General features: G+C 36.0%; 5 protein-coding genes across 5 annotated transcripts; 3 read left to right on the plus strand and 2 right to left on the minus strand.

Annotated features, from left to right (window-relative positions):
• Positions 1–4,284: 4,284 nt before the first annotated feature.
• On the plus strand, positions 4,285–6,114 carry LOC145000391 (small ribosomal subunit protein uS2-like). The gene is made up of 5 exons (XM_078959648.1): positions 4,285–4,514; positions 4,857–5,119; positions 5,205–5,402; positions 5,498–5,720; positions 5,867–6,114. Exons 1-5 carry the CDS (start codon positions 4,376–4,378, stop codon positions 5,953–5,955), a joined length of 912 nt encoding a protein of 303 aa, XP_078815774.1. The 5' UTR covers positions 4,285–4,375; the 3' UTR covers positions 5,956–6,114.
• A 2,231-nt stretch (positions 6,115–8,345) lies between these two features.
• PDIL5-2 (PDI-like 5-2) lies at positions 8,346–10,936 on the minus strand. The gene is made up of 5 exons (XM_078959751.1): positions 10,630–10,936; positions 9,800–9,903; positions 9,296–9,666; positions 8,913–9,220; positions 8,346–8,815 (listed from the first exon to the last, which is right to left on the minus strand). Exons 1-5 carry the CDS (start codon positions 10,828–10,830, stop codon positions 8,507–8,509), a joined length of 1,293 nt encoding a protein of 430 aa, XP_078815877.1. The 5' UTR covers positions 10,831–10,936; the 3' UTR covers positions 8,346–8,506.
• A 4,395-nt stretch (positions 10,937–15,331) lies between these two features.
• On the plus strand, positions 15,332–16,425 carry LOC145048099 (uncharacterized). Its single transcript, XM_078996517.1, has 3 exons — positions 15,332–15,468; positions 15,619–15,726; positions 16,274–16,425. The coding sequence occupies exons 1-3, from the start codon at positions 15,337–15,339 to the stop codon at positions 16,358–16,360; spliced, it is 327 nt and encodes a 108-aa protein (XP_078852643.1). The 5' UTR covers positions 15,332–15,336; the 3' UTR covers positions 16,361–16,425.
• Positions 16,426–23,832: 7,407 nt separating this feature from the next.
• On the plus strand, positions 23,833–27,437 carry LOC145000562 (ran-binding protein M homolog). The gene is made up of 11 exons (XM_078959842.1): positions 23,833–24,025; positions 24,126–24,557; positions 25,132–25,278; positions 25,389–25,475; positions 25,752–25,797; positions 25,927–26,003; positions 26,172–26,334; positions 26,465–26,533; positions 26,613–26,672; positions 26,748–26,834; positions 26,943–27,437. Exons 2-11 carry the CDS (start codon positions 24,142–24,144, stop codon positions 27,231–27,233), a joined length of 1,443 nt encoding a protein of 480 aa, XP_078815968.1. The 5' UTR covers positions 23,833–24,025; positions 24,126–24,141; the 3' UTR covers positions 27,234–27,437.
• A 4,739-nt stretch (positions 27,438–32,176) lies between these two features.
• On the minus strand, positions 32,177–33,653 carry LOC145000645 (TonB-dependent heme receptor A). Its single transcript, XM_078959936.1, has 2 exons — positions 33,425–33,653; positions 32,177–32,577 (listed from the first exon to the last, which is right to left on the minus strand). Exons 1-2 carry the CDS (start codon positions 33,498–33,500, stop codon positions 32,354–32,356), a joined length of 300 nt encoding a protein of 99 aa, XP_078816062.1. The 5' UTR covers positions 33,501–33,653; the 3' UTR covers positions 32,177–32,353.
• Positions 33,654–72,089: the final 38,436 nt, after the last annotated feature.

A 72,089-nucleotide genomic window follows, 5' to 3' on the forward strand; every position in this document is an offset into this window, starting at 1 on the left:
CCTCATTTGGGGACGGTTGTTTGTTCCATGTGGTTTGCAACGTATTGCATGGCCCGAATTTTCCTTAGCTCAACAACGTTGGCTAGTATGGGTTTACATATGTTAGTAAAACTTTAGTCCCTTTTAAAAGGAAATAAAAATGTTCATTCTTCTTGGGCCGAGTGAAAACCTTTGGTCCTTTGCCCATTCGTTTTTTCACGTGGCTTCTTATTCACATGGCCTTACATAATTTTTAATTATTAAATATATATTCTCAGCAGTGTGCAATATATATTGCAACTTTGATATGGATGTCATATAGTGTTCAGGGTTATAACTCATCAAGAATTGTAGTCACACTACCAATTCAATAACAGGAGATCCAAAACTTTCCAACCTATTAATATTATCCATCGTTTCAAAAATGAAAGGGCCAAACTATTGAGTATTGACTGTCCTCTAGTGTACACGCTTCAATTGATTTGTCAAAATAAACCAATTCAGTATCAACATGTTGAAACATGTTTTTCAACTTGTGGTTCATTTCATATACATCAAGCTCCTATGGGATCGTATTAACCTTTGAGGTCATGCTTGTAAGCATGAGGCATGTTACCTCGTATTACTCATGGAACTTCTTTGTCTAGATTTTTCAAATAGTATCAATGCGTTCTTAAGAGGTGCATCAGGTGTGAGGTTTTCAATGATGGGCAACTTTTTTTTTTTTGTTTTTCATGTTTCAGGATAGTACTCGAAAACTTAATTGTATGTTTTGATTTGTATCATAAACAAAACTATTGAAAACATGTATAAAACAACACAAGGTTATAATACTAACAAAAATAATTAATTCATTGCCCGGACATAAAAAATTAATTTATGAGCTATCATGAATTAATTTGGTCAAACCTATGTACAAAATAAAATCTACAAAAGCAAATTAAAAACTTTTTTTTTGTTGCCAAAAAATTCCCGTTAGAAAATCGCCACCATTGTCGACTGCCTAGTGGCCGCCTTCGGGTAAACGAATCAACGATGTTGGTCAACTCAAGTCAACAGTCCCACCACAAGGGTGGGGAGACATTACCATGCGATGAGCCGATATCAATTACAGCATACTCACAAAATTGGCCAACCAAAATACATATATTAACCAAAAAACAACCATCAAAATCCAAACAACCAGAACCAATAAAAAAGTCAAGACAACGCATGGACCAATATCATCATATTAAGAACGAACTTAATGATATTATTACTAAATCACACATGTGATTGATAAAAATAATAATAAAATTGCATAAATCATTAAAACATTCTACAATCTAAAATTTTGAATCAAATTATTTTCACCATTACTAAGAATACAAAGAACATGATAAAAACGATTAAAATTATTTAATTAATGTGATCATATAGTGTAAAAGTGCCTCCGGAATCATTGTTGAGGATTGACTGATTCCAAAAACAGTTTAATGAACAAGCAAATCTAAAGCAAATATAGCTTAAAAATTTCATTATCTCCAAAACCGAATTCAATTAGAACTAAGATATATGATCAACAATCAACCATAAGGTAAGAAAATATATTACCTAGGGACCATTTGATGCCATAGAACATTAATCAAAAATTGATTACCTCTATTAGCCAAACTCATTAATTAATTAATTAATTATATTAAATAAATGAATTAATTAAATTTAATAAATAAACTCTCATATTTATTTATCTCGCTTTTGACCAAGAAATAATAAATAACTATTTATTTATTTTAGTTAATAAATAAAAAATTGAAATCATACAAAATATTATTTATTTCATTACATTTAAATGATCTTTTGTGTTTGAACACCCATGGGCTTTTATATAATTAACAGTATAGTATATTTATTGGACACAATGGATTCATCATTAGAACAACCACCTTTAATCTATGACATATTTTTAAGTCAAACCACTCAATAAAGTTGCAATCATAGCCCATTATTGGATAAAATTTAATCTTCTTGCTGGATTTCTTGAACTCGATGATGTACAAATCATATTGGTTTTTCCACTTTATTTATTTATCGAAGACACAAGTAATAAAGGTTAAAGATGAGGGGAAAAAATCTTTCAATGATAAATAAGTAACTGAAACATATGATATGATTGATTGAAGTCTTTGATGCAACAATAAAAAAACATTAAACACTAAATAGCTATGATAAGTAAGAGTCAAATTTACGAGGAGCTTATGGTTAACAAGTAGTTTTTGTGAAAACTAAAAGCAACATAATTCGGAAAACAATGATTGTAAAGAGATTTTATTCACATGTGGTTTCGGTTCTAATCATAGTTAAATATTGTTTGGGAAAATTACCAAATCTTAGACTTGTTAATGTTATACATAAACATAACAATTATCAATTACCCCTAATTTTTGGTATTGCTTAAGTTTTTCCACACCTGTCATCCTACACACCGGTATAATGATTTGACCTGGTAGGGAAGATTACTCAAGAATTTACTTACACTTAAAATGATAATTTGATAAACAACAATAAGTAACCAAAAGATATTAAATGTGTCATAACACACCACAAATTGCAAACAGGTCTAACATCGTTCATAAACCAAAACAATGCAAAAAAATGAGCATATATCTAATTAGGCCTGACAATTGTGTCGTGTTCGGGTTGGCGCATCGCGGGTTGACGGATTGACGGGTCAAAATATACCAACCCAAACATGACCCATTTAAATATACAAGTCACAGGTTGGCGGGTCACGGGTTGACGGATTTAGAACATAAACCCATATATGACCCGCCAACCCATTTATTTATACGGGTTCACGGGTTGGCGGGTTTGTGGGTTAGATTCCATAAATAAATTTGACAATTAAACATGATTAAATTCTTGATGGTTGATGCAAACATATCCGAATTTTAGACACTTAAGTCTTAAACATCCAAATGAAAATTCAAAATATTCATAGAAACATGTTCAAACTAAACATTAATACAAACATAGATAATTCAAGTGGTGTATGAATCAATGGTATATATATATATATATATATATATATTATATAATACTTATTAAATATTAATACTTGATACATAAATATATTTAAAAATAAAATATAATTTTTTTTATTAAAAATATAAACGGGTTAGCGGGTCAACCCATTTATTTTTTTTAGAAACCCATATATGACTCGTTTAATAAACGGATTGGCGGGTAGACGAGTTGAATAACTCAACCCAAACCCATTTATTTCGGGTCGTGTCGAGAATTGTCAGCCCTAGATGTAATCTCGATCATGATCACATGATGAGTTGTTGCTCATGGTTAGAAAGATGAGCACTTGTGGTTGATGATGAACATGGATTCAATGCTTGTTCTTCAAATAGTTTTAAGATATTTCAGAATTGTTCCGTGATCTTGATGCATATGAGATTTATTTGGAATAAAAAATCATTAGAGATGTTTTGAACCCTTAGAAAGCTCCCAAAACCTTTGAAAATTGCCACAAAAGAATAAGTATAAGTTTAAGCCTCATTTTATATTGTGTCTTAAATAAGGTAGATTAGGGAAAGTTGTGACGACCACATCTTAGGATGCGTCTCAAATGCCAATTTAGAACGACAGGTCATCTCAGAAAACATTTTAGCTTTCTTCTGCATGCCCAGGATTGCATTAAAAATCTCCAAAGACGATAATGTATCTTTGGGGGAGTCTCAGATGTTGAGTAAGATGTCTCTAAGCCTTTTCCTCTATTTTACGTCAAATAAGCATCACACATCGAGACGCATCTAAGACACAATGGACGTCTTAGGTGGCATCTCAGACGAAAGGTAGGACTCCCACGATGTATGGTTCATTTTCCGGCTCTAATGTTCTCCCTTGCTTTTGACTAATTTGACCCTGACGTCCTAGAGGTTGTTTGATATGTTTCCTAAGATGCCAGAGCTCCTTTTAGCTTCTTATTATCCACATGATACACAACTTTTGTATGCTTCTTTTGTTTTCTAATCCATGCCCATAATTCATAGAATTTAAACGGATTATAATCTTTTAATTTAAACGAATATGACACGATTAATGATCAAATAAATGAAAGAAAAGACCAATGTATCATCATGTGTGTGCCTTAACCACTCGATAGTCGATACAAATGGTAGGAATGAGAGTAAGGGACTAAGGTTGTAACAAAACACAAACTTAAGGATCATATAATTAGAAGAAAAAAAGAGTTGGACACAAGGGCCATTTATGTAATTACAATATAACTTAAAATTTTATGATATTAGGTCACTCGCATGGTTTTTGCTTTATTTCCATCTGGGTCGTCTTCTATGCTATAAACCCTGCCCCCAAGAAACCCTAACTGCAGAACCCACAAGCGAACATGGCGGCGGCAAAGGGCCAGAATGATCTGACGATGAAGGAGCTTGACATACAAATGATGTTGTCTGCTGAAGTTCATCTCGGTACCAAGAACTGTGATTTCCAGATGGAACGATACGTTTTTAAGCGCCGCAACGACGGTATACGTCCTTTTGTTCTTATTTTCAATTTCATTCGCTTTTATTAATATGCACCAGTAAACATTATTGTTTTTGGTTTTGAACTTTGCTCCTCATGGTTGCAACATTCGTTTTAATCCGATCCATACTCAATTGCTATCAACATTTTGTTTTTTTCGATCAAAACCTACATCGATGATGTTTTTATGTAATTTAGGTTATCATCTCACATTTCTATTAGGTTCATTATTCATTGAAGGTTTCAGCCTTCATTAACAATCTATAATCGTAATAGCAATCTCAATTTTACGAAGAACTGAACAGATCTCAATTGTCGTTTACCATATTGTATGATTCTTTCAGGAATATACATCATTAATCTTGGGAAAACATGGGAAAAGCTTCAAATGGCAGCGAGGGTTATCGTTGGAATAGAGAATCCCCAGGATATCATTGTTCAATCTGCTAGACCATATGGTCAAAGGGCAGTGTTGAAGTTTGCTCAATACACCGGGGCACATGCCATTGCTGGACGCCATACTCCTGGTACCTTCACCAATCAGCTCCAGACCTCCTTCAGTGAACCCCGTCTCCTAATCCTTACTGATCCACGCACTGATCACCAGGTTTCTACAATGTTTACACCCTGTTTTTATCATATTGAAAAGTTCCTTTCAACTTCTGATTTGATAAATTCATGTGATTTTACAGCCCATCAAGGAGGCAGCACTTGGAAATATACCAACAATAGCCTTTTGTGATACTGATTCTCCAATGAGATATGTGGATATTGGTATCCCTGCTAACAACAAAGGAAAGCATAGCATTGGTTGTCTCTTCTGGCTTTTAGCAAGAATGGTTCTTCAAATGCGTGGGGTTATCAACCAGGGGCATAAATGGGATGTCATGGTATGTAACTATGTGTAATAACAATTAACAGTTTTTTTCATTTGTTAATTTAAGACCAACTAAATGTAAATGAATGGTGAAATTTGTTATTGCAGGTGGATCTGTTTTTCTACAGGGAACCAGAGGAGGCAAAGGAAAAGGAAGATGATGAAGTAGCTTTAACCACTGACTACCCAGACTATGGTGGTGGTGCTGGTGGTGCACTTGGCGGTTTTGGTGATCAATGGTCTGCTCAAATCCCTGATGCTCAATGGGCTCCCGACATGCCACCACCCATTGCCGCTGCCCCTGTAGCTGGAAACGGGTGGACTGCTGATGGTAAGAGAGCAGCAACTTTTCTTTTTCTTTGCCAAAAATTTAAATATTTTTTTTTTGGCTTTGTTGAGTCTTGTTGTCATGTGTAAAAGACATAAATGCCCTTGTGATTGATATTCTAATTTTGATTTTTGTGTTGTTGGTTTCAGCTCCGGTTGCTGGTGGTGAGGGATGGGAATCTGTGGCGGCTCCTGTAGTAGCTCCGGTTGAAAGTGTTGCTGCATCTGGCTGGGAATGAAATTTTTCTCGTTTTGAAATTCATATTTTAGGTTATGGTATTTGTTGAGGAACTTTTGATGAAATAGGTTAATCATCTTCTGGATTTTGGTTTATCCATCTCTTTTTTATTATTTAAACTGAAAAACCAAGTTATTTTATTTAATTTTTCAGTTGCTCACGTTTTGGTTGGTATTTTGAGGTCTTTTTTAATGGTTGTTATAAGCCGTATATGACTATATGTGTTATTTAATATTAGTAAATACAAAATATATTTAAAAAAAAAAATACGAAGAAGTAAAAAGGTAACAATCTTTCAATTACATCCTGTTCCGAGTTTATCAAAATGAAAGAAAAGAAAAGAAAGTCACAAAAGAAAGGAAAAGAAAACAATTTTTTTTTTGTGTTCTCGAGTTGGAGAGAAGTTAAAGAAAAATTAATCATTTTTTTTCTTTTCTTCCGGAAGAAAAGATAGGAGGGAAAGTGATTATTTTATTTTTCTCCACTTCCTTCCAGTTTTTCTTTTAATGAAACTCGGGAACACAAATTTCTTTCATTTTCTTTTCATTTCCACTCGTTTCCTTTCCTTTCTCTCGTTAAGTTGAACTCGGGAACTGGGTGTTAGTATGAATCATCTAATGCACATCTAAAACATATTACTCATCTTCCGAATAAGTTTTATTATCCAATTTTAATCCTCCAAACATCAATCTAATCAATCTTTTATTTATGTTTTGACATATTTTTTTTGTTTTTATTTTCTTTATTTTTTTTGTTTTTTGTTTTTTGTTTATTATTATTATTATTATTATTATTATTATTATTATTATTATTTCGATATCCATATAAATTTCGGACAACATTATAAATTCGGCCGATATTATAAAATTCGAACGACAATATAAAATGAAACAAAAGTAAAGTTTGTTTTCAATCCACATAACGCACCACGCAAATATAATACCAAACCAATTAATATATCAATGATAAATAAAAACAAACTTTGCTTTTATTCCGTTTTATATTGTCGTTTGAATTTTATTATGTCGTTCAAATTTATAATGTCGTTTGAATTTTAAAATTTCCTCCGAATTTTAAAATGTTGTCCGACTTTTATACGGTTATCGAATAATAATAATAATAATAATAATAAATTAAAAAAAAACAACAAAAGACAAAAAGTCACATCGAATGAGGGGTACTTATAGCATTAGTCTTTAGAAGTGTGCTGAAAAACTGAGACCAATCAAATAACAAAAGATAATACCGTAAAACCAAACTGAATCATATTCATAAGACAATCTACTTTTCATAATATTCTAACTTGAGATAATCTTTAGGCTCTTTCTTGTTTCCAATGAGCTCAAGCTAGTTGCTTTCTTAGATATAAATTTTTATTTGTTATTTTTACTGGTTTCTGCAAACAGCAAGCTAAAGACAAAAAATCCAAAAAAAACATAATCAAACAAAAAAAGATTGGATGTTACTATATATTGGCCTAGGTTTTAATAGGTTTAATCACTTAATGTCATGGAAATAGATAACAAACTGTTTTTTTACCAGATTTAGGTCCCGTTTAATTGTTGCTGTTAGGAAAAATGCTATTTGGAAAACTTTTCTGACTAGGAAAAAAAACATGATGTTTGATTATATATATATAATTGAATGTGCTGAATGATGAAAAATGATCATATTATCCTGTTGTTCTATATTGTGATAGATGAAGTTGCTGAATAATTATAAAAACATATAAATTGTCACACAAAATCAAATTACACATAATAATAAAAATTCAACATGTATCTTCTTTTTTATGCAAATCAAGATTACTGATAAAATTTAAAAAAAAAAAAAAAAAGTTCTACAACTAAAATAAAATATAAAGATATCAACTTTTTCTGTTACAAATTAAGAGAGAAAAGGCATTGATGGAGTAGAAAGGAAAAAAGAAGAGGATGAAAGGTATGTCTTTGTTTTTGTTTTTTTTTTTTTTTGTTAGGTAGTTGTTCAAAGTTTCATTCGGTCCATAAAAACATGATTTTGGAGCTTTTTGAAAAAAAAAACATATTTTACTGAGAAATATCCATTTTTTTGTACAGATCAAATGGTCTTTCCAGCTCATTCAACCAGAAAGATTTGTTCGAATCTGAAAAAATGTCTATGACCTCGGTCATTTACCATGCTTAGTAAGAAACATATAAAAATACTATGAGAGCAAAACCCAATAAAAGGCCTTCAAACAGCTCCTAAAGACAATTAAAATAATAACATTTTTTAAACTCAAAGTTCCACTTGGTTACCTTACATCTTTTTAAAACAACAGCTTTTGCGGAAAAACAAATAATTTGTTACCAACTTATGAGTTTAACCCATGTTAATAGGATGGTATGTATATAAAACCTCACTTCCAGCTATTTTCAAATAATGACATGAATTGCTTCTATTTTAGATAACTTAAAACTGTAGCATCATAAAATCTACCAACCAACAAATAGTTGAAAATCAAAAGTCAAAACAAATACAGAAAAGTTCTCATAAACACTTCCAAAAACAAATCCTATTGCTCCTATCATCTAATCTTCCTTGTCATAAGACGCACGTTCATCTCTGCTATCAGCAACAGCAGCTGCAGCAGCAAGTTCAGATCGGTCCCGACCACCAACCACCAGCGGTTCTTCTTTTCCAATGGTTGCAATAAGAAATATCACAGCAACCAAAAACACAAGGATGTACACAGTCCTCATTCCAAGAAGTGAAATTATATACCCAAAAAACGAAGGCCCAAATGTCTTCTCAATGGTTTTCCCCTCTTTATATCTTTCAAGAAACAGTGTGATTTGTGATCCTTGATCCTCACTCTCAATCTTTTCTGAACCAATTACCTGATTCATAATTTCATATTCGTAACAATCAACACAACATCAAAATATGGAATAGTCAGACAGGAATCATAATTTATAAAAAATGTCGGAAACTTACTGAGAAATATATTTCATTTCCATCCCAAACCACCATTTTGGGCAATGAAGTTTTCCTATCAACTTCAAATGCCTCAGCAAACTCTTGCCATTGGTTAAAACTCACATATGCAAATACAAATTCACGATTTGCAGATGCAGCACCTCTCAGTAACTTTATAAATTGCTTTGATTCATAATGCTTCTCATCCTCAAAAATTGTCAAAACTATTTTCCTCTTATCATCTTTCAACAGCTTTAAACTCTCTGGACTGATTGGTAGGGTTAATGGCAAAAGACTCTGTTGAATAAACTCTTCCACAAACTTATCTGTTGTGCATGTTATGTTTGATTATAAATTTTATCATGATTAAAATACACAATGCAATTTGAAACTTAACTAACCTTCAAATGGACCATAAAAGACGTTTTGTTCATTGAAGCTTGGATGAAGAGCTACCAAAGCAGGTGCTTTATCAAATTCATATAAGTCCATGGCTTTCTCTGAGAAATCTTTTGCTACAGAAAACCATGCCTTTTTCTTGAATTTAATCGCCACTTTTGATAATGCTGACTCATCAACATCAAACCCTATGAATATAGGGAAAAATGTTCCAGCTGCTTCAACAAACTCAGCAACACCAGAATCGGATTCAAGAAGAGTAACATCAGGAGCAACAAATTTCTTCAAGTATCGAACTAATTTGTCTGCTTTTCTTGGGCCATAGTAGTCAGTGGGAACTCCATTCATAAAAATCTTTAAGGTGGGGTACCCACTGTATTATAATTACATTACAACAAATGAAATGAGTGTTTTAGATACATCTTCTAGTAATTTTGGAGCTCATAAAGAAACAGATTGAATATTTGTTGTTTATTGGAAAAAAAAAATGAAGACATGGAACATACTCTATTTCATATTTTGTAGCAAGACGTGAATACTTTTCAGCATCTATTTTTGCAATCGCAATGGGCTTCTTCAATCCAGAAAGCATAGGAGCAGCTTTATCTAACTGAAATGAAACAGTAACAGTTTCTCAGCTTTCATCACATGGTATACAATAAGTCTCTTTCTCTATTAAGTTGTTCTTTCTGAATTAAGTAAAAAAGAAACACCCATATAGATTATAGACTGATTAAGGAACAATCAAACATAGATAACTGGTTGGTTGTCTGCACATGATTAAAGTAAACTTTCAAGATTCCGTATTTTGTTCATTGTAGCCTAGAGTCTTGAAATGATTTCGGTTTAGAAGGCTTTAAGTTCCATTAAAGATGGTTCTTGACTTCTTGTCTCATCTTTGTCTGTTTTATAAAGTTGAAGTTATTAACTGTCTATGTTCAAATTGATTTCAAGCATCTAAAAAACGCTTAAGAGTAAATAACACTAGGGATGTTTTATGTGCACACTATTTAGTTTCCTCTGAGTTTACTGAAACTTTTTGTGCATAATATTTTCTCAAGTTTTTGGCTTCATGTATCAGTGTTCATCATGATCATCATCAACCTTCAATTGATTCATTATTTTTAACAATAAGCATAGTATCGATAAGACCTTTCATCCCAGGGACCTCTTGCTAAGTGAGGAGTAAGATCACCTGGGGATTAGCACATAAACACGATAACCTATTATCAGTAATTTACTACCGAATTACAAATCCCTTTTCAGTAAATAAGAGAAGATGCTGAAATCTGAACACACATAATATATAGAAACGCAATATGCAAATAAGACCTACCTCAGGACTAAGACGTTTGCAGTGGCCACACCATGGGGCATAAAAATCAACGAAGATGAAGTCGAAGGATGAAATTGCGGCATCGAAGTTGGACTCATCAAGAACCAACACCTTACCATCTAGCTTAAACTCGTGGGAAGAGATCGAAGGGAGAAGAAACGAGACAATGGAAAGTGATAGTATGAAGAAGACGGATGACATCTTTGAAGAATTCCCAGAAACAAAACAATGGAATCTAAAACTACTCCAGTCTCCAAAACCAAACCATGGATCGGGACTTTGTCATCAGAATAACCTTTTTACTCAAAAATCGTCCCTCGACTATTGGCTAAACTGCAGATCTAGTTTATCACATATTTTTGCACATTTGATCTAATTACTGATGTTATATCATTTTGGTCCCTAACGGCTGCCACTAGCGTCATTCGTATTCCTATAAAAATTAAAAGATAAAACTACAAATTTGGTCCTTGTGGTTTGTAAATTTTTTTGGATAGAATCCAAAAGGTTTCAGGTTTGCATAAAAGGTCCAAAATCAAGGTTTTTTTTGGGGTTTTAGTCCTAAACTTAGGAAATTTTTGTATTTTTGGTCCATAGGGCACTTGAATTGACTGTTTTGCCATTTAAATTTCTTTTTTGTATTTTTTATATTTTCCTATATATATCTCTCTCTCTCTCTAAACATAAACACGTCTACAACTCCAAATACACACACACACAAGGAACTCGAACACATACCAACATCAAACCCATCACAGAATCCATAATAAAAATGAAGCGTAAACATTGATTACTATAAAAAATAGCTCCAGTCTTTCAAAATTAGTATCGATGCTCCATCAAAACTTCATCTCAAATCAAAAACAGAATTATTTAACATACTAATTCAATCAAAAAATCGTTTAACATATTTAACCCACAACAATCCAACACAAATATCATCCGAACACAGAATCAACTGAAATCTGGAAAAACCCAAGAACACTTCGATCGTATTATCATATAGGGTTTGGGAAATCAGGTTTGTTCTATGTACTCTAGCTTGGGGAGATGGAATTGATCTTGAAATTGGGAAGGTAAGATGAGCAGGAGAAAGATGAGTTGATGCATATTAATTGGGAACTGAGGATGAAAGCGAGTCGATGTGCTTCTTTCATCATGTGCGTGAGTGTGTGAGGGGTGGAGGGTTCCATTGACGATGGGTATAAATATGGGGTTGTAGTGGTTGTGGTGAAATTAGGATGTTGAACCAAACTCCGGCGAGGCCGTCGTTTCCTTCGGTGAGGTCGTTGTTTACTCCAACGAGTCTCCGGCAGCTCCCGAGCTTACATGGGATTTTTCTGATGAGTCTGATGGAGATTAAAATCAAATCTTGGAGGTTTTCAAGGTTGCCAATGGAAAACAAGATTGGGATGAGAAGTTCTTCGGGTGGAAGGGGTGGTGTGTGTGTGTGTGAGAAAGAGAGAGAGAGAGAGAGAGAAAGAGAGAGAGAGAGAAAGAGAGAGAGAGAGTAAAGGTAAGTGGGTGGGGGATAATTACTTTCTTTTCTTTTTATTTTTAAATTTAAATAGTATTTTAATAATTAAAAAAATACAAAAAGGAAAATAAAAGGGCATAACCGTCTTTTTATGTTTTTTTGGACCAAAAAACCAAAAACAACCTTGATTTTGAACCCTTTGTGCAAGCTGGAAATCTTTTGGACCCTATCCAAAGATTTTTGCAAACCACAAGGACCAAATTTGCAGTTTTGTCAAATTAAAAAGGAGTGTTATAAATTTTTTGATAAGGCTTTGATTAATCTTGTTGTCCCTGGGTGCTACCCGACTTTTATATAAGAGGAAATTACAAATTTAATCAAATACATTAATTATTTTGTGGAAAATAGTAAAAAAAACTCAAATTACAGAAATAGCCCTTAAAATCACGATTTCGTGGGATCTAGTATAAAAACATTTTTTTTTCTCTTCATTTTCACTCTCTTTCTTGGAGAAACTCTCTCTGCGATCTCCTTAGAGCTATCATGGATGATATCATGGACGATTTCCTTAGAGATGTTTTAAACAAAATTTTCAAAAAAATAACAGCAAAAATGATAATTTATTGAAAAAATTTATATATAATAAGGTTGTTTTGTAGTCAAACCTATCAATTTCACCTCGTTCAAAAAAAAGCCTATCAATTTCATAGTCAAAATAAAAAAAAATAAAAAAAAACGAAAAAAAAATTCACAAAATCGCAGTTCAAAAGAAGACGAAATCATAGTCCATTTGCGATTTTAGGTTGAAAAATGGGTATATATACGATGAAAAAAACCAACTGCGAACGTACAAATGGATAAAGCACATCTATGCTTTAGCCACTTGTACGTTCGCAGATGACATGACGAAATTTCAGATGGATATACTCATCTACGATTTTAGTGGTTAAAAATGTAATTTTGGTTTTTTTGGCTATTTTCCACAAAGTAACTAGTGTATTTGGCTAAATTTGCAATTTTCTCTTTAGATAATATCTAACAATTAATCCCCATCTGGACAATGAGAGAAATTGTAGAAGCTGGTAATTTTTTTTTTAACTTTTTGAAGAATATTATATATTTCAATGGAAACTATTTGAAAATAATTAGTATTATATTAATTATATTAACCTATATTGTTATGATATTAGTGATATTTATTAATTTTTTTTATGATATTAGTCATATATATATATATATATATATATATATATATATATATATATATATATATATATATATATATTAATTTAACGACGTCTATTCGTATTTAGGGTCTCCGGCTAATCGCTGACTAATCTTTACTCGCTAGTCGACCGATTTAGTACCGCCTAACGACTTTTATAAACTTGAAAAAGGGTTATATAATTTGTTGATTTGATGTTTGGCACGTAGGCTTAATCACAAAACTTGAAAGAGCGTAACAATAATTGTTTGGCAGTTTAAAATTATGAACTAATTTTTAATTTAATATTAGGAAAAAACCAAATATTATACTTTTGTATGAATATGAGTGTGGCTGTAAACGAATTGAACGTTCGACGAATCGTTCATGAACTGTTCGGAGGGAAGTGCGTTTATGTTCGTTTATTTAATAAATGAACGAACATGAACAAAAATTATCGTTCGTTTAATTAAATGAACGAACATGAACAATGGTCTCGTTCGTTCATTTATGTTCGTGAACGTTCGTTTATGATGTTCGTTTACGTTTGTTTATGTTCGTTCATTTAAGTTTATTTATATTCATCTATATTCAATTATTTTTTATTATATTGCTATATTATATGTTCATTTATGTTCATATAAAAAGAAAAGAAAAAAGAAAAAGAAAAACTCGTTTTATAAGTCGGCGTGTAATTAAAAATTTTATCCTTTTAGAACGACTAAACATATTTCCAATTACAAGAAAAGTTTATGAGAAACAATACAATATTTATTTATATAAAATAATGAAATTAATCTAAATTCATTTATATTTCTTTTTCTAGCCTGAACAAACATTAAAATCATTACTAATAATTATACAATTAATGTTTTATTTATATAAATGAAATATGACCGGTTGACGTTTTAATTTTTGGATGAGTTTGAAGAAAACACATATGTGTGGATCTTACAGGAGTATCTTCTCTCGTGGGCTTGAGGGCTAAAGGTTTCACAGTAGGGCAGACTACTTTAAAAGCTGCTACAAACAAAATCACCAAACATGAGAAATCATGCATGGAAAATCAACATGTGTTCATACTATTTGCGTTTGATATGTTTGGTTTCCTCGCGTCGGATACGGTGAAACTTCTTAATAGAGTACAATAGATCATGTATAACAATATTATATCCCCTAAATCTATGGATGTAGTTTTCAAAAAATTAGTTTTACCATACAAAAAGGCTTAGCGACGCAGCTTGTTGCCCATTTGTCATCTCACTCGTTGTACGATGATAATTAAATACCATTGCATTTATATAATAATTTTTTTTGGAAACGACAAATGAGTTAACGGAGCCTACACATACTTTTAAACTTGCACCCCAGGTTAGAGCTCCGCAAAACGGGCAAACCTAGTCCCTGACGAGATTTCCGGAGAAAATTCTCCCACAAGGAGCAATTAAAGAGGATTTATGGAGTCCCAACTATGAATAGGGAAAATATATAATCATTTGATATAGAAAAAAAGCCACCAAATATGAATATTGAATGTTTAAATAATCTGTGTATAAAACTTTTCCAATTATTTTTTTAATTTAATTTTAATAATAGTTTATTTTATTAAGTGATTGAATGAATTAAATAGTTTGATTGATTTAAATGGAGATGGAAATCATAAACGAGTCCCATGCGAAATTTTAAATAAAAAAGGGGTACAAAAGTAAAAGAAGAGTACTCGTAATAGTATCCTTTATGTTTCTACACGAGAAAACACAAATAGGAATTATTGTTCCAATCATTAGACATATTAACTGTTAAAGAGTTATCCCTTTGCGAAAATAAACGTTTTTTTTAGGTTTGTTCTTATATGCATGTCACATGACTTTTATATGACGGTCGATTATATATTTGTTATTATTATTTTTCATTCCATAACATGTAACATGTTTAAATTGCTCTCACAAAAGGGTCAGGTTATATATAAGTATTATATATATGTAATACGTAAAGAAGTAAGGAGTATATGAATGTGATGCAACAAATGTCATATACTAAAGCTGATAAGCTTAAGACAAAAGTCGAAGTCAAAAAATTGACATGGCAGGAAAAAAAGAAAGTTGCAGACGAAGAAGAAGCAGCCATTACAGAACTCATCAAAGAGCATACAAGATGGGTACGACTGTATTAATGGATTTTATATATATATATATATATATATATATATATATATATATATATATATATATATATATATATATATATATATATGTTGTATTATATATACTACAATCAATATTTGTATTGTAATATGTGTTTTTGGCAGACCACTATGATTGAACATATGGACAACCAACAGATGAAATTGTATCTGAAAGAAAGATCAGAGAGTTTGAAGACTCTCAAGATTGAAAAGCTTGAACCCATCAAAAGGGTAAGAAATTTTATTCCCAGGATAATTGGTAAAAGTTTAACATGTTTGGTGAGCGACCTTGGTTCGAAAATTTCCTAGGAAATCCTTCGAAGTTTTGAGATACTTACTAGGAACCAATTTAAGGGAAACACTTCTAACGTAAATGTGAAGCTCTTTGGCACACTTGAAAAAAATAATATGATTTCTTTATAATAATAAAACAGTAATAAAAAAAACTACCAAAGAATTCATCAATATTTCCTTCTTATTACCGATGAACTTCTAAGGAAATGCCAGAAAGACGTCTTCATTGGAAGTTCCTTGGTAATGAGTAGAAAATAACGAGAAACTTCTGGTCTAAGGAAATTTTTGTTGAAAACTCCACATTTTTCTAGAAGTGAACATAATTTTATGTGTTATTATAAGGTGGTTGTTGCACTAGTTGTTGGTATGAGTTAAGGATTTACATTATAATATCATTTATAGTTACATGGCTTAAATCATGAATAAATAGTTGAAAGAAAATAATATAAGTTAGAGTTCTTATGAGGTTTTGATGATTTTGCAGGTGAAAAAGGTTCAGAAATGCATGAATGCTAAGAGCAGCGGAATCATGTCAACAGTATGGAAATTCCATAAAAAAGAGAACAAGTGATATGAACAAAAACAATTGGTTAATCACTTATGTTATATCGGTTAACAACTTTAATTTTTAATGTATTAGCCATGTACCTTGGTGGATCTTTTAAGTGGTATTAAATGGTAGAATATCTTATTTAGTAAAGAAAATCACATTCTTCATGATTTCATTTGTAATTTATTTAAAGAGACATGAACTCCTTGGTAATTAGTCATTATGGGTTTTAACTTTTCAATAAGGATTTTGTAATGGGGATAGTATGGATCTTAAAATGGAATTTAAAAAAAAAAACAAAAAAACTTTTATTGTGATTGCTCTTAAAAAAGAAAAAAAGAAAAAAAAAATTGACAACATGATAATATTACAAGCAGTTTTTGATTTTCAGAATTATGATGTAACGCTTAGTCCAGATATTATTCATTTCTCTATATTTTGAGGTTTTGGGCTAGAACTCATGACATTCCATTGATGACCATGGGGGTAACCCATGACATTCCATTGATGACCATGGAGGGAGTCCATAACAATATGTATGTATATGTATGAGCATGACAATATGTGATTATATAATTTGTGTGATTGGGAAGCTCACTAAGCTTGTGCTTACAATTTATTTGAATGTTTCAGGTACTTCTATTGATAAGGGCAATGACCCGACTTGATGACGAGACATGTATTCTTCGATGTTTTCACATTTAGCTCTTTGTACTCCGAGTTTCAAAATAACATGGATATGTATTAGGATTTTTGTATTTTCTATGGTTGATGTTATGAAATTAAAAGTTTAAAATTTTTATGAAAATTTGGGATGTTACATATGATTTTGAAATATTACAAATTGAGAAATTTTTTTATAGATTAGATATACGATTTTTTTTTTTTTTGATTTTTTATCCTTTACTTTTTTTGGCAATTTTTGCAGATATCATCTGTCATTTTCATAATTGAAAATTTTTCTCGATAATTGGGGATATTAGTACGGATTGGTGCTTAAATGATGATACTTATTACAGATAGTATGGATGGGTGCTTAAATGATGATATTAGTACGGATATTATTATGGGTTTTCTAAGTTGAAATTTAAGAGACGGAACAAAACAGAAATTACAAAATTATTATTTCAATAAAGATGTTTTGGGCCATATCCCTACTTTGTAAATTATAAATCTACTTCGTAAATTATAAATCTAGAAAGTTTACTCTAGATTGTGTTTTAATATGGATCAGGTCAAAACATACAGTAGATATTTGATAGGTTATCGATTTAGAACATTTTAAATTTTATAGAGTTCAATGGATTGTCATATCATATTTTTGCAATCAATATAATTTTATTATTTATTTATTTTTCTATAATGTAGTGAACTCTACAAAGTTCAATAGAATATTACTAAAAAAGTATTTTATAATATATATTTAATTTTTTTTTCATTGAAAAGTTCAATGACTGTGAACTCCAAATCTATTGAATGTCAATGTGACATCTCATAATTATAAAGTTTCATTAACTAAATGATTCAATTCTCCCATTAAACTCATCATTATAGATGCTTTTATAACTAATTATATATTGACACGTTGAAGTGAAATGTTAAAAATGATAAATATGCTTCACAAAGGAGAAGGAATCGGTAAGTAATGACGTGGCCACAAATACATAAGCCTATGTGAATTTAAACACGATCACTTCAAATTCAAGTTATTTGCTTTTGTAAAGTGTTTAATACTTTAAGTTTTAGTAATGTATGATTCTATATGTTTTTCTTTTTTGACCAATTATGAAGGATATGTTGTTTGTATGACAAGATAATAATTATGTTGGTAGGAATTGCATAAAAATTTTGAAAATATATACTAAAAAAACGTGGCATTAAATTAGTTGAAGGTGTAGAGTATGTAGACAGAAGATATGTCTAGGGGTCTAAAGTTGATAATAAAGTGAAAAGTCAAAAATTACGTTGACCACATATTACATAACATTAATATGGTATATGGGTGTTTGAAAAACTTAAAAAAGGAGTTTTTGATTTATTATCCGTTTGATACTAAAAAAATGTTTGGGTAAAAAATAATTTATAGCTGTTGAGAACTTTTAATAAGTCAAAAAGTGATAAATGACATACTCCTTATTAAAAACTCATTATTTCACAAAATAAAATAAGTTATAAGTACAAAAATCATAAATTTTTGTAAATAAGCTTTGCCTAGATATGTAAAAGTTTCTAAAGTGTTGTTAGAGCATCTACTGTTTTTTTTATATATTTTTTTTGGTATGAATCATATCATTGTCAGTTTTTTCACCCACCCCTACAGTAAAAGAGTTATTCTTTATACTTTGACATACTAAACATATTTATAATGTTTTTTTTTTGTTTTGTTTATATTAATTAGCTAATTATAATTGATCAAATATATTTAGATCTCCCTACAATGGTTGAAAAGGTTCTATGTACTTGCTAGTTAAAGCTTTCTTGGAAAAGTTTGAGTGAAAAAGTTTCATAGAGCTTTTTTAAAATGGAATATATATATATATATATATATATATATATATATATATATATATATATATATATATATATATATATATATATATATATATATATATATATACTAGCCGTTACCCGCGCACAGCGGCGGGGACAAATAGCTTTTTTCAACGATATTTTTTTTAAAAAAAAATGTTATGTTCCAAAAGAAAGTTCATGTCGTGGGTGAGAGGAAGGGCAGTAGTCGTGATAGTGATTAGTTGAAGGCGGAAGGAAGCAGAGCGGCTGTGGTGGTGGTGGTTATACTGTCTTGGTTACTGGTTATGGTTCTTCGAGAGAGTGTGCGTATATTTCTTACTTTGAAGAGATTACGAAGATAAATATTATGAGATGACTTGTTACCAATGTGAGAGAAGAGATCCTCTATAAATTGTTGATATTGACCGCTTCAAATGGCTGAAGTGTTGAGATTGACGGGTTCAATTTGCAAATGAATTATTCTATTAATTTGATACCAGATTTTTAGGGGATAAATGATAGGGTTAAAGTTTTAATATTATTATATTATAAATGGGTTGTACTTCAAGCTTAATAGTTTGGACGTCTTAAAAAAATAATATTATTATATTCAATCTATTTATAGAAATAGTTAGATTTCTTTTATAAGTAGTAAAGATATATATATATATATATATATATATATATATATATATATATATATATATATATATATATATATATATATATATACTAGCCGTTTACCCGCGCAAAGCGGCGGTCGACAAATAGTTTGTTTCGACAATGAATTTCTTTTCGATGGAGAATGATTATTTTCAATTCAATCATTAGTTTGTTTTAGCAAAAATGTCATATTAAAAATAAAGAAAACTAATGAAATGACCAAATTATAGGATGTTGAGTATTTATTTGGATGAAAAAAAGATATGGTCAAAACCTTGGAAGAGAAGATTTTTAGGAGTTTGTTTAATTTTTAATATTATTTTATTAATGATTAGTTGTACAATTAGCTTAATGATTTGGACGTCTTAAAAAAATATTATTATTTTATTCAATCTATTTTTAGAAATAGTGGGATTTGTTTTATAAGATAGTAAAGATATAAACTCTTATTGTGATTGATCTTAAAAAACAATAAAATAAATCAAAAATAAATTTTGCTAGAAGCAGTTTTTGAGTTTTATATCAAATAGAGTTAAGGTTAGAATATATATATATATATATATATATATATATATATATATATATATATATATATATATATATATATATATATATATATATATATATATATATATATATATATATCCAAACTACATAGTTTGACTCAAGTATATTCTTCAGATTTATAATTCATTTTAAACTCATTATATCATACTATATTATAAATAAAATATTTTTTTATTTTATCATATTCATTTGAAACTTTCATGATTTTTAAAAATTATCTATAACAATATTGTAAATTAGTTAAGTAATATTAAATAAAAAAAAATAACACTCACCTAAACGTACAATTATAATTGTTTGGAAAATCCATTTGAATCATAAAGCAGCAAATATATACTCAATTATATTTTATAGAATGAACTCATTTTATAACGAAGTTTTGAATCATAAAAATACATATAAATAAACATTTTATATTACGTAACTTTAATGTATTTATGATTTTGAGATTTAACAAAAAGTTATTTAATAAAATCTTCTTTTTTTTTTATACCAAGTTACAAGATTATTAAAAAAATAGAATTATTGAACAATAAATTTTTTTGGATAACTTTTATTTAGTTAGTTTATTAATATGTTATTTAACAAAATAAAATTATTTACAAATAAAGAAAGAAGTTTGATTAAAATGGTTTTATCCCACATGTAAATGTAAATAGGATAATATCTCATCTTTTATAAATAGAAAAGACTATGAAATTACTAAAAGGACGAAGTCATGAGAATTTTCTTTGTTCTTGTCTTTATTGGATGTCGAGAGTATTTTTTAGTTATATTGACTTTGTTGTTAAGTTTCAAATTTTCAAAAATGATTTATGATAAGATTTTTTTGGTTCAAGTTGGGTTTTCAGTAAAAAAACTTATACAACTAGGTATATTTAGTTGAACCGTTTAGAGTTTGATTTAATATATGAGTCTTTTAGTTGAGTTGACCAAACTCGCTTTGGTTGGAGGTCGAGTTCGAGTAACTTATCGAGTATTTAGTGGAGTTAGCAGAGTTATACAACTAGTACAATTTTAAGTTCCAACCTTATAATAGATGAATCTTTTATTATATGTTCAACATAATGATAATATTTAAGATACGTTTTTTAATTTAGTATGAAATTATTATTCAATGAATAATAATAACTTAAATTTCTTTATATTTTAACTACATAATTTTATACAAGTGCAACTCGAAGTTTCAACCTTATATCTTTTAAAATAATTCAAAATAATGATAATATTTAAAATTATTTTTAGATTTATTATAAATATTTTATTTAATTGTTAATAACAATGATTAAAAATTATCATTTAACTATTAATAACAAAGATTTAGTTACTTTCGATATAAATTTTTTTGTCCCTATTTTAATTTGGTAATTTTATACTTACGCAACACACAGTCATTTGTCTAGTGTATCTTTCTAAACCGATCGATTTATGTCTTTTTTTATTGTGTCTATAAACTTAAAGTATATAACTCATAACCAATCGCTTAAGTTTGCCATCTTTTTTAAATATAAAGTAAATAGAGTAGAAGTAGAAAAATCATATACAAATTATTACATCAATGTTTTAAAAATACTTAGAAAAAAGTTTTTCCATCGAAATACAAAACGTTTTTATTTTAGAAACTTTGATATATTTTTTGCAATAAACGTAGTTAATCTTTTTATTCCACAACTTGATTCAATTCGTTTGTTCTCTTTTAAAACAAAGTCCGTTGAAAATGAAATTCATTATTTTTTAAAGCAATATAGTATTAAAAGGTTTTATATCTTAAGTTAAAGACAAAATTGCAAAAATGGTCCCTATGGTTGGCAAAATTTTGTATTTTTGGTCCAAAACAAAATGTTGGTGCACCACTGGTCCAAAATTGGATATTTCTATTGTTTTTGGTCCTATCTACTTGAAAAGACCATTATACCCTTATAATTTGTTTTTCCATTTTTTTATTATCTATTTTTATTCAAAAAAAAAAAAAAAAAAAAAAACTCACCCTCATCCTGTTCACTCTCTCTTACACACAGACACATATCTCTATTTCTCTCTCTAACTAAATCTTTATCTGGGTTCTTTAACTTCGTCTTCTTAAAAACACACACACACACACAAATGAACGAGTCCCACCACTATTTTCCATCACTACCTGCAAGCACGTCCATCTCCATGAAGAAATCACCGGACTCAAATGAACGAGTGCGGATGAATGGAACACGACGAGAAGAACGGAGGCAGAATCGATTGGGAGGAAGGGGAGTTCGATCCTCGTCCGATGGAGAAAAAGAAATACGAATGGGAACAGCCCCAATGTCGATCGATGGTCCAGTGGCCGAATTGACAAGTAGGGGCGAGCAAAACATGAGGTTGTTGCCTCTTATCGTTCACTGGGAAGAGAAATCGCCGCTTCTCGGTGTGGCTAGGGGTTTCAATGGGAAGGAGGCCAGAAAAGAGTTCAGACGAGAAGCACGAAGTCACACGTGGTTCGGTGGCGTTTGCTTTGACGGGAGAAGAAGATATATGCGAGAGGTAAGGTTGTTGTCTCAATGGCTCACCGAAGCACCACTACGGCCGATGTTCATGACAGATGACAAAGAAACATATCGAAAATCAAGGAAAAAAGGTAAGAATTTTTTTTTCCAACTTTGTTTTAATTAATAGCAATGGAAATGGGGAAAAGGGTGCCATTTTATTTGATTTCACAGGTAATCAACCACTCTAATGGTGTGTGTTCTTTCAGGTGATCAAAGATGAATGAAGAACAACCTCAAAAATTTTAGGGTGTTTGGGTGTTTCACTTGACAGCTTTATTTAAGGAAGAACACGTTTCCTTTTGTTTAGAGAGAGAGAGAGATAGTATGTGTGTGTAAGTGGTGGATTTATTTTGTTTTTGTTTTCATTTTATTATAAGAATAAGAAAATAAATAAAAGAAATTAAAATATAATTATTTAAGGGGCATATTAGTCATTTTAGGTGGCATGTGGACCAAAAACACAAGAAAATACAACCATAAGGGCTAAAACCACACAAGGTATTTAAAAATAGATCAGTGGTGCACCAACATTTCGTTTTGGACCAAAACTACATAATTTTGCCAACCACACGAACCATTTTTGCAATTTTGTCTAAGTTAAATACATAACTGAAAAGGTTTTATAACATCAAGATATTTATTTTTGGAAAATTAAGTAATCTAACTATCGTAAGTGGGGTTTTTAAAGAAAATAATATATATTTTTTCGTTTTTTAATATAACTAGTTTTTTCAGTGTGTTTTCATTTCGGACCGTTCATATGATGAGTATTTTTTTCAAAGATTTTTTTTTTTTTTTTTTTTTTTTTTTTATTATCTTTTTGGACTCAGAATATTACATTTTGAAATGTTTAATGCCATTGTTTTTCAATAAAAAGTTTAATTTTATACACTACTATTATATATAATTGACATTATTATCTTTGTTTAGTTTTTTGTTAAATTTAAGTAAAAACAACTTTATTTCCTCAAAACTTTGAAGGTTTTTTTTTTTTTTTTTTTTTTTTTTCATAATCCGAAATTGTAGTCAGAAATTTGTAATGTTGTTTTGAAATTTGTTAAAACAATGTATTTTCCTGGTCCCAATCCTAACTAAATGATTATTTTTATTATTTTCTTTAAATACTTTAATGTGGTTAAATTACTTAATTTTCCTTTATTTTTCCTTAAAAATCTATATCATATTTATTAATAATGCAAAAAGTTAATATGAAAATTGGTTTTAATCCCCTACAGGCGAGCAAGCGAAGATCATTTCCATTGCTTCGTTCCTAGAGACGCTAAACTCATACGCAATACAGACAGACTTTCTGTATTTCACTCTACGAGAACAATATATAGGAGGAGAGCCGATACTCGTATAACAATATATTGAAACTATATCAAACTCCGTTCTTGATCTATTCCTTTTTTTTTTTTTCAGTGTAAGACACATCTTCCACTTTTAGGGTTTCAAACTTGATCAGAAGATTTCTCTTTCATTAGGGTTTTGTGCGTTCATACATGTGTGTTCTTGAATCTTAGTTCGAAGACTGAGAAAATGGTGAATGATTTCGAAGGCGGACGAGAAGAAAAAGACATCGTAGGTTCGTATTTCTTGGAGTTATGGAGATCGAAGTCCAAGAAGGCAGCTGTTTCATATGCAAAAGATGTTGAAATGGTGAATTTAGATAATGAATGCGAAGAACTAGAAGAAGAGGAGGAGCCTGTTCCAACGGAGCTTGATACCCTGAACAGTTCGGGCGGGTTCTCGATTGTATTGCCAAATAAGCTATCGGTTCAGTACCCGACCGTGAACTTACATGGCCACGATGTGGGTGTTGTTCAGGCCAATTGCCCCGCCCCTGTCAAGCGTCTTCTCTATTACTTTGAGATTTATGTCAAGAATGCTGGCGCCAAAGGCCAAATTGCAATTGGATTCACTACCGAGGGTTTCCATATGCGCAGACAACCTGGGTATGTATGCAATAACCGATCATCCTTGATGCGTATTCATCTAATCCAAAATAATCGACACTTTGTTAGTTAATATGCGCTAGATACTTGTAAATTATGCTTGATGCATTAAAATCTGTAACCGCTATAGTGATGATTCTTCAACTTCAAACCACAGTCTTTATTTTCATAAGAATTCTCATCATGTTGCAAATGAGGGTAGGTCTGTATTGCAACATGAGGCTTTCTTCTATTTTCAAGGGGGTTCTATCTACTCCACGGAGTAGAAGATGAAATGAGAAGACATATGTGATGAAAAGAAGAAAATCCTTCAATATAAAAACCATGACAACTCCCAATACGTCTCTCTACCTTATTTATCCACTTGCTCTCACCCTTCAATATCAAACTGAAAAAGAATTGAAAACAGAAACATAAAACATAATGCTTAACTATCCCTCTACCCAAATTGATCTTGTTGCTCCGCATCCATTATTCTTGCTGGAAGCTACATATGTTAATTTTGGAATCCTAGTTTCTCATTTCTTTCTGTTAGAGCATTGTGTACTTATTAAGGCTTTGTTGTTTGTGACAGATGGGAAGCAAACAGTTTTGGATACCATGGGGATGATGGGCTGCTTTATCGTGGACATGGAAAAGGAGAGGCTTTTGGCCCAACTTATTCCACTGGTGATGTGGTTGGTGGTGGTATAAACTATACCTCACACGAGTTCTTCTTCACGTAACATTCTTACTTAAGTTCTTAATAACTGAACTGACTGAGTTTCTTATATTTGCTTCTCCAATAGTTCTTCTTTCAGACATTTTATAGTAATTTGTTTCTGATGCCAGAAAAAATGGTCAAGTGGTTGGAACAGTAGAGAAAGATGTAAAAGGTCGCTTATATCCTACAATTGCTGTTCATAGTCAATATGAGGAGTAAGTTTGTTCTTTCTTTTCAATGTTCAAATTTTCATCATACTTTATCTATAATTTGGGCTATCATTTTTTTTGGATATATATATTCATTTAAATTTTAAAATAAGTTTGAGTTCTGCTACCTGAATAAATGAATTTATGGTTTGGTTATATGTATTGGGATTTCATTGGATGATTTGTTTTTGTTTTAAGCTTATTGAGTCGTTGAGATATTTTGCCAGTGTCCTAATATCCACAAAATTTGATGTTCTTTTGTATGGTATTATTTTATTTCAGGGTGATTGTGAACTTTGGGAAAGATCCCTTTATTTTTGACCTCAAGGTAACATATCATTTTTCAAGTTCTATTGTTGTGTTTGGTTTTTACAGATAGCTTTCTGCAATGGTTATATATTAGATAGTTTTTATGTGCTGCAATATTACATGATTTGGTGTTTATATTGGTGAACAGGCATATGAAGCAACATTAAGGGCAAAGCAACAGGCAGTTATTGAAAGAATACTTATACCACAGGCAGCCGGTTATGGGTATGTTCAAATATTGGATTTAGTTTAAGTCTGATCCTTATCAAATTTAAATATCGGATTGGAAGTTTAATGGATAATCTGGTGTTCAGTTTCTTAGATAGTTTTGTATATCTATAATATTTGTATGCATAATAGTAATATGATGATGTAAACTAATTTGGTTATCAGAATTATTCGTTCCTACCTACAACATTATGGGTATGAGGAAACTCTGAATGTGTTGGATGAGGCTAGCCAAACTTGTATTCCTCCTATTACCTCTGGTGTTCATGATAATGGCTTCAATGAGTATGGCGCCTATGCATTAACCCACAGAAAAATTCTGAGAAAGGTATGAAATGGATCACATGGTATATGCTTATAATATGACTTTTTTTTAATACAACATTGATTGATGGCTTTGTAGCTTTTTTTTCTTTAAATTATGTTCCTTTCTTGACTAATATTAATATTTTTTGAAGCTAATCAAAGATGGTCAAATTGATGATGCATTTGCTAAACTCCGTGAGTGGTACCCTGAGACAGTTGAGGTAATGATTTTTCTGTTGCTTAATCATATTCAAATTCATTCATACAAGAAAATTAAGCATATGGTAGAAATGTGTGCAGGATGATACATCAGCCATTTGTCTTATGCTACAGTGTCAAAAGTTCATTGAACTAGTTCGGGTAAAATAAAATTTCCAACTTTAAAGACTTATCTATCTATGTCAATTGTCTAAAAATCTGTTTGGTTTTTATTAGGTTGGGCATCTAGAGGAAGCTGTGGAGTATGGAAGGAGTCATTTTGAGAAGTTTTACAAGTTGAAAGAGTATGAAGATCTTGTTAAGGTGATTAATTAGTTACTCCCATCACCTTGATAGTAAATTAATTAGTGTTTGCAGATGAGGATGAGGAGAGAGGGTATTTATGTCTTTTGTTGTATATAAAATGTGTAGGACTGTGCGGGTTTATTGGCGTACGAGGATCCAAAGAAATCAGGGGGGTTGGGATATCTTGTGGAGGATTCACAGAGAGAGAACCTGGCGGATGCAGTGAACGCAATGATATTGTCGACCAATCCAGAGGAGGCAAATAATAATAATAATAATAAAAGAAGCTGCCTTCATTCATATCTGGAGAGGCTGCTCAGGCAACTCACAGCTTGTTTCTTAGAGAAGAGGCTGCTCAATGGAAATCAAGGGGAAGCTTTCCATCTCCCGAGAGTGCTTCTTGCTAAGAACAATTAATTACTTACACACTTGTTTTTTCTTTTTAGATCAAAACAGATTCTTTCTTTCATTCTCTCTGTTGATATATGTCTGTCTGTCCGTCCGTCCTCTTGAGCCTTTCTATTTTTTTTTTTTTTTTTTTTTTTTAAATGTTTCCGTTGTAAAACTAAACCGCCCAAATATGTACATTTTCTGAATTTGTAACTGCTATTTTGCATGGCATTCTGCTTTTCTTCTTATTTTGGGTTTCTTTTTTTTTAGTATGTATCTTTCAAGATATAAGGAATGCTATGTTTTATGCAACACCAGAACATTAAAAACAAGCCACTCATTGTATTTGTATTTCAAGCATACAATCAGTTTTGAATGTATACTTATTTCAATCATCTCACAGTCACAGCCAACATTTTTATAAGGAAAAAATAATGTTGTATTGTCTAAAAGCTTGATAATTACCAAAGCATGTCATCTTTCAAGAGTTTACAACACTAAAAATCATATAAGAAATTGTAGATGCATCCTTTTCTGTTATCGCCAAAGAAAGCGTTTTAAAAATAGCAATCCGCTTTGGTGAAGGTACAAATTTCATTTGCCAAAATCTTCAAGAAGCTGTTCCAAGTAACAACTACTTTGCTACTGATAAGGTTGACCAAAGATGGAAAGCTTTTACCCATTTCAATCATGCAAGATTCATTCAAATTCACCATTTTGTAAATGGATGATAAGGTTGACCAAAGATGGAAATCTTTTACCCATTTCAATTATGCAAGATTCATTCAAATTCACCATTTTGTAAATGGATGATCCTCCATAATCATTGCGGGCTCATGATTATGTTCATTATTTGCAAGCTTCAACCTCTCCAATCATTGTTACTTTTATAGTAAGTTGCAACCAAATCACACATTAGACCATCTCCAACCCACCTCCATTTTGGAGGAAAAAATATATTTTCTTTTTGGGGCACCTTATGATGAAAGTCTTAGGTTTGAAAGAAATTAGTGCATTTCATTCGGAATACGTTGATTATCAAAGTAAAAGGCAAAGATTCTTTTTCGGAATTAATGAAAGCTACGAATTATACTGAAAATGATGACATAAGTTATTAATAATATCCGTGTGTAAAGAGGTCTTTAGACAATTGTTTCAAATTGTTTCATGAGTGCTACTATATGTATCCTCTTCACTCACATAAATCGTCACATCATGGGGTTACACAATTTTTTATTTATTTATTTATTTTTTTTTGGGGGGGGGGGGGGGGGGGGGTTGTGGTGGTGGGTGGTTTATGTATAGAATTTCCCTTGTTTCATCTGCACGGTCGACCTCAGACCATACAAATTTGACTTTTTTTTGTGTGTTGGGATGGGTCTTCCAAAAATTAAATTATTTAAAAAACATTTCCACAAAGGTTTTATATTTTATAAATCTTGGCTTTGCTTAGGGAGTTTGTCCAATCAAATAAAGTGAGAGATCCTTTCCCCAATGCTCTTGATGATATGACATTATGACTTCATTGTAGTCGTGCAATATGTAATTCGGTTTGATGTGACACACATCTTGAGGAACTTTATCGTCCCTTGAAAGAATTGAATTATTCAAATCAAAACAAACAACATAAGTAATTAGGCTAAAGGGTGTGATGATTGTTTTGATAATGATAAAAGTGTGCCACATAGGCTAGGATTTTATCATTTTTGCCACAATTTGCCATGTGGTGATATTTTTACCTTTGACCAATCAATAGTTAAAAATTCATAATTTTCCATCGGTATCCTATGAGATCGATTTGCCACTGGCAGGCAACATAGGACACTATATAGCCTTGGTGCAAATTACATACACCATGGTCTAACCTGTAATGACCAGTGTTTGCCATGTAATGACAAGACCCAGTCCAGGATAAGCTATATAGTAGCCTTATGCTTAGTAAAGTTATTTTCATACAATATAGGGATATCATGTATTACATCTTTGTAAAGATGAAAGAGTTGATAACATGATTTATGCCATGAACGGTGGCATAAGTTATTAATAATGTGTGTTAAGATTCGTTTCCAAGTATTTTACGTGAATGGTCCCTAAAGCCGTGAGTTCTGAGTGTTGGTACTTTATATTTATTTGATGGACTAGTGGTTATTTTTTATGGGTTATAATTTGGTAATGATAAATAACTAATGAAAATATGGTATATGGAACCTAAGTTGGTTCCAAAATCTAAAGAACCGATGAGACAGGTTATGGATCTGGTTCGTCCTTCCAAGAACTGCCCATTCCAATTTCTTTCAAAATGGTTGGGTACTGGCCTATACCCATACTTGCAATTGCAGTGATGCTTCCTAAAATCACGAGTCTCGAAAGTTGGCAAAGTGGCTCTTCAAGTCATATTTTATAGTTTTTATTGCCTCCAAGGCTTCAACAATCGACATTTCAAAGCCCAGTGTTGACAACACTAAACTTGAGGAAACCGGTAACATTTTGACTTTAGCATGAGCGGTCGACCGTTTCATCTGTACAAATCTGATTTTGTGTGTGTGTCACGTATTCCAAAAATAAAATTATGTAGAAAACATTTCCATAAAGGTTTTATATTTTATAAATCATGGCTTTGCTTGGGGAGTTTGTCCAACCAAATAAAGTGAGGATATCCTTAATTATACAATGCTCTTGATGATATACCTTCATTGTAGTCGTGCAATATGTAATTCAGTCATACAACATAGGGATATCATATATTCCATCTTTTGTAATTTGTAAAGATTGAAAGAGTTGATAACATGATTGATGATTTACCTACAAAACCCTGCAACCCACTAAGCACGTTTACAAAACCGGTGCTAGTGAAAGCTTGAAAGATAAATGTAAAGCTTGAGGAAGCTCACTAGTAGAGGTTTCTCCGTGAAGCAAATACAATGGCTAAAGTCTTTGGGTTATATTTTGCAACTCTTTTGATATTTTCATATATCTAAGCTTGGATCATTAGAACTATATACGTAATTAAGAGGTAGTGATTTACAAGAAATTACCTAACTATGCTTTTGATCCTTATAGATGATTTTAGCTTAGAAAATTACATTTTTGGTCCCTGTAGTTTACAATGACTTAATTAAGTCTCTATAATTTTTAGTTTATAAATTTACTTCCTAAAAAAAATAGATTATTTAGAGCTTTTGACCTTGTAGTTTCTAATTTAGGAAATTTCACTTTTGGTTATTGTAGTTTTTAATTAATAAGTTATATAGTAAAAAATGAGTAAAGTACAATTTTGGTCTATGTGGTTTGTGTTGTTATTTATTTTAGGTCTAAGTTTGAAATGTTTATGTATACATCATGCTAGGCAAAAATTGAATGTTTGGTTGCCTACTCAATTAAATCTCTCTAAATGACCATTTTAGGCTCATTGTTGTCTTTTTCTCATTTTAGCTTCTAGTTTATAATTATTTTTTATTTGTTTTATTAGATATCTCCTCTCTTTGCATTTGTCTTTTTAATTATTTTACGTGTATATATCTTAAAATATATGAATTACGAAAATAATTTTACATATGAACATCTTATATTAGCTTATTCGGTCGGAAATATAGGATTAATACACCAGGCACAACACATGGGTCATCTCTGCTAGTTTGTATTTTATCCGGACTCGCATGCATGAATGGATGCACTCAAGGATGACAACAATTTTTATCAAAAGGAAAAACGAAAAAAAAAAACTTATATAAATTTGTATATTCCATTGTTTGTATATGTTCGATCTTATTTATTTAACTATAATTTGTGAGCTAGTAATTTTGTGCAATAGTCAAACTTACTAAATTTGAAAACGTTTATGCTTTTATCTTAAACAGAACCAATGAAAATAACTTTTTTTTTTCTATAATAAATTTCCCGATTCTAATAATTTCAATAAATGAATGTTTATTTTCTTTTTACTATACGTCATCTATTAGGTCTTCTAATTAATATAATATCACTTGTCAATCTATTATTGATTCTCCATTTTAAATTTTAAAATTTAAATTTCCAACTCTAATTACATTAAATTAAAATAAAATTAATACATATTAATATATTATAATATATGTATTTATATAAATCAACAATTATAATTTATATAATTAGAAAAATATCCTTTAACTAATAATATTTAAAACTATTTATTAATAATTTTGAGTTTTTATTAAAATTTAATTAACTTTGTAACCATGGTTCCCACATGTTCAAGAACCAAAAAGATCATATGCATTATTTCATGTAAACCTTGTATGGGGTGTGATGTTGACCAAATTATTGGCTGATGACTATAATGAAATATTTTGTTGTTTAGTTTACACTTGTACTTTGATGAAAAAAAATCACATGCATGATGTTCATTTCTAGCATCTTACTTTGATGTAAATTTTTTTTACAGGGCATGATGTTGTAATTGAAAGAAATGACACAGAAGGATAAAATGGTCATTTTTATCATTCAGCACAAAAAATTCAGAACTTCCAACCAAACTGCATGTTAAAATTCAGACATCTTAAAAGTTCAGATCTTATAAATGCAGATCCTACCAAACAGCCCCTTGGAACCCTAAATCATTATAGAATAAACATTCAGTGTGCTTTCAATCTCGTTAGTTGTTAGACAATCACAGAAGTTGCAAAATTTTTGCACAAAAAAATAATATCAACATATACTATACGGAAAATGGCAGAAACAACTGATTACCAAAAGAAAACCAATATATAAATTTTATGCCCCTTAAAATCCCCCCTTTTGAAACCTCTAATTGTGTTCTCAATAAGATGTCTATAATAGGTTGTGCAGGTCTGTTACAAGACATTTAATAATAGGGTTTTTCTGTAAGCAACAAAATCATGTTGTGCTTTTCTGAAATTATATTAGATCAAACATATTTAGTGAAGAAGAGACTAGAAATCACATTACATAATACACCGAAAAAGAAGCAACAATAAGAAAAAAACAATTTCCATAATAATGCTGAAACAACATCACATGTCAAAATCTAATGAAAATGATTTGAAAACGTATAACATGCAACAAGACATTCATTAAGTCGTCTGCATTATTGAGATTAAACACAAGGGGAAAAGAAAAGAGTAATGAGGGGGGGGGGGGGGGGGGGGGGATCAACCAGATTTAGCCTTGTTTTGCTGGAAGACAACAGCAAAAATTGGTACTCCAACACCAATGCTGAAAGCAGTGAAAACACCAAGAGTCATGGTCAGCTTCTGGTTCTTCATGCGGTCCAAGTTGTACATATGCTTTGAATGCAAGTACGCTGGCTCATCATGACCATGTGCATGTCCTCCCATTCTCTTTGCTCCAGTCGAATGGATACCCGCTCTTTGTACTGCATAAAAAAATTCCCATATTATCTACTCACCCAATACATAGTCATATAATCATATCATGTTTTGTGAAGAAATTGTTGTAACAAGGATTAAAATATGGTTGATAAATATAAACGAACCAATAGTTTTGTAAAATATTCAACTTTGAAGCACTAACAAGTAACAAACAGATCCCATTATAAAAGCTATCTATCTAAAAGATAAGAATTTGACTTGTGCATTTAAATTTTTCTCAATTTCCATATCCACCTCAGAGGTAGAGTTTAAAGGGGCACTAGTATGAGAACCAAAATGTCATGACTGATGTCGTTGATAGATGCAGAGAGCTGAAAGATTTTGGAACAATTAAAATCTTTTAGACATCAATATGATGCAAGTTAATCGTCACATGATGATGTTTTTTGTTTTCAAGTTTATAAACAAGGTAAGCATTGCTGGTTTAAAAACAAAAGAATCACTGATTCATTTCTCCAACTTGAACGGTATGCTGCACATACCCCAAAACGGCGAATTTTCACAAGCACTTTTAGAATAAAGTCTTTCCACAGAAAGCAAACCAAAGTAATGAACAGTTGAATACGTCAAAAAAATCATGTTATAATCAATAGGATTCAGCCAGATCTATACACAATACAGTAAGCATCGTGCACATAGATCAGTAGACAAAATCGCATTAAAGTGCGATTCGAATGAACCAACACCACCGTACGTTTAGTACGCTACGAAATACAAACATATAAATATCGAAAAGTCAAATCAATCTAGCACATACCACAATTCAATGTTATATCGAGGGGAAATTAATACCTAGAACCTTATAAATAAGATTAGGGAAGGGATTTTTACCAGACTTAGCGAGAGACGACTCGGCAGAGACAAACAGCTTTGAAGCGCATGATCTCAATCCGTTGTTCAACGCCATAGATACCGGTTAACGGTGGTATTGATGCCGGAAATAGAGAGAATAATGAAATAATAGTCCTCAGGTGACTCGATCAGGAAGTAAAATTAGGGGTGCGGGGGATATAAAGCATAAACGGCGGAGCGGGGAGACTGACTCGTCGGCAAATTTGGGCCGTAGTTTAGTGGGCTAACAAATCTATACTCGCTTTCCTTTTTCTGGGATATGTAACATGACCAACCCCTGAAGTTCAGCACAATAGTAGGAATCACACAAAAGTCTTAGAAATTACTAAAATGCCCGGTTTCGGGAAGACCTTGCTCAAATGCAAACAAAAATCCTACCAAAAATGTTGAACAAAGATCTATTCATACTCTATCTACCGGTTTTGAAACTGGGGATATTGTACTTTTTGTAAACTTTTGAGTACCATTTTAGTTGTAAAGTTTTTAGTAAAGGACATATAGAATTATAGTTTAGCAATAGTTTTGTTATATATATATATATATATATATATATATATATATATATATATATATAACAAAACTATTGCTAAACTATAATTCTATATGTCCTTTACTAAAAACTTTACAACTAAAATGGTACTCAAAAGTGTGTATATATATATATATATATATATATATATATATATATATATATATATATATATATATATATATATATATATATATATATATATATATATATATATATATATATATATATATATATATATATATATATATATATATATAGAGAGAGAGAGAGAGAGAGAGAGAGAGAGAGAGAGAGATGGGTTAAATTGAGAAAATAAAAAATGTTGAGAATGGAGGAATCATTCTCAACCACTCATTTAATATAAGCATAAAAAGACATGGTGGCAAACTTGTAAATATTGTTAATAACCTTCAATCTCAAATACGTAACTATAGAGAATTCGATAACAGTTCGTTCATCATCAAAATTTTTCATCCAACCTTCAATAATCATCTAGATTTCTTCAACTAAACCGGAATTTCTTCGCTGCTCATGAAATTGGAATCGGAGTTCTAGACTCGCAGTCACAGTCGACATTGAAAGACTCAGAATCGGTACTCAAAGGTTCCCAATCGGATTTTCGGAAATCAAAATCAAAATGAGAAATCGATCAGACATAAGATGGCGCATCTGAAGTCGAAATCGAAAGTATATGATGATTTGGAATTGATAACTTGATGTTTTTAACATTTTTAAAATAGTTAACTTGTATGCACTCTAACTGTTTGATGAAATGCATAAACTAAATTACTACGTTATATTCACATATGAATATGTTTTCTCACATGAATCAGTATATGATTATTAAAAACAGAAAACAAATATGCAAGTCTGTATGTTATTCATATGTGAATAACATATAAAAATTATATATATATATATATATATATATATATATATATATATATATATATATATATATATATATTTGTCAAAATACCTTCAAATATTCATAAGTGAATATACCTTGTAATAATATTCATATGTGAATATACTGTGTAATATTCATAAGTGAATATATCATCTAATATTCATAAGTGAATATACTATTTAATATTCACATGTGATATACCATGTAATACTATGTAATATTCACATATGAAATATCATTTAATATTCATAAGTGAATATACCATCTAATATTCACAAGTGAATATACCATGTTAATATTCACAAGTGAATGCATCGTCCAATATTAAAATATGAATATACTATGTTTATTATATGTTATATTCATATATGAATGATACTTAAATTGTAAATAAAAAATCATACTTTTTATTCATAAGTGAATAACGAATGTACTGTAATAAAACCTGATGCATTTTTATTCACTTATGAATAACGATAGCTGAAAATATAAAAAAAATAAAAATTTTATTTTATCTTAAAACTATATCAATATGGATGTCTATTTGTAGACAAAAAAATCATGAATTTTGGTATATTTAAAATCATTTTTTGATAAAAATAGCTTCTAAAAATTAAAAAAACAAAAAAAAAACTGTGTTTTTGTATATATTAAGATAATGGTTAACATAGTTTAAGGAAATATGTTTTGTTAGAAAACACATGTCTATTCATTTCCCATTTCCGCTGGTAAGACGGAGGCTTTTACGGTAAAAATAAATGAGTGTCTGAGAATGATTCCCCTATTCTCAACCTTTTTTTTTTTTCTCAATTGAACCCTCCAATATATATATATATATATATATATATATATATATATATATATATATATATATATATATATATATATATATATATATATATATATATATATATATATTGAACAATGTTAATCGGATTTTTTTGTTGATAATACGAGTAGGCACTACTTACCTATCCAAAATTTACGAAACCTATGACTAGTCCTAAAAGCTCGATTACAAGGGTTCTTCCAAATGATCCTAAAACCCAAAAATATCAATGCAAATAGCATTATAAAAACACAAGTGAATAAACTTTTGGGTGACAAATATGATGATGAACTTTTTGATAGTAAAGTGCATATATGAAAAAGGGATAATGACTTAAAATGGTAATATATTTTTTGATTTGTACACATTTAGTAACTGATTTTTTTTTTCTTTCACATTTATCCTTTCAATTTGTTAGACTGTATACATTTAGTCATTATGACCGGCTACTTCAAGTTAACCAGTAAAATAACTTAATAGGGTAATATATTTTTTATTTTGTACATATTTAGTCATTAATATTTTTATACACATTTAGTCCATATTTTTTTGTTGCAAAATAAATCATTTTTATTTTTGTACTTATCAGTACTTATGAATGATTTCTTTAGGTTTTTCTTACATCTTACGTGGGAAGCCATATGGTGGTGGGATAGGTTGAGTTGGTCTTGCTATATGTTGTAGGCCAAGATACCTGGTGCGGGTCGACTATAAGTCGTAGGCACAGAGGTTCGAGAAGAGCGGTTAGGTTAAGGCAGCACGCCGACAAACCCTGGGTATTCTAGTCTGATGACCGATTGGACCAGTTACATGTTGGCATTCCAATCCGATGACTAATTGGGCCAAAGTATTCCAATATGATGAATTTGGACCCGTTATGGATGATAATACGTTGGGAAACTCACTAAACTTTGTGCTTACCCAATTATTTATGTTTTCAGGTTCTATCCTTGATCGTAGGAAGGCGAATCCTCGGAAGCGACCAAGGTGAAGTTCGCTGGTTGCACCTTCACAGACAGAGCATTGTCGTAGTGGAATAGTCAGGTCAAATCCCTAACCCTGCCAATAGCGAATGCTATGGGTTAGGAGAGCTTGAAGGAGCTCATGTTTGCTGAGTACTGCCCACGGGGCGAGATGCAGAAACTGGAGCACGAGCTATGGAACTTGAAGATGAAGGGTTCCAACATTGTTACCTACACTTTTAGGTTTGAAGACCTATGACTTCTTTGCCTGGGAATGGTCACCCCGGAAAGCAAGAAGCTAGAGAGATACATTTGGGGATTGACGCCCCAACTCAAGGAAATGTTTTGGCCGCTAGGCCAAGCACTTTCGACAGCGCCAAGTGCCTGGCACAAACTCTCATAGATCACGGAGTTAATCTTGATAAAGTGACAGCCGCTCCCGAACCAGCTAAGGAAAGTGGTGAGAAGAGAAAGTTCTGGAATCAGCGAAAGGGTCATTCTTCGCCGGAGCCCTCCAAGAAACAACATACAGTGGCAGTTCACGCTGATACTACTCCTGCTGCTGTTCCTGCAACTCAAGCACCCACCAGTGGATATACTGGTACCCTCCCTTGGTGCAGCAAGTGCAATTATCATCATAAGCCTGTCCCATCTCGAGAAATGGTCTGCAATAGTTGTGGCAAGAAGGGGCACACAACTCGTTTCTACAAAACTCCAGTCCAACCAAACAATTAGGCCTCTGGAGTAGGTGTTGGTCAAGCCTGTTATGGCTGTGGGGAAGTCGGGCATTATAGGAGAAACTGCCCCAATGCAACAACAAATGGAAACACGGGGAGAGTACTGACTATGGGGTAAGAGGAGGTAGTTACTGGACCTACCCTTGTTATGGGTACGTTCCTCCTCGACAACTCTTATGCATGCATTCTTTTCGATTCTGGTGCGGAGAGAAGTTTTGTTAATCATGCATTCAAACACCTTCTCAAACATAAACCCCAATCTTTAACCGAAAAATTTACTATCAAGATGGCTAACGATGAGAAAGAGAGCACTAACGACATATTCGTAGGCTGTACCCTTACCCTAAATGATCATTCCTTTCTAATCGATCTTATGCCAGTTTCCATAAAGAGCTTCGATGTCATCATCGGCATGGATTGGTTGAGCCCCAATCATGCTGATATTGTAACGCCCCAAAATTTACGACCAAAAATTTCGTTTTAAAAACATTACTTTAGAAAACACCAATAGTTAAAAACATTGTTTAATCAACCATAACACAACGTAGACCATGTTTAAAAGTCAAGTCATACAACCCATCAAAATATCAGAGTACAAATCCCAGAGAATCTCGTAAATGCGGAAACCAGTGTGTGTGCATGATGTGCTGCTACCGCGCCAGCTCCTTCCCCTTTGAAGAAGAAGTACCTGAAATCAAAATTGTAAACTGTAAGCACAAAGCTTAGTGAGTTCCCCCATCGTACCACATACCATACAAACACATAACATACATAATGCCAGGCTATTCTGGGGTGCCTGACTACCCGGTACGGCCATTCTGGGGTGCCGACGTACCCATACGGCCATTCTGGGGCGCCGTCCTACCCGTGTCAAGCCATTCTGGGGTGCTGACTACCCATGTCAAGCCATTCTGGGGTGCTGACTACCCATCGGTCCTAACAACCGATCCTCGGGGACTGGTCCCCTCCTACTACCCCTACCGCATAACGTAACAAGTCAGTATGCAAACATATCATCATGTACTGTCAGAAATTTTTGGGGTGTCTGACTACCCTTCGGTCCTAACAACCGAACTCTACTACTATCACATATAACGTATCATGCTAACATATAACATAACAGGTAGTAGCAACCAAGATGATATCACAAAGACAATCATCTAACATACGACTCCTACTGGTGGGCCGACATTGTGACCTTAGACCCACCGCTACTGGAAGGTAACTCACCTCGAAGTAGCTGCTGATCTGATTAGGAGCTGACTGTCTACTGCTGCTGCTGCTGCTGCTCTGGAAATCCTCCGGCTGCAATACCCACAACATACTCAATCAAACACTGCTACCTGCCCTTTGGGTAAAATGACTATTTTACCCCTGATCATGCCCTAAGTCAAAGTCAGAGTCAACTTTCAGTTGACCCGACTCGAGGAGTTGGCTCTCCAACTCGCCGAGTCCCTACCCAAACGATTGTCCTGAGTCCCTGATTCTACTCGTCGAGTTAGGCTATGACTCGACGAGTTCTTCTTCTAAACTGACATTCAAGTTCTTCATCCTACTCGCCGAGTTGTATGAACAACTCGTCGAGTTCATCTTCATCCGATAAACACTTATGCAGAGACTCGCCGAGTTGTATGAACAACTCGCCGAGTCTGTTCTTGATCTAAGGAGATTGCCTTGAACTCGCCGAGTCAGGGCATTGACTCGCCGAGTACCTCCATAGATGATTTCAGCTTCCGACTCACTGAGTCACACCCCGTGACTCATTGTTCACTCGACACTACGAAAAGGGGGCAAACTCAGAGACTCGCGAACAGACTTGCCGAGTCACATGAACGACTCGCCGAGTCGTTGCCATGCACCCACTAAATACACAGATTTGCTCGATTCTATTCCATGCCATTCACAGATCTGGACTTCTAGGACACGAATCACATGTAAAGTTTCCAACTTTACGTGTAGATATTCACCAATATGGATTTTGGGGTTCAAAATGCCCCAAAAGGGTAGATCTAGGGTGAACAAGAAACATGAGTCCATAAAGTTAACAGATCTGAGCTCCTAGAGCTCAATCTTGCCTAGATCTAGAAGCCAATCAACTTATTACGAACCCTCAAGCATACACAATCTTGGAAATGGCTCAAAAATGACTTTAATGGAGTTATAAGCATAGGAACAGGGGGAAAACGGATTATACCTCAAGGAAACTGCTGAAAGAGTGCAAAGATGACTGGATTCCTTTCCTTCCTCTTGATCTACTTCCCCTTCTTGCCTCAAAACCTTTAAGAACACACACAATCGCCTCAAACTCTCAAGAAACAAGCTTAGAACGAGGGTTGGGAGCTCTGGGGGTGAATGGGGGCTGGTATGGGGCGGATATGATGTTTAAATAGGGTGCAAACGCCTGAAACTTAGGGTTTCATCCAACAGCGGTGACTCGCCGAGTCGCGGATATGGACTCGCCGAGTCGCCAACTTAAACGTGTCCCGGGTCTCGTCTCTACTCGGCGAGTCGGATCTATGACTCGCCGAGTCCAAGGATAAAAATGGAAAATACTCACATAAGATTTACATACCAGGAAACAGGTGCTACAAATCTCCCCCACTTATTTTAGACTTCGTCCTCGAAGTCTGCTGCTCGATCCTGAAACAACTCGGGATAATGCTCCATCATCTCGTCCACCGGCTCCCAAGTCCATTCCGAACCCCTGCGGTGCTACCATTGCACCTTCACTAGCTCCACCCTCTTGTTCCTTAAATCCTTCGACTTCCTGTCGAGGATTGCGACTGGGCGCTCAGTGTAATTCAGGCTGTCATCAACCTGAATATCCTCTAACGGCACTACCGCTGAATCGTCCACTAGGCACTTCCGTAGCTGAGAAACATGGAAAGTGCTGTGGATCTGGCTGAGCTCGGTTGGCAGATCCAGTCTATATGCCACCTTGCCCACCCGGGCTACAACCTTGAATGGTCCGATGAATCTCGGGCCCAACTTGCCCCACTTCCTGAATCGAATGACGCCTTTCCAATGCGACACCTTCAGGAGAACCATATCCCCAACTTGGAACTCCAAGTCGGATCGACGCTTGTCGGCGTAACTTTTCTGCCGACTCTGAGCGGTCTGAAGCCTGCTCCGGACCTGCTGGATCCTCTCGGTCGTCTTGAGCACCACTTCGGTGCTCCCCACGACTCGCTGGCCAACTTCACCCCAGCATATCGGGGTCCTGCACCTTCGTCCGTACAACAACTCAAAAGGAGGACGGTCAATACTCGCGTGATAGCTGTTGTTGTATGAGAACTCGGCCAGGGGAAGATAGGTATCCCAGCTACCACCGAAGTCTAGCACGCATGCCCGCAACATATCCTCCAAAGTTTGGATGGTCCGCTCGCTCTGGCCATCCGTCTGCGAGTGAAAGGCAGTGCTAAAATGCAAACGAGTGCCCAAATCGTCATGAAATATCTTCCAAAATCTGGAAGTAAAACGTACATCCCTGTCCGAGATCACCGATACCGGCACCCCGTGCCGCGCCATGATCTCCCTGATATAGATGTCGGCCAATTTCTCGGCCGATATGCTCTCCTGAATCGGAATAAAGTGAGCACTCTTGGTCAGTCGATCCACGATGACCCAAATCGAATCCACCCCACGCGCGGTCCTGGGAAGCTTTGTAATAAAATCCATTGTGATATCTTCCCATTTCCACAGTGGAATATCCAACGGCTGCATCTTACCATGCGGTCTCTGATGTTCGGCTTTGACCTTCCTGCAGGTCAAGCACCGCTCAACGTACCATGCCACATCCCGCTTCATGCAGGGCCACCAATAATCCAGACGAAGATCCCTATACATCTTCGTCGCCCCGGGATGAGTAGAGAACCGAGACTTGTGCGCCCCCTCCATCAAAATCTGGCGCACGCCTCCGTGATACAGCACCCACACCCTATGGTGTAGTGTCAATAGTCCCCGACTATCATAATCAAAGGAGGACACCTGACCCACCACGCGCTCGCTCTTTCGATGCTCCTCCTTGATAGCCTCCTGTTAAGCCTCCCGAATTCGCTCCAATAGGGGAGTCACTACGGTCATCCTCATGCATACGTCCCCGATCGGCACCGCCTTGCGGCTAAGCGCATCGGCCACCACGTTGGCCTTCCTCGGGTGGTAAAGGATCTCGCAATCATAATCCTTCACCACATCCAACCACCGACGCTGCCTCATGTTCAGATTCAGCTGATTCATGAGGTACCTCAGACTCTTGTGGTCCGTGTAGATGGTACATCGAACCCCGTAGAGGTAGTGTCGCCAAATCTTGAGGGCAAAAACCACAGCCCCCAACTCCAAATCATGCATCGGGTAGTTCGTCTCGTGAGGCTTGAGCTGCCTCGAAGCGTAGGCAATGACATGCCCCCTCTGCATCAGAACTGCGCCCAACCCTGAAATGGACGCATCACAGTAAACCACAAAATCTTCTACGCCCTTCGGCAGGGCTAAGATCGGAGCCTCGCACAATCTCTGTCTCAGCGTCTCAAATGCAGCCTGCTGCTCGGGTCCCCACCGAAAGACCACGGCTTTCTTCGTCAGCCGCGTCAGGGGCACGGCTATCTTGGAGAAATCCTGAATAAATCTCCGATAGTAGCCTGCCAATCCCAGGAAACTCCGAATCTCAGATGTAGACTTCGGAACCTCCCATCTCATCACGGCCTCGACCTTGGCTGGATCGACCAGAATCCCGTTTTGGTTGACGAGGTGTCCATGAAATTGCACCTCGCGCAACCAAAACTCACACTTGGATAACTTGGCATACAAGCTCTCCCTCCTCAGGGTCTCCAACACCTCTCTCAGACGCTCCTCATGTTCCTCCCGAGTCTTGGAATAAACCAAGATGTCATCGATAAAGACTATCACAGACCGATCCAGCATCGGTCTGCATATGCGGTTCATGAGGTCCATGAACGCGGAAGGAGCATTGGTGAGCCCAAACGGCATCACCACAAACTCATAATGGCCATAGCGCGTACGAAACGCGATCTTCTGCATATCCTCCTCCCTGACCCTCATCTGATGATAACCCGAACGCAAATCAATCTTGGAGAACCAAGATGCTCCCTGAAGCTGGTCAAAGAGGTCATCAATCCTCGGGAGCGGGTAACGGTTCTTCACCGTTACCTTGTTCAACTCCCGGTAATATATGCACATCCGATGCGACCCATCCTTCTTTTTCACAAAAAGAATCGGGGCTCCCCAAGGCGAACTGCTTAGACGAATGAATCCCTTGTCTAGCAGCTCCTGCAGCTGCGTAGACAACTCCTGCATCTCAGGAGGAGCCAACCAATACGATGCTTTGGCTATCGGAGCCGCACCGGGGATAAGGTCAATCCTGAACTCCACCTGTCGCTCCGGAGGTATTCCAGGAAGCTCCTCCGGGAAAACATCTGCAAAGTCTCGGACCACCGGAACCTCTCTCACTGTCGCCTTACCCGCCTCCCGGGTATCCATCACATACGCGACATATCCTGCGCATCCCTGCTGAAGATAACGCCTATCCCTCGCTGCTGAACACACAGTGGGTCCACTCTGCGGCCTCTCGCCATTAATCACTAACTCTCCCCCACTTGGGGTCCTGACCCGCACTATCTGTTGCGCGCAGTCTATCACTGCCCCATTAGGGCTCAACCAATCCATGCCAATAATCACCTTGTTCCCACGCAATGGAATGGGAACCAAGTCTACCAGGTAACGCTCCTCAAACAAACGCAGAACACAATCTCGAAATACCATCGATGCTCGCACCGATCGATCATCGGCAATCTCCACCTCCAAAGGGCAATCTAACTCGCCTGAAGTCTCATGAAACCTCTTGCTAAGCACAAGAGAAACAAACGATCGGGATGCACCCGAGTCGAACAATACCTAAACTAGGATGTCGTTCACATGGAACGATCCTAATGCATACATATATATACGGAGCACATATCAATATCATAACATTATAAAACAAAAGATCGAGGGAAAGAATCATACCCGTCACCACATCGGGTGCGGCGCGTGCCTCCTCGGTAGTCAGCTGAAATGCTCGACTCCTCACCACTGGAGCCTCTGCCTTGTCCTGCCGGCCATCCGTGATCCGCAGGGTCGCTGGAGCTGGCGCCTTCACCGGCGCTGAAACTGTCAACTGGGGGCAATTGGCCTTCTTGTGGCCCCTCTGGTTGCAGTGGAAACACAGCAACTCTGATGTCTGAATAACTGCTGCCGGAGCAGTGCAATCCCTGCTGATGTGCCCAGACTTGCCGCACTTGTAGCAGCCTGATGATCCCATCCTGCCCGCCCCCTCGTGCGGCCTGCCGTATTTCCTGCAGCGGCCCGGTCTGCCTTTCGGCCTACCATCTGTTCCTTTGGGCTTCTTCCCCGAAGCCCCTCCGGCCTGTCCCTCCTCTAATTTCCGTTTCCGGATGTGCTCCAAATCTATCTCACTCTCCCTCGCCCTGGCAATCATAGAGTCCAAGGTAGGGCAAGCCGAAAAGCTAACATGCTCCCGGATGTCAACTCGAAGCATATTGTGATAACGAGTCCTCCTCATATCCTCGTCACCAGCATACTGGGGCACCAACAAAGCCCTCTCCCGGAACTTGGCGGTGATCTCCGCCACAGTCTCCGTCGTCTGTCTCATATCCAGAAACTCCCTGACCAGCTGCTGAAGCTCGACAGCCGACGCAAACTCTGCCTTGAACCTGGTCACAAAGTCCGACCAGGTCATAGCCTCGATAGTTGAGGCTCCCAACGAGTCACTCACTGACTCCCACCAATCCCGGGCTCGGTCTCGTAAACACCCCGCTGCATACCTCACCTTCGACCCCTCGGGGCAGAAGCTAGTCAACTGGGCAGACTCGATGTCTGCAATCCATCGCCTGGCAGCAATGGGGTCTTTCACCCCTTGGAAATCCGGCGCACCACTGCCCCTGGAGTCCTTGAAGGACAGTGTGCGATATCCCGACTGGCTAGATGCCAAATCACTCCTGAATGCCCGCAGGCGATCCTCCATCAACTCCATGATCCCTTCCTTGATCGACCCAAAGAGGATAGGGGTCGACTCAAGGATGCCTCTGGTGATCTCTGACGCGATGAACTCGCGTAGTCCCTCATCTATCGGCTCGGAACCTGATCCCGAACCTGACCCCTCTCCTGAACCGCCATCTACCAGCCTCGATCGAAGTACCACCATTCTGCAATACATCACAACAATAATTAGAGATACTGATACTTCCTGAGGGATCACAACTACTTACAAGTTCCCTGGTCTTGTCTTGGCCTTCCTTGGTTCGGGTACGGATCCTCTGCTTTCAGTAGTACGGGCTGATACTACCTTCCACATCTATCCGTACCTTCTTCAAGGACTGCCTCGACTCCACCAGATCCCTTTCCCTATTTCTGATCACTACTATACCCATCCTAGGTTTGCCCTAGGAAATCTCCGACTCCACTCGATTCAGTCCTCAGTTGCTGCAGACCTCCTTGTAATGCCAATTAGCCATCACCCGAATACCATCACACGCGATGAGACTTAGATAATCCTTCGAGTACTCGACTCGTCCTTACAACGGTTGGACTCAAACAAGAGCTGCGCAGTAGGATCGAATCCGGTACTCTAAGATTATTCAACTCTTATCACATGTGACGTGACGTATTCGCCTAATGGCTAATTCCCATTATTCGGAGTCCCACATAGCACGAAGCAAGCAGCATTCAGACAAGGGAAACAACCTCAAGCAATTCCGCCCTCATAGAGAGAAACTGAACTAGCACACCGTGCTAACTCATACTATCAGGCACACCCTAACAGGCTACCTTACTACTATCTACTCTATACTAGGATGCAATTCTCATATAGGTGGAACACATAAAGCAGGCACATAAGGCATCACTCCTAGATCCTTAGTCCTATTCTAGCATGCTGTTCTACAAGAGCTGATAAACATAACATAAACTTGTATGGGTACTTTGGGGAATACTTACTTGAGCACGGCCGGTCGCGCACATCACACACACTTTGTTCTTTCTTAAGCTCTTTTCTCCATTTAGAAAACATTTTCTAAAAAAATCTTTTAATCCCTCGATTTAAGTTCAGACACCCCCGAAGGTGAGTCCGAATCCCTCAAACCAGGGCTCTGATACCAACTTGTAACGCCCCAAAATTTACGACCAAAAATTTCGTTTTAAAAACATTACTTTAGAAAACACCAACAGTTAAAAACATTGTTTAATCAACCATAACACAACGTAGACCATGTTTAAAAGTCAAGTTATACAACCCATCAAAATATCAGAGTACAAATCCCAGAGAATCTCGTAAATGCGGAAACCAGTGTGTGTGCATGATGTGCTGCTACCGTGCCAACTCCTTTCCCTTTGAAGAAGAAGTACCTGAAATCAAAACTGTAAACTGTAAGCACAAAGCTTAGTGAGTTCCCCCATCGTACCACATACCATACAAACACATAACATACATACTGCCAGGCTATTTTGGGGTGCCTGACTACCCGGTACGGCCATTCTGGGGTGCCGACCTACCCATACGGCAATTCTGGGGCGCCGTCCTACCCGTGTCAAGCCATTCTGGGGTGCTGACTAACCATGTCAAGCCATTATGGGGTGCTGACTACCCATCGGTCCTAACAACCGATCCTCGGGGACTGGTCCCCTCCTACTACCCCTACCGCATAACGTAACAGGTCAGCATGCAAACATATCATCATGTACTGTCAGACATTTCTGGGGTGTCTGACTACCCTTCGGTCCTAACAACCGAACGCTACTACTATCACATATAACGTATCATGCTAACATATAACATAACAGGTAGTAGCAACCAAGATGATATCACAAAGACAATCATCTAACATACGACTCCTACTGGTGGGCCGACATTGTGACCTTAGACCCACCGCTACTGGAAGGTAACTCACCTCGAAGTAGCTGCTGATCTGATTAGGAGCTGACTGTCTACTGCTGCTGCTGCTGCTCTGGAAATCCTCCGGCTGCAATACCCACAACATACTCAATCAAACACTGCTACCTGCCCTTTGGGTAAAATGACTATTTTACCCCTGATCATGCCCTAAGTCAAAGTCAGAGTCAACTTTCAGTTGACCCGACTCGAGGAGTTGGCTCTCCAACTCGCCGAGTCCCTACCCAAACGATTGTCCTGAGTCCCTGATTCTACTCGTCGAGTTAGGCTATGACTCGACGAGTTCTTCTTCTAAACTGACATTCAAGTCCTTCATCCTACTCGCAGAGTTGTATGAACAACTCGTCGAGTTCATCTTCATCCGATGAACACTTATGCAGAGACTCGCCGAGTTGTATGAACAACTCGCCGAGTCTGTTCTTGATCTAAGGAGATTGCCTTGAACTCGCCGAGTCAGGGCATTGACTCGCCGAGTACCTACATAGATGATTTCAGCTTCCGACTCACTGAGTCACACCCCGTGACTCATTGTTCACTCGACACTACGAAAAGGGGGCAAACTCGGAGACTCGTGAACAGACTCGCCGAGTCACATGAACGACTCGCCGAGTCGTTGCCATGCACCCACTAAATACACAGATTTGCTCGATTCTAGTCCATGCCATTCACAGATCTGGACTTCTAGGACACGAATCACATGTAAAGTTTCCAACTTTACGTGTAGATATTCACCAATATGGATTTTGGGGTTCAAAATGCCCCAAAAGGGTAGATCTAGGGTGAACAAGCAACATGAGTCCATAAAGTTAACAAATCTGAGCTCCTAGAGCTCAATCTTGCCTAGATCTAGAAGCCAATCAACTTATTACGAACCCTCAAGCATACACAATCTTGGAAATGGCTCAAAAATGACTTTAATGGAGTTATAAGCATAGGAACAGGGGAAAAACGGATTATACCTCAAGGAAACTGCTGAAAGAGTGCAAAGATGACTTGATTCCTTTCCTTCCTCTTGATCTACTTCCCCTTCTTGCCTCAAAACCTTCAAGAACACACACAATAGCCTCAAACTCTCAAGAAACAAGCTTAGAACGAGGGTTGGGAGCTCTGGGGGCGAATGGGGGCTGGCATGGGGCGGATATGATGTTTAAATAGGGTGCAAACCCCTGAAACTTAGGGTTTCATCCAACAGCGGTGACTCGCCGAGTCCAGGATATGGACTCGCCGAGTCGCCAACTTAAACGTGTCCCGGGTCTCGTCTCTACTCGGCGAGTCGGATCTATGACTCGCCGAGTCCAAGGGTAAAAATGGAAAATACTCACATAAGATTTACATACCAGGAAACAGGTGCTACAGATATCCTTTGTTACGAAATATCTATTCATCTCAATCTATCCTCTGGTGAAACCCTCATGATATATGGCGATAAACTCAGTTCAAACCTCCGTATCATTTCGTGCATCAAAGCGCAGAAACTTCTGTGAAAGGAGTGTGATGCATTCATAGCCCATGTTGTTAACGAGAAGCAGGAAGTTAAAGACCTCGAGAGCATCCCCGAAGTCTGCAACTTTCCCGATGTCTTTCCCGAAGAGCTCCCGGGAATCCCTCCCGAGCACCAAGTCAAATTTCGCATCGACTTAATTCCCGGAGCTACCCCTGTAGCTAAATCCCCTTACCACCTAGCACCAGTAGAAATGAAAGAGTTATCCAACCAGCTCAATGAACTCCTCAACAAAGGATTCATCAGACTGTGTTCCTCACCCTGGGGAGCCCCGGTTTTATTTGTGAAAAAGAAGGATGGATCTTTTCGGATGTGCATTGACTAATGTGAACTGAACAAGATCACCGTAAAAAACCATTACCCTCTTCCTCGAATCGACGAACTTTTCGATCAACTTCAAGGAGCCAACTACTTTTCCAAAATAGACCTAAGATCAGGGTACCATCAGCTTCGAGTCCACGAGAGTGATGTTCCTAAAACAACATTTTGGACTCAATATGGTCGCTACGAATTTGTAGTAATGCCCTTTGGTCTAACTAACGCACCGACGGTATTCATGGACCTGATGAATCAGGTGTGATGTTCATTCCTGGACAAGTTTGTAACCGTGTTTATTGACGATATACTTGTCTATTCCAGAAGCGAGGAAGATCACAGACAACACTTGAGATTGGTGCTGGAAACTCTAAGGACGGAGAAGCTATACACTAAATTCTCCAAGTGCGAATTCTGGATTCGAAAAGTAACTTTCTTAGGTCACGTGGTAAGCGAGGAAGGCATATATGTGGACCCCTACAAAATCAAAGCGATAGAGAACTGGTCAGCACCGAAGATGCCCACAGAAATCAGTCAATTCTTGGGTCTCGCTGGCTATTATTGCAGGTTCATCTGGAATTTCTCCAGAATTGCCAAACCCTTAACCACTCTGACTCAGAAAGGTGTGCCCTTTTGTTGGAGCAAAAAGAAAGACACTGCATTCCAAACATTGAAGCAGGCCCTATGCAACGCACTTATCCTGTCTCTGCCTGAAGGGACGAATGACTTCTTTGTCTACTGTGATGCATCCAATCAGGGATTAGGTTGTGTGCTCATGCAACGAGGAAAAGTTATTTCTTATGACTCAAGACAGCTGAAGGCACACGAAGTCAATTATACAACTCACGACCTGGAGTTGGGAGCAATGGTCTTCGCATTGAAGATATGGAGACATTACCTCTACGGAACCAAGTGCACTATCTTCACTGACCATAAAAGCCTGCAGCACATCTTCGACCAGAAGGAGTTGAACATGAGACAACAGCGATGGGTAGAACTACTCAGCGATTATGAGTGTGAAATACGCTACCATCCCGGCATGGCCAATGTGGTGGCAGATGCCCTTAGCTGATAAGAATGCTTAGGACATAAAGTGAAGGCACTAACAATGACCATCCATTCCCACTTATCTGCACAAATCAGAGAGGCTCAGCTAGAAGCCCTAAAACCAGAGAACATGTTGGATGAAGCCTTGAGAGGAATGGAGAAAAACTTAGAGGTTAAGGAAGACGGAGCCTATTATTTCATGAACCAGATCTGGACCCCAAAGTTCGGTGGTTACAAAGATGTTGTCATGAACGAATCTCACAAAACTAGATAATCCGTTCACCCAGGTTCGGATAAGATGTACCTTGATCTCAAGAAGCTATATTGGTGGCCAAACATGAAACAAAGATCGCTACCTTTGTGGGCAAGTGTCTGACTTGCACCAATGTGAAAGTCGAATATCAGAAGCCCTTAGGTTTGCTTCAGTAGCCAGAGATACCCGAGTGGAAGTGGGAAAGGATTACCATGGATTTTATCACAAAATTACACAGATCTCTGAGTGGGTACGGTACCATCTGGGTAATAGTCGACCGATTGAAAAAATCCGCTCACTTCCCGCCAATCAAAGAAACTTTCAAAATGGAGAGACTCACGTGAATCTACATCCAAGATATAGTCTGACTGCATGGCATGTCGGTATCCATTATCTCCAATCGAGATACCAGGTTTACCTTGAGATTTTGGCAGTCACTGCAGAAGGCTCTTGGAACTAAGCTGGATATGAACACAACTTACCATCCTCAGACAGATGGGCAGAGTGAGAGAACCATCCAGACCTTGGAAGACATGTTGAGAGCATGTGTCATCGACTTCCGTAAGTCATGGGACACTCATTTTCCATTGGTTAAATTATCCTACAACAACAGTTATCATACCAGCATCAAGGTTGCGCCTTTTGAAGCCCTTTATGGTCGTAAGTGCAGATCCCCTCTATGCTGGGCTAAGGTGGGCAACACGCAACTAGCTAAGGGGAAAATCCCTGATAGCACTCTCACTGGCCCATAAATCATCCGTGAAACCACTGAAAAGATCATGCAAATCCGGGAACGACTAAAAGCTTCACGAGACAGACAAAAGAGCTACGCCGATAAGAGATGAAAACCCTTGGAGTTCTAGGTTGGAGACCGTGTTCTGTTGAAGGTCTCACCTGGAAGGGCATGATATGCTTTGGAAAGCATGGAAAGCTAAACCCAAGATATATAGGACCCTTCGAGATCCTTGCTAGGATCGGTCCTGTAGCGTACAAATTTCGTTTACCCCGAGAACTTTACAACATTCATCCTGTCTTCCACGTCTCGAATCTTAAGAAGTACTTATCCGATGAAACTCTTATGATCCCTCTTGATGGGATTGAAATCAACTAGAACCTAAACTTTGTGGAAGAACCGGTCGAAATCATGGATAGAGAGATCTAACGAACGAAACAAAGTCGCATCCTGATAGTGAAGGTTCGCTAGAATGCTAAGCGGGGACCCGAATTCACTTGGGAGCGCAAAGGTCATATGAAACAGAAGTATCCACATCTCTTTCCAAATCCCTGATTTGTAATCTATTTTCGAATTTCGGGACGAAATTCTCTCTAACGGGGGGATGAGGTGACAACCCGAAATTTCTTCCGTTAATTTTAACCCCCATCCGTTAATAAAATTTAATTTTATTGAATTTTTCCGTCCCCTTCTTGGGTTAAGTAAATCAACTAAGGTTTTAGTTATAATTCTATATGAGTCGGAAAACCAAAAATTGCACGAAAAACCTTCTTTTTCTCGAAAACAAACGAGTTCACGACCAAGACGAGTTTATGGCCGTAAACTCGTGTACGGCCGTAAACCCGTTTACGGTTGGTGCCATGTGGACCCCACCACCGACCATACCCCTGGCCTATAAATACAGGACCCCCACCCTCATTTTAACCTTCTTGGTCGGAAACACCCACTTTCTCTCTCTAAACCTCTTGACCATAAACACCAAAAATCATTTCTTTCACCTGAAAAATGCCGAAAATCGTCATTTGGGGCCATTTGGGAACATATGGAACAATTTTTCGTCGAAAACAAGCACCCCTGTTTTTGAGTTTACGGTCATAATCCTTCAGATCTTCAAAAGGCGCAAACTCAGTTCACAGTCGTAAACCCTGTTCACGGCTTTAAACCCCATATACGGCCGTAAACAACTCTTTTGTGGGAAAAAGCATGTTTCCTCAATTCAACCAAGTCCCGGTAAAATCCCTTAACTGAAACCAAGTGTTTATTTAACACTTTATCTAACAAAATTGCTAATTTGGATACGAATATGTATTTATTGATATTAGGATTCTGTTAAGTGTCACGTGCATCGACTCAAGGATCTTCCAGTTAAATCCTTTGCAACCAACCAACTGTGAGTTCATACCCCTACACTTTTATAAATTTTTATGACGTTTTCAGGGGGAATACAAGGCAAACATAAAGGTTTTCATAAATTAAAAACTGATGCAATTACAACGGTTTTACATCAAACTTTTAGATAATTTATCCCTTTTGTAATATGCGGAGCACAAGGGATGTTTTCTAAACATAATTGCATAGTTTTCAGAACAATACATGAACATAACATACCAGTCAAACTATAATAGATATAGTTTGGGGAATTCTTTACCAGTTTTACATATTCAAACACATAAACTATGACAGATTTAGTTTATCCATATTACATTCAGATAACAAGAGTATCTTACTAAATAATTATTTTGCGTATAATTATTTATACTCTACACTGTATACAAACGATTTTGAACACAAGAACAACACGTAAACTAGTTAATACAGGATTGTGATACATTCTTCATAGTACCCTTCGGGGTACTGGTAAATCCTCTACTTTTAGTATAACCAGAGCCTCCTGGAGGGAGAGCGTGAGATTTGTGAATAGATTTATTCGGGACCGACAATCCCACACCTGAACTGTTAGCTACAGTTTGGCAGGCATGCGTGGGGTGAAAATTTTTGTAACATCTGATGCCTGAAGAAATGTCATTGAGGTCATCAGTTATATTAGCATGGTTATACGAACTCACAATAGTATCAACTAACCTTTGTTTACGGGATTTTCCTTCTTCAATAGTTTTATTTTAATTAATAAGACTACCTACTTACTACACTGGAGGGTATTCCAGGGTTCCAACCTTTGGTTTTATTTTAAGTAATAAAACTAGCTTTCATACTGGCGGAAGCCAGGATTTCCGAATAGAACACACATCACTTACTGGTGGTAGCCAGGGTTTTCGAACGTAACACATCTTACTTACTAGTGGCAACCAGGGTTTCGATACAAACGATATTTACTTATAATGAAAAGAAATCATTTGTACAAATTTAGTGACTAGTTTCCAATACAAAAACATGCTTATGAAATCACCAGCTTTATGCTGATATGTTTTCAAAACCGATTGTATTCTCAGGACAACGATAGACAGGTACCTTTTCCAGCTTTTGGAGAAGACGAAGCATTTTGGAGTCTCGTCTTTATCTTTTGCTACTTTTTGATGTATACAAACTATGTTTTCAAACAGATGTAAATATTCATATTTTAATGTAATGGTTGTGTTTACTTTGGTTTCTATGATACGATTGTTGTGATACTACGCACGACGTCACCCGCCCCCAGATGTTCCGCCGTTTGTTCTGATGGTTCGGGGGTGTGACAAATATCAACAGCCTCACATATTTCATCAATGATTGTCCCACATAATATGTCGCGATAAAAACTTAAAGAAATCATTCATAAGTACTGAATGTATACAAAAACAAAAACAACTTACTTTGAAACAAAAAAATATTATGGACTAAATGTGTACAAAAATAATAAGGACTAAATATGTATAAAATGAAAAATATATTACTTTATTAAGTCATTTTTTCCAACTAAATTGGAGTAACCGGTCATAAGGACTGAATGTGTATAGTTTAATAAGTTGAAGGGGTAATGTGGACAAAAAAAAACTCAGTGACCAAATGTGTACAAATCGTAAAATATATTACCCTTTTAAGTCATTATCCCATATGAAAATAGCTACTAAGCTCCTAACAATGGAAGAGAAACAACCAGATCCTCGTGAATAAAATTGTTTAAAAATAAAAGACATAAACATGTAATACTTTATTTATAGATGATAACGTCTAAAATTGTTTAAAAATAAAAGACAAAAACATGTAATACTTTATTTATAGATGATAACGTCTATTTTATGCATATATTTATGATGTTTTCTTATTATTTTATACTATGTTTTTATGTTATTTAGAACTAAAATATACTTAATATGCTTTAAAATATTCAATTACAGTAAAAATAGGAGCTGGAATGCAAAATGAAGAGAATGGAGCTGAAACGATGCAAAAAGGATATTGCTGGTAGATTGACCCCTTTTCAATGTTTCGGGTATATCTGATGAATCATAAGTCCAATTGACGAGATTCAAAATTTTCTGAAAACTAGACGAAATTTCCTACGACTTATGTGAGAGGAACTTTTGGCTAATTCGACACTTATCTTATCCAAAATCGGCCTTGAAGATGAAGCATAAAAGCTGGACGGAAATTCCCTCCAAGTTACTTATTCCCCAAGCACCACTTATCTTATTTTTATTTGCTTAATTCCTAAGCCACCATTTGTTTCCTTATTCCAATCCAACTCTAATATTCCATATAAATTCCATCTCCATCAACTATAAATACCCCATATCATTCCACCATTTTCATAATCTATGATATTCCATTTCGACTTGTGCAACAAGAAAACTTCATAGTTGCCGTTTTGAGGGTCTAAAAGGCGGCCGGAAGGCCGTTAAGCTGACAGGAGCGAAGATCTAAGGGATTAGAGAGTGGATTCATGTCGATAATCATGCGGTTTGTTATCGTGACCATGTTTGCATTCCATTGTGATGCGATTATGTGTTTACTTTCCGATTTAGGTGTTAAAACCTTTTACTTTGTGCTTATGACTGAATGAATCCTCGAAATATTGGTTTAATTGCTATTTGGATTTTTTATTCTTATTTAATTTATTTTTTCAAGTTTGATTGAAGATCCATATGTGTTAAAGATTGTTGTTTTGTTTCCTATTGCTGAATTAATAAAGTTTAGATGACCATCTAGCTGTATTAGTTTGAATCATAGTTGTCTAATGACTATTGGTGATTATGACTAGAGTTTTGACCAAAACCTAGGGTTAGGAAATAAAGTAATGAACTTTAATGTCTATGCATGAGTAGAATGACCATTCATTGCATGATTTAACTTCTAAGACTATTAGAGTTAAATATGATCAAATCTTGCTTAATACGAACCAAATACTAATTTGCATGATTGTTTGTTCACTTGATCAATGAGTTAATAATTGTGTTGAAATCAAAGGATTAGCAGTTGTGACCATGACACTAGTCATATTAGGAATCAGTGAATAATGAATAATTATGTTGGAATAGTGTCTAAGGCTGCAACTATATTAGGCAAGTATTTGACCCGGTTGTGCATGGTCCTTTTGGGTTGCCTTCACCATAGCAACTTGATAGGATGATTTATTAAAAGAGAGTAAATATTATTAATATATTATGAGAATAATATAAAGGATAATATATTGTTATTTGATTAATATAAGTCATAGAATTAATTGGAATTAATTTGGTGACTTAAAGAGATTAATTAAATAAGAGGGTATAAATTGTCAATTGTTTGATAGTTACACTTTAGACTGTAAATCCTTATTGGATAGAGTATGGACGAATTCTAGGGCTTGGGATAGCCTCAAATTCGTCCAAGGGTCATCAAAGTAAGGATTAGGATCACTTAAAGTCTAAGTTATCCAATTAGGGTTTAAGCTGTAACCCTTAAGGAGTCTACAAGTATAAATAGACCCTATGGGTGAGGGAATTCGACACACCACCTAAAGTAAGGAACCTCTGGTCGAAATTCCTTCCCTCTCCTCTCTCCCAAATCATCCTTCTTGCTTTGGTGTTTGTAAGCCATTAGAGGAGTGACATTTGTGACTCTAGAAGCTCCAAGACTACAAGATCAACAAGGAATTCAAAGGTATGGTTCTAGATCTGTTTCAATGTTGTTATTTAACCTAATTAGTCATTAGAAGTCTTGGATTCAAAGCATGTTTAATTAGAAAGCCTAGATCCAAGCATTAGGGTTTTGCATGCGCACATAGGAAAGTTCTTATGGTCAAAACCCATCAGTGGTATCAGAGCCTAGCTTGGTTTTCTTTAAATTGTTGCTTGATTAACTAAAACAAACCTACAAAATTCGATTTTTTGGTTTCTGAGTCATGGACTCGGCGAGTTCCAAAGTGGACTCGGCGAGTAGGCCTGACTCGGCGAGTCCCTTTGTGTACTCGGCGAGTCCAGGCGTCAGGAATGGCCAAATTCGGGATTTTTTCATAATTATATTATGTAAACTTATCCTAATCATATTAGATCAATATAAATCTGATTTTTGATAAATATAACTATTATCTTGATCTAATTAAAGGTAATTATCAACTAATAAAATATTTAATTTTCTTATATGATAATTAATTAATTATTTTGATTATTTTGGTAATTATCTTAAAAGGAATCTTGAATAAATCAAATATAGATAATTAGAAAATTAATTGTTATTTGAAATTATTTATTGTTTGATCCTCCATGTTTTAAATGTTTAAAACTTGTCCTCAAGTTTTGAAATTTATATTTGTGATTAAAAGTTTTAATTTAGACAACTTAAATTTCAAACTCTAGATTTTAAAATGTTTAAAATACAACCCTATACTAATATAATATTACAAGAATAATATATATATATATATATATATATATATATATATATATATATATATATATATATATATATATAACTAAAATGCTAGTCTTACCGTTAGTAGGCCTCATTCACGAAGCCGATCTATAAGGTGGGTATAAGGTTGCGGCCTATAAAATGGCGCTTAATGGGTGTACACTCACACCCACTGCTTGCTTGATTGGTGGAGGGTCGTTAGCCGAACGGGTAGGATAGGGCAACCTCATCCTCTCATTAAAAGTATAATAAGTAATACAAAGTAACTACACATTTTTTAAAAATTTCCCAATCTTAGTTACTTTAGGAAAAGTGAATTGATGCAATCCCATGAAATTACACTTTGCACCATTGCTAAGAAGTTAGTGGAGCGTGTGTGGTTTACCGGCACAGTAATTGGTTCTAAGCAAAGGTGGCAAAGGGTGATTCATTGTTTATCATAGTTCGATGGAGCGTGTGTGGTTTACCGGCACATTGAATAGGTGATCATTACAATGAAGGCACCATGTGAATTTGCATGGTAATTCACACCCGCTTTGTGATCCTCGGTATCCCAGTCACAAACAAGGGGGGCATATCGAGATTTAAACATGCCATTGAATAGTTTCAATGAATCTCATCCGAACCTAGGAATTCTCAATACACTTAGGACTAATAGTTTAAGTTTTTGTGATGGAGAATTAGTGAATCGTCATTCACTTACCTTCAATTTATTTGCATGTTAGATTACGGCATCCCTTTTCTAGTATGTAAATGTTATTGTTGGATCCTAACCCTAATTTTTCTTATTGGGTGATAATTAGGGATTCTTGTTCTAATCTATCTTTGTCCTTTTCTAGATGTCGAACGCAAACAACGCTGCTGCTAGTTCTTTCACGTTGATGAGCCTTTGCCAAAAGGTCACCTTCAATGGAACGAATTTTAGCGAATGGATAAGATACATTCGCACCATTGCTCGCTATGAGGATAAGGAGTATGTCCTCGATGAGAAGCTTGAGAAGATCAACCCCGAGATCGCTACTCCAGCCGAAATCACCGCTTTTGAGACTCATGAGCGAGATGCAACGAAGGTACATTGCATCATGATCGCGACCATGAACTCCGAATTCCAAAAGTCCTACGAGGACATGTATCCGTATGAAATGCACCAAGACTTATTGGAGAGATACCACCAAAACGCGAGACAAGAGCGTTATGAGATTTTCACTAACATGATTTCCGCTAAGATGGGTCATGGAGAATCTCTTACCGTGCACTTGCAAAAGATGCAAAGGTATGTCGACCACCTTCGCAAGTTAAATGTTGACTTTGGAGAAGACTTGGCGATCGACATGGTGCTTCACTCTTTGCCTCCGATGTACAACCAATTTAGGATGACCTACCACATGAACAAAGAGGAGGTCACCCTAAGCAAACTCCAAGGTCTCTTGAGGGTCGCTGAGAGCAACTTCAAAGACAAGTCTGTTGCACCAACTCCCAATCCACCCGCTGCTCCTGTCTTGGCTATTGGTCAAGGGAAGGGAAAGAAGAGGAAGGCTTCGTCTAAGAACTATCGCAAGGTGAAAGCCCGAGATGGTGCCTCTTCTAGTGGGACCAAAGTTGATCCCGCTAAGCCCTGCCCTAACACGAAGGAGGCAGAGTGCCACCACTGCCACAAGATAGGACATTGGAAGAGAAGTTGCCCAGAGTACCTGCAAGCCATCAAGGAAGGAAAGATCAAGCCATCTTTCGCAGGTATGTACACAATTAAATCTATCGATTCTAATCATGCTATTTCTTGGGTTCTTGATACCGGTTGTGGTTATCACATTTGTTCAAATGTGCAGGGACTAAGAAGAAGTAGGGATGTGGAGCAAGGAAGGATCAATCTAATCATGGGGAACAGAAGATCGTCGCCTGTGACCAAGATTGGAGTATATTCTTTAGTGCTTAGGAATAATTTATGTTTAGATTTGAACAATTGTTGCTATTCGCCAGAAATGGCTAAAAACATCATTTCATTTCATGGTTTATATAGACAAGGATTTAGATTTTCTTTTAATAATGAGAATGGTTCTATTTTGGCTTATCTAAATGGTGTCTTTTACTTTGAAGCTATACCATGTAATGGAATTTATGAATCTGTTATGATTGTTGATAACTTAGGAAATGATGTTTTGAATATTGATTCTTCCACTAGTATGGATAAAGCAGCCTTGTGGCATTGTCATCTTGTACATGTCAACAAGAAACGCATAGCCCAACTCCAAAAGGATGGAGTGTTGGAGTCATTCGACCTTAGGGAAGATGACACATGCGAGTCTTGTTTACTTGGAAAGATGACTAAATCACCCTTCACGAGTACGTGCGAAAGGGGTGAGGGTCTATTGGACCTAATACATACCGATGTATGTGGACCGTTTAGATCAACCACGAAGGATGAGAACCGCTTCTACGTGACTTTTACCGATGATTATAGTAGATATGGGTATATCTACTTAATCAAGCAAAAGTCAGATACCTTTGAAAAGTTCAAAGAGTTCAAGAATGAAGTGGAGAATCAATTGGGTAGGAAAATCAAGATGCTTCGATCCGATCGAGGAGGAGAGTACCTAAGTCTTGAATTCCACAATTATCTCAAGGAGTGTGGAATAGTTTCACAATTGAAGCCACCTAGGACACCACAATTGAATGGTGTGGCAGAAAGGCGTAATCGAACCTTGTTGGACATGGTTCGCTCTATGATGAGTCGTGCTTCGCTATCTATCTCTTTTTGGGGGTATGCCTTAGAGACTGCCGCCCATATCCTTAACCGACTCCCTACTAAGAAGGTTGCCAAAACACCTCACGAGATGTGGACAGAGAAAGCTCCCTCGTTGGCACACATCAAGGTTTGGAGTTGCGAGGCTTTCATAAGATGGGATACTCACGACAAGCTTGAACCTCGAAGTGAGCGATGTATTTTTGTCGGCTACCCGCAGACATCCTTTGGATATCTCTTCTATAGACCGAAGGACAATGTTGTCTTCGTTGCGAGGAGATGAGTTTTCCGAGAGCGAGAACTCATAAGCCAAGGAGACAGTGGGAGGCAAATCGAACTTGAAGAAATTCAAGAGTCGATAGATGAAGGAACCTCTACCGCTGGCACTCAACCCGAGGAGGAAACTCTGGTTGAACCGATTGACGAGTCCTTACCTCTTAGACATTCCGATAGAGTTAAAGTTCATGCCCAATTTTATGGTTTTCATATTACTACTGAAGGGGACACGTATATTAGTGATGGTACACTAATAAATCTTGATGAACCTAATAGCTATAAGGAAGCCATGGCAGGCCCGGAGTCTGCGAAATGGAAAGAGGCAATGGATAGCGAGATCCAATCCATGTATGATAACCAAGTTTGGAATTTGGTTGATTATGTGCCCGGACGTAAGACCGTTGGGTGCAAATGGATCTTCAAGAAGAAGACCGACGTGGATGGAAGCGTACACACATATAAAGCGCGATTGGTTGCGAAGGGCTTTACTCAAACTCCTGGAGTTGACTATGATGAGACCTTCTCACCAGTTGTGAAGATTAAATCTATTAGAGTGATGCTAGCAATTACCGCATTTCATGATTATGAAATTTGGCAAATGGATGTCAAGACCGCCTTCCTTAACGGAAAGTTGGCTGAGGATGTTTACATGGCTCAACCAGAGGGGTTTGTGGATCCGAAGCATCCAAATAGAGTGTGCAAGCTTGAGAAGTCCATTTATGGACTTAAGCAAGCGTCTCGCAGATGGAATCTTTGCTTCGATGAGAAAGTCAAAGAGTTTGGATTTGTACGAAGCGAAGATGAATCATGTGTATATGTCAAAGCCAGTGGGAGTGTAGTAAGCTTTCTCGTTTTATATGTCGATGACATATTACTCATAGGAAACGACGTCCCGACTCTGCAGGAGGTTAAGTCCTGGCTCGGGAAGTGCTTCGCTATGAAGGACCTCGGAGAGGCTTCTTACATTTTGGGAATAAGGATAGTAGGAGAAAGAAGTAAGAGACTAATTGGACTTAGTCAGAATACTTACTTAGAAAAGGTACTAAAACGTTTTAGTATGGAAAACTCGAAAAAAGTAGAATTACCGATACAAAGTAATGCCAAGTTGAGTAAGACTCAAAGTCCGAGTACCGAAGCTGAGATAGCAGAAATGAGCCGAGTACCATACGCTTCCGCAGTTGGCTCAATCTTGTACGCTATGACTTGTACTCGCCCTGATGTAGCCTTCGCTTTGAGCATGGTTAGCAGATATCAAGGGAATCCTGGCAGAGCACATTGGATTGCGGTGAAGAATATCCTTAAGTACCTTCGGAGGACGAAGGAATGGTTCTTAGTCCTTGGAGGGAGTGATGACTTAAAGGTGCGAGGTTATAGTGACGCCAGTTTTCAGACCGACAGGGACAACTACCGTTCGCAGTCGGGCTGGGTCTTTACCCTAAATGGAGGAGCAGTGACATGGAAGAGTTCCAAGCAGGAAACCGTAGCTGATTCAACGTGCGAATCAGAGTACATCGCAGCAAGCGAAGCGTCGAAAGAGGCAATATGGTTAAAGAACTTCATTGGAGATCTTGGAGTTGTACCTGCCATAAAGGAGCCCATGGAGATTTTCTGTGATAACGAAGGAGCGGTTGCCTTGACCAAGGAACCAAGGGATCATGGTAGATCAAGACATATCGACAGAAAATATCACTTTATTAGACATCGTGTAGAAGAAGGACAACTCGTAGTAAAGAGGATATCATCAGAAGATAACCCAGCAGATCCGATTACGAAGGGACTGAGTAGGGTTAAGCACTTGCAGCATGCTAGGAGTATTGGGCTGAAAGGATGATATTAACATAGATTAGATAGTTTTAGAAACGTATAATAGATAAATGTAATTAACATTTGATGATTAAATAAAGGAGTTTTATTTATGAGTAATGTTACTGTCTTATGTTAATTTTTAACTATTGTTTCACTTTGCATGTTTTGACTTCCAGAATAATTGAGTTTATTAGGAATAATCGAATTGTTCAAATTGTCCACAATCGTTCATATGTTGGAAGTAGATATGAATGAAGATTGTCATGAATTGGTGTGTAGATTGTCTAAATGGTGTTAGACATAGCAAAGGGTTGCTGCAACGTTCATGAGTGCTTATGAACTAGTTTTGTGCATTGGAACAAACCCGCGCTTGCTGGAATCACCTTATGGAATGAGATATAAAATGGTGATCGCAAGACGATAATATCATATAGTCTTAAAACCTAGATATATGGTTTGTTATTTGTTAATTGATTGTACATTGATAATGCGAAAACGCATCAGTAACTCGGTGTTATAAAACGCATTGTTGTGTATAGTTGATTAATCAATAAGTAAATGCATATAAGTCGAAGTTTATCTGTAACTTTTATCTAAGAAGGTAAAAGCGATATCTCGGCCGCTCAATGATTTGATTTGACTTATGTGCCGGGCCCGGTCAGAACTGAATTGATGTGTTCGATTAAGTTCTATGTCAAATAAATCAGAGATCGAGAAACCTAAATGCTTGACTAACCATTCCATAGGATTGTCAGCATGATATCTAACAGAGGACTGTACGATCCCTTATCTAAAGGACAAGATTGATTAGATCAGAGGTTGACAGCGTCTTTGAGAGCTACGATTGCAAACCGAATTGTACTTGTGCATATAGTTACTAGACTTATCCAAGTGGGAGACTGTTGGAATAGTGTCTAAGGCTGCAACTATATTAGGCAAGTATTTGACCCAGTTGTGCATGGTCCTTTTGGGTTGCCTTCACCATAGCAACTTGATAGGATGATTTATTAAAAGAGAGTAAATATTATTAATATATTATGAGAATAATATAAAGGATAATATATTGTTATTTGATTAATATAAGTCATAGAATTAATTGGAATTAATTTGGTGACTTAAAGAGATTAATTAAATAAGAGGGTATAAACTATCAATTGTTTGATAGTTACACTTTAGACTGTAAATCCTTATTGGATAGAGTATGGACGAATTCTAGGGATTGGGATAGCCTCAAATTCGTCCAAGGGTCATCAAAGTAAGGATTAGGATCACTTAAAGTCTAAGTTATCCAATTAGGGTTTAAGCTGTAACCCTTAAGGAGTATACAAGTATAAATAGACCCTATGGGTGAGGGAATTCGACACACCACCTAAAGTAAGGAACCTCTGGTTGAAATTCCTTCCCTCTCCTCTCTCCCAAATCATCCTTCTTGCTTTGGTGTTTGTAAGCCATTAGAGGAGTGACATTTGTGACTCTAGAAGCTCCAAGACTACAAGATCAACAAGGAATTCAAAGGTATGGTTCTAGATCTATTTCAATGTTGTTATTTAACCTAATTAGTCATTAGAAGTCTTGGATTCAAAGCATGTTTAATTAGAAAGCCTAGATCCAAGCATTAGGGTTTTGCATGCGCACATAGGAAAGTTCTTATGGTCAAAACCCATCAAATTATCCATTGTATCAGTAGTTAGCCATTAATTTAAGAAGTAATTCATCTAAATCAAAGTACCTAAAGAAATTTGTATTCTTGTGAGTTTATCGAGAATTGTTATTAGTTATTCGTTTGAGATTTAATAAACATTTCTTTATTCCTTTCGTGTGTTTTGTAACATATAATCAAATATTTTAAATTAATTCACTACCATTCCCCTTGTGTTCGACACTCTTGCTTATCAAAGCTATACTACACTCGATCGGGTTCACTGCCTGTAAGGTGTGGTTTAGATGCGATAAATTAGTACTTATAAATAAAAAACTAGCTCATTAAAAATTCACATCAGTAGAGTAAATTACATGAATGGTCTGTGTGGTTTGTAGAAATTTATGTGTTTTGTTCGTAACTTATTTTTTAACTCGGATCGTCCCTACTGTTTAATTTGTTGCGCATTTGGACACTGACATCCTTAAAAAAAGACTATTTTGTCCTTAATATTTCTTTTTTTAATTATTTTGTTTATTATATAATTATTTATATTATTAGTTTACTCAAAAAATTGTTTAATAAATGCTTCCCTTAATACCCCCATACCCTCAAAGTTATTACCCATCTAAAACACCAACTCCACCATCAACCCCGTCACCTCCGACCATCTCCATTGGTGACTCCCAGTCATTCACCACCAATGACCATTGCTGTTCCAGCTAATCTCATATGCTCTACACAAATTAATCTATAACATCATGAAATCTAACATCCTGTTCCTGAGTTCAACTTAATGAGATAAAAGAAAGGAAATGAGTGGAAATGAAATGAAACAAAAATATAATCATGCACGAGGATTCAAGTTACAAATGAAACGATGCTCTGATTAGATACATTGTAGGAATAAGATACCCAAAAAAATAGCTTAACAGGATGAATCCCATTGATGAGATTAGATAGGAGTTTTTTGCAATTGACAAACCTACAAACTCATTAATCGATCCCTTTCTCTGCTTCACCTGGAAACCAAAAGTGGCAATGGTCATCTAGAAATCTCCCCACCCCCTTCATCTTTACCTTCTCCTCTTCCACCATCACCATCGACCACCTACATCAGTACCGACCACCTGTATCACCATTGATGAAATCGGAGGCAATTCTGATCATATCAACCACTCAAATCTGGTGGTTGTGTTGTCACATAAGTTGATTCCAACCACTAGGATTTGAAATCATTAATTTCTGGAAACCCTCGTTTTCTCTCCCTTGTATGCAGGTGTGAAGGAGGGGAGGAGAGGGATGATGGATACTGTCTGCAAACATTTCGCTCAGTTCACTTGCGATTTTCGTTGATACAGATGGCATTTTCCGATGATGGTATTTACTGGTTAGATGAGAACAAGAGGGAAGATGATGATGGTTTGTGGAACGAGAGAGAGAGAGAGAGAGAGGAAGAGGTTTTACTTGTTGCAAGCTAGAATAGGGAAAAAGAAGAGGATTGGTTGCAAGCTAGAGTGGGGAAGAGTTAATGTGGTTGGTGGGAGCCAGACATTTAAATATATATTTAAAATAATTATATTTAATAAAATATATAATTCTTTATTATTAGGGTAGAATTCTTTATTATTAGGAGTAATTTAGACATTTTAACTCCATTAGGGACCAAACGTGTAACAAAAGTAATAGTAGGGATGATCCGAGTTAACAAAAATAAGTTAGGGACCAAATGTACAAAATTTAACAAACCATAGAGATCTTCTTGCAAGTTATAGAAAGATTTAAACACCAACCAAAGAAAGGATGAAGAAATAACAACCTTTGTAGTTCTTTGGGTCCTCTTGGGAGGCTTGGAAGTTGATGAAGAATGTGGAACCTTTGAGACACTAACAACGACTCAACTTGATGTAGATGTTAGTCCATAAACTCTTAAACCTTTAAGCTTGAAGTTCATAACCAAAGTATGAACTTCAAGAGAGTATAAATGCAAGTAATCTTCAAGTGTTCTTAACAAAACAAGAGAGAATGAGGGAGAAGAAACAAGTTTTGGATTCTGCATAAAAAAGGAATGAATCTTTAGCTAAAATGAAAGCCCCTTATTTATATACATAAAGTAAAAGTATTAACCATTAGGTCTTAACACTTTAAGAACATATGTCCCCAAAAGCAAACTTGTCTCCCATGCTTTTAAGACATGCCATACTTTTCTTTAAAATAATCAAAAGCCCATAACATGCTTCCTAGAAGCATGTTTCAAATTATATATATATATATATATAAGAAGTCAAACTTTTATAAAAAACTCACAAGCCTTTTATAAGTTATAAAGTTTGCTTTTTGGCTAAAAGAAAAAAAGTCTTTCTAGTCCAAACGTAATGCCCCGATTCCTAGGTATTAATTTTTGATATAAGAATTTTCTTGATTTCAAGGTCTACTCGACAAGTTGGATGCCCGACTCGTCGAGTAGCAGCGGGTTGGTCTACGTGTTTAAGTGACCTACTTGCCGAGTCCAAGGATGGACTCGACGAGTAGGAGCTGGAGGGTGAAACCCTAATTTATGGGGTTTTGCACTTGATTTAAAGGATCATTGGCCTCCCCAGCCTCTTGATACCCCATAGCCCTAACTCGTGTGAGTGTGCTCCATTTGTGTTTCTTAAGCTTTGAAGAAGGATTTTTGGTGAGACAAGCTTGGGGAACCAGCAACTAGAAGCAAGGAACGCGTGGGAATCAGAGATCTACCTCAGTTGACATCCTTTGGAAGGTATTAAGCTGTTAGCTTGTCATCATTTCATTCTGGATCTCTTTTGGATGGATTTTAGGAAGCTTTTTCTTGTGTTTGAGCTAAGATCTAAAGTTGCAACTTCAAATCTGAACTTTCTTGGATCTCTAAGTCCATAAAGTTGTTAGCTTTGGCAAGTATGAACCTTCCCTCAAGGGTAAGACTTCTTTGCAAGCTTAGTTTTGTCATTTTAGGACCTTAGAGCTTTGCATGCACGTAAATTTTGCAACTTTACGTGATAAGCATGCCTTGGGAAGCTGGATCTACAATATGGAGCGTTTTCATGGTTTAAAAAGCATCTGTATGGATGAAGAGATGAAGGGACTCGGTGAGTTGCATGGTCAACTCGGAAAGTCCGATGAAGATTGTCGTGGGCTCGACGAGTTAGATGAGTGACTCGGCGAGTCGGCTAGGGTTTTACCAACCTTTGGCATGTATGAACTTGGCAAGTTGCAAGGGAAATTCGACGAGTCAGCCAAGGAGTTTACAGACACAAATCATAGGAACTTGACGAGTCACTCTAGTGACTCGGCGAGTTATGCAAGGAACTCGGCGAGTAGCTGAGGGTACTCGACGAGTTGAGGTCAACATGGACTATTGACCTTGACATTGAGCTTTGAATTTGACCAAGGGTTGACCGATTGACTTCTGGAGACATTTTGGGAGATTGGAAATTTACAACATGGTTCTATGGTGATTATAGATGGTGGAATTTGTGCCGGTGATTCGAGAGTTTGAGCTTATCCTTCGAGTCCGCAGTTGCGAGGTGAGTTATCCTTGTTAGATAAGGTGTCTAAGTCCAAAATTATTTCTGGTATGTACTTGACCCTGTTTGGCATGGTCCATTTGGGTTGCATGGCATCATGCATTTGGATAGACTAAAATGAGAGAAATAACATTGTATGGCATCATGCATTTGGATAGACTAAAATGAGAGAAATAATACTTATGATTTATTAATATATTATAAGTTCTAATATATTAATAATATTATTTAATTAGTATTGATCAAGAATTAATTTAGAATTAATTAAGTGATCAAAAGGTGACTAATTAAATATATGGGTTGATTTTGTAAATCACTCATACTTGTATAGTGGGCTTAATGCTCCATGGATTATCAAGTTGGGCTAAGGCTCATAGGATGCTCCATGGTCTTTATAGGATCTATGGGTCATAGAAATGAAAGGTCATGCCAATTAGGGTTTACATGGTGTAACCCTAATTGTAACACACTATATAAGGATGCTTATGCTCATAAAATTCGGCCACTAGAAAGAATAAAGAGGGCTAGCCAATTTTTCTAAGTGTGACATTTCTCTCAAAGTTTATTCCAAGTCCATTTGGTGTTGTATGAGACATTTGAGGCATCACACTAGGGGTGCTAGGCTCACAAGGTTTTCAAGGAATCCAAATCACTACAAGGTATGTATTTCTAGCTATCTTTTATGTTTAAAGTTCCCATGTATGCTAGATAGGATTAAGAACCTTGGAAATCAAAATTTGCATGTATTTTAGACAAACATAGATCCAAGGTTTCTTGGGTTGCATGTACACCTTAGGAGTGTTAGAATGCTCAAAACCCTACAGTAGTATCAGAGCCTAGGCTTGTTTGTTTGATACTTGATTAAAAATAGTGAAAAAAGTCGAATTTCTTGCTGTCTGCACAGGGGACTTGCCGAGTCCAAGTGAATATTCAACCAACACGACGAGTTGGTTCTTGCAATCGACGAGTTGGCCATGTAGAGTGTAGATTTTCTATTTTTGCTGTTGGAAATGGAGTAGAAACATTACCCTAAGCTGTTTTGGTGTTTTAAAACTTGTTTTAGATGGTGTAATGGTTGTTCTAATCCATTTACAATGGCTAATATCAAAATTCCATGTTTACATGTGTTCATATGTTCTTGAAATTTTGATATGAATATTCATGTTCTTATGAGTTCTTGATAGATCATAGGAATTACTTGTTTAATGCTTAATTCATGATCTTTATGTGTTTTAATGGAGTCCATAACTTGTCCTCAAGTTATGGATAACCAAAAGTCACTTTGTATTAAATCCATTAAAAGAACACATAAGTTACAAAAATGAAGAGTCTTCATTTTTAATAACTCATAAGTTATGAATTGAAAGGTTTTGTAAAGTTAGAAAACTTGCCCTCAAGTTTTGGAACATGTAAAGTCATCTAGTAAACTTTAGTTCCAATCCCTAGAATTTTAAAAGTTAAAATTCAACCTTTATACTTTATAATATTCTAAGTTAATATATATATATATATATATATATATATATATATATATATATATATATATATATATGTAAGAACAAAAAGTCGTTTTACCATTAGTAGGCCTCATTCACGAAGCCGGTCTATAAGGGGGGTATAAGGTTGTTACCTATAAAATGGCAGCTTAATGGGTGTCCACTCTCACCCACCGCCTCCTTGACTGGTGGATGGTCGTTAGCCGAACGGGTAGGACAATGACTTAAAATTATCATTAAAAGTATAATGATTATTATAAAGTAACTAAATGTTTTTATAAATTCCCAATCTTAGTTACTTTAGGAAAATATGAATGAGGTGCTAACCCATGAAATTACACTTTGCACTTTGATTAAGTAATTAGTGGAGCGTGTGTGGTTAACTGGCACACTAACTTGGACTTAACAAGGTAGGAAAAGGGTGACTTAAGGTTTTTCATAGGTCGGTGGAGCGCGTGTGGTTAACCGACACATTGATTAAGTGAAAAAAATTAAGGGTACCTAGTAATTTGCATGGTTACTTCACACCTTGTTTTGTGATCCTCAATATCCCAGTCACAAAACATGAAGGGCACACTCAAGATTGAAACATGACATTGAAAAGTTCATTGAATCTAAAAAAGAATCTAGGAGTTTCTAAAACCAATTAAAAACCTAATAATTTATATTTTGTTTTTCATGGTGGAAATTGGTGAATCGTCATTCACCTACCTTTCAAATATGTTATAGATTAGATTATGACATCCCTCTTCTAAGTTATAATATATTGTGATTGGATACTAGCCTTAATATTACATTTGGGTGTTTTATTAAGGACTATCTTTATATCTAATCTAAACTTGTTTTCTTCTTTTCATATGTCTTCCAACAATACTGCTTTTGGCTCAAACCCTACTGGCTCCTTCTCTCTCATGAACCTTTGTGGGAGAGTTATCTTTGATGGTTACAACTTTATGGATTGGATTCGAAACATCAGTATGGTCACACGCTACGAGGACAAGGAATATGTCCTCGACAAGGAGCTAAAGGAAATTGATGAGTCAACTGCTAATCCTAAGGAGATTGGTGAATTTCAGACTCATGAGAGAGATGCCATGAAAGTGGCTTGTATCATGGCCACAATGACAGCCGAGCTCCAAAAGTCCTATGAGGACTATTATCCTTTTGAGATGCACAAGTACTTAATGGACCGCTACCATCAAAGTGCTCTCCAAGAGAGGTATGACATCATCTTCTCCTTGATAACAAGTCGAATGAAGGATGGTGAACCCATCATCGGCCACTTGCAGAAAATTCAAAGGTATGTGGATCGGTTGTTGAAGCTAAATGTGAACTTCCCCGAGGAATTGGCAATAGATATCATTTTGCACTCCTTACCCTCGTGTTATGATCAATTCTACATGACATACCACATGAACAAGGAGGAAGTTACCCTCAACAAGCTTCAAGGATTCCTTAAGACCACTGAAACAAGTCTTAAAGGTAAGTCGGTTGTTACCATTACTACTCCTACTCCAAACTCCGCCCCTGTCTTGATAATCGGTAAAGGTAGAGGGAAAAAGAGGAAGAACCCTTCGAAGGGTACCAAGGGTAATACCCTTAAAGGCTCCTCTTCAAGTGGAACCAAGAAAGGTTTCGTCACTCCTTCTTCTGACCCAAAAGAGGCTGAATGCTTCTATTGCCATGAAAAGTCGCACTCGAAGCGAAACTGCTCATAGTACTAGCAAGATATTAAGGATGGGAAAGTGAAACCCACCCATGCAGGTATTTACACAATATTGTATAATAACTCACCCTATTCTGACTCTTGGGTCCTTGATACAGGTTGTGGAATTAACATATGTTCTGATTTGCAGGGACTAAGAAGAAGTGAGAATGTGGAGCATGGAAAGATAAACTTGATCATGGGGAATAGGAAAAGCGTCACCTGTCACCAAGATTGGAGTTTATTCTTTGTTGCTAAGTAGTGGGTTTACATTAGATTTGAATAAATGTTGTTACTCGTCTGAAATGGCAAGAAGTATTATTTCCTTTCATGCTTTGTACAAAAAAGGTTTTACCTTTTCCTTTGATAATGAAATTGGTAGAATAAATGCTTTCTTTAATAATGTTCTTTATTTTAAAGCATTACCTTGTGATGGTGTGTATGAAGCTGTGTTTGTTGTAGATAACCTAGGGAATAATGTGTTGTGTATTGATTCTTCTAATGATAACGTGGATAAAGCATCATTATGGCATTTTCGACTTGGACATGTAAGCAAGAAACGTATAGACCAACTCCAAAAGGATGGAGTCTTGGAGTCATTTGATCGAAAGTCAGATGATAGTTGTGAGTCATGCTTACTTGGAAAAATAACAAAGTCACCCTTTACTGGTTCTTGTGTAAGGGGTGAAGGTTTGTTGGATCTAGTGCACACAGATGTGTGTAGACCCTTCAAAACTGCCACAAGGGATGCTAGTCGTTATTATGTGACTTTTATAGATGATTATAGTAGATATGGATATGTCTACTTAATCAAGCATAAGTCAGAGACTTTTGAAAGGTTTAAAGAGTTTAAACAAGAAGTCGAGAATCAATTGGGTAGGAACATTAAGATGCTTCGATCCAATCGTGGTGGTGAGTATCTTAGTACAAAGTTCCTTGACTATCTTAAGGAATGTGGGATTGTCTCACAATTGACACCTCCTAGGACACCACAGTTGAATGGTGTGGCTGAGAGGAGTAATCGAACCTTGTTGGATATGGTTAGTTCCATGATGAAGCGAGCTTTGCTACCAATCTCACTGTGGAGGTATGCCTTAGAGACTGCCTCCCATATCCTTAATCTAGTCCTAACAAAGAAGGTTGCCAAAACACCTCATAAGATGTGGACTGGAAAAGTTCCTAGTCTATCCCACATCAAAATTTGGGGTTGCGAGGCTTTCGTGATGCGTAAGAATCACGATAAGCTCGAACCTCAAAGTGAGAGGTGTATTTTCATCGGCTACCCACATAAATCCTTTGGTTACCTCTTCTACAGACCCAATGTGAATGTGGCCTTTGTAGCAAGGAGGGGTGTCTTTTGAGAGAGAGAGAGAGAGTTCATAAGCCAAGGAAACAGTGGGAGGCAAATTGACCTTGAAGAAATTCAAGAGTCAAATGGTGAAGGAACCCCAAACCCTAGTAGTCAACCTGAGGAGGAAACTCCTGTTGATCCAATTGACGAGTCTGTACCTCTAAGGCGTTCCACAAGGGTAAGGAATGCACCTGAGCACTATTATGGTTTCCATATTAGTGTGGAAGGTGAGACACTTATAAGTGATGAGACACCGGTAAGTCTGGATGAACCTAACACCTATGCGGAATCCATGGCAGGCCCCGAGTCTGCTAAATGGAAAGAGGAAATGGACAACGAGATACAGTCCATGTATGAAAATCAAGTTTGGAACTTGGTTGACAATGTACCAGGACATAAGACAGTTGGGTGCAAAGGGCTTTTCTCAAACTCCGGGAGTTGATTATGTTGAGACCTTTTCACCAGTAGCAAAGATTAAGTCTATTAGGTTCTTGTTAGCCATTGCTGCGTTTCATGATTATGAAATATGGAAAATGGATGTCAAACCCGCTTTCCTTAATGGAAGTTTGGTTGAAGATGTTTACATGTGTCAGCAGGACGGTTTTACCAATATAGAATACCCTAATAGAGTGTGTAAGCTTGAGAAATCCATCTATGGATTGAAACAAGCACCTCGCAAATGGAATCTTTGTTTCAATGAGAAAGTCAAAGAGTTTGGCTTTTCGAGGAGTGAAGATGAATCTTGTGTATATGTCAAGGCTAGTGGGAGTATAGTTAGCTTTTTGGTATTGTATGTGGATTACATACTTGTTGGGTTTTGAGCATTCTAACACTCCTAAGTGTACATGCAACCCTAAATACCTTGGATCTATGTTTTCTCTATTATACATGCAAATAAGAACATCCAAGGTATTATCCTAATCTAGCATACAAAACAATGAGTGTAACAAGATAGAATACATACCTCTTTGATGTAGAAAGTCTTCATGAAGCTTGAGTGCCTAGCCCCAATAGTGTGGAAGCCTCAAATGGAATCACAATCATCAAAACACTTAGAATAACTTGAGAGAGTTCTACACTTCATGAAATCGGCTAGCCCTCTCTAGAATAATACTAGTGGCCGATTTTGTCAAGAATAGTATCTTTATATAGTGTTACAATTAGGGTAAATCCTTAATTGTCATGGCTTTCCATTTCCTTGGATCCATGGGTTCAAATACACCATGGAGCATCCATGGACCATCCTATGGGTTTTAGCCCAACTTGATTATCCATGGAGCATTAGCCTACTATATAAGTATGGATGATTTACACAATCAACCCATATATTTAATTAGTCTTCTTTTGATCACTTAATTAATCCTAGATTAACTCTTGATCAATACTAATTAAATAATCTTATTATTCTTATTATTAATATACTAGAACTTATAATATATTAATAACCATAAGTGTCTTATTTCTCTCATTATAGTCTAT

This window comes from Lactuca saligna, chromosome 1 (genome assembly GCF_052625555.1).
Source record: "Lactuca saligna cultivar CGN05327 chromosome 1, ASM5262555v1, whole genome shotgun sequence".
Classification (NCBI taxonomy): Eukaryota; Viridiplantae; Streptophyta; class Magnoliopsida; order Asterales; family Asteraceae; genus Lactuca; species Lactuca saligna.

What these genes read in the sequence shown, in the direction of transcription:
- LOC145000391 (XM_078959648.1), top strand. Translation starts at nt 4,376, where the DNA reads ATGGCGGCGGCAAAGGGCCAGAATGATCTGACGATGAAGGAGCTTGAC. An exon ending in ATCCACGCACTGATCACCAG is followed by an intron (nt 5,120 to 5,204) that starts GTTTCTACAATG and finishes GTGATTTTACAG; the next exon opens with CCCATCAAGGAGGCAGCACT. An exon ending in GGCATAAATGGGATGTCATG is followed by an intron (nt 5,403 to 5,497) that starts GTATGTAACTAT and finishes TTGTTATTGCAG; the next exon opens with GTGGATCTGTTTTTCTACAG.
- PDIL5-2 (XM_078959751.1), bottom strand. Translation starts at nt 10,830, where the DNA reads ATGTCATCCGTCTTCTTCATACTATCACTTTCCATTGTCTCGTTTCTT. An exon ending in GCTACAAAATATGAAATAGA is followed by an intron (nt 9,667 to 9,799) that starts GTATGTTCCATG and finishes ATTATAATACAG; the next exon opens with TGGGTACCCCACCTTAAAGA. An exon ending in CTTTTATGGTCCATTTGAAG is followed by an intron (nt 9,221 to 9,295) that starts GTTAGTTAAGTT and finishes CATGCACAACAG; the next exon opens with ATAAGTTTGTGGAAGAGTTT.
- LOC145048099 (XM_078996517.1), top strand. Translation starts at nt 15,337, where the DNA reads ATGTCATATACTAAAGCTGATAAGCTTAAGACAAAAGTCGAAGTCAAA. An exon ending in TCAAAGAGCATACAAGATGG is followed by an intron (nt 15,469 to 15,618) that starts GTACGACTGTAT and finishes TGTTTTTGGCAG; the next exon opens with ACCACTATGATTGAACATAT. An exon ending in AGCTTGAACCCATCAAAAGG is followed by an intron (nt 15,727 to 16,273) that starts GTAAGAAATTTT and finishes ATGATTTTGCAG; the next exon opens with GTGAAAAAGGTTCAGAAATG.
- LOC145000562 (XM_078959842.1), top strand. Translation starts at nt 24,142, where the DNA reads ATGGTGAATGATTTCGAAGGCGGACGAGAAGAAAAAGACATCGTAGGT. An exon ending in CCTTTATTTTTGACCTCAAG is followed by an intron (nt 25,798 to 25,926) that starts GTAACATATCAT and finishes ATTGGTGAACAG; the next exon opens with GCATATGAAGCAACATTAAG. An exon ending in GGTACCCTGAGACAGTTGAG is followed by an intron (nt 26,534 to 26,612) that starts GTAATGATTTTT and finishes AAATGTGTGCAG; the next exon opens with GATGATACATCAGCCATTTG.
- LOC145000645 (XM_078959936.1), bottom strand. Translation starts at nt 33,500, where the DNA reads ATGGCGTTGAACAACGGATTGAGATCATGCGCTTCAAAGCTGTTTGTC. An exon ending in GTCGTCTCTCGCTAAGTCTG is followed by an intron (nt 32,578 to 33,424) that starts GTAAAAATCCCT and finishes TTTTTTATGCAG; the next exon opens with TACAAAGAGCGGGTATCCAT.